Source organism: Lathyrus oleraceus, chromosome 2, assembly GCF_024323335.1.
Source record: "Lathyrus oleraceus cultivar Zhongwan6 chromosome 2, CAAS_Psat_ZW6_1.0, whole genome shotgun sequence".
NCBI lineage: Eukaryota > Viridiplantae > Streptophyta > Magnoliopsida > Fabales > Fabaceae > Lathyrus > Lathyrus oleraceus.
Window position 1 is genome coordinate 417219478 of NC_066580.1, and position 72089 is coordinate 417291566.

Here is a 72089-nt window from a genome sequence, read left to right on the forward strand (position 1 = left end):
AAGAATGAATGTCGTAACATTCAGTTTGATGTCCAGAACATAGACCATATGCTAGGTCTGTTATTTTTCTGAAAACAGACTGTACTAAATGTTGAACTGTACAAGACCAACCAGTTTATACTTCAGTATCAGCTGTCAGAGATAAATGTCATAACATCCAGTTTGACATTTAGACAATGGGCCATATGCCAGGTCTGTTATTCTCCTGAAAAAATAGACTGAAATAAATACTGAACTGTAGCAGAAAAACCAACCTGCCTATTATTCAGTATATGATGTCAATGATGAATGTCATAACATTTTGTTTGACATTCAGACAGTAGGCCTTATGCCAGGTCTGTTACTCTCCTGAAAAACAGACTGAACTCAATACTGAGCTATAACAGAAAAACCAACTATTCTATAGTTCAGTATCTGCTGTCATGGATGAATGTCATAACATCCAGTTTGACATTCAGTAAGTCCTGTATTGAATGACTGTCATAACAGAACAGAAAATCATCTTGCTGTTAGTTTCCTGAAAATCAGCCTGAGATAAATAACAGAAAAACTAACTGGCCTGTCAGGGATGAATGTCATAACATCCAGTTTGACATTCAGTAAATCCTGTATTAGCTAATCCTGCAGCATACTACTTAAGCATGTCATGACATCAGTCAAGACATCTAAGTACAGTAACTGTTTTAACACAAAATGCAGTCAATCAAAAACATCTATATATATATATATATATATATATATATATATATATATATATATATATATATATATATATATATATATATATATATATATATATATATATATATTATATATATAATATATATATATATAATATATATATATATATATATATATATAATCTTTCGCTTAATACTATAAACCTAAAATTGAAGCATATTGAAGTTGCATTAATCGGGAATACACGACAGAAGGGATTAATCATTTTTTTTATTTCTAAACTTCACCTTCAGCAAAGGTAGTTTTTTTTTTCCAATTTTTTTGTTTATCTCTTAAGTCGGTTAAAAAATCAAATCGCATCATCTCTGTAATAAGTGAATGCCTATTTTTCTCCGGAAGTTCTTAGAATTATTCGTAATAAGATATTGACTATAATGGTAAAGGTTTTATCAATAAACATTCCATTTATCTTAGATCTAGTCATAGGTATCCATTCTATAATTTCATTTTTATGGCGTGATAAAAAAAATTCTCAAACAAAGGAATTGTACAATAGAGTATGAAATAACGTAAAAATGGATTTATTAATCAAATTACTTTATTTTACGTTAAGCCTTGAAGTAGATTTTTTTTTGAAAAAAAATATTCTATTTTTTTAGTTTCTATTGATTGTATGCACCTACACAAATGAGATATAAATGCATCACCTCACTATTCACTCGATTTAGGACATAATCATTATGTAGGAGAGATGGCTTAGTGGTTCAAAGCCTCACTATTCAAAACTTCACCCAATGACCCTTTCGCTTTTTCAGCGATACGAACGTATTTAAGCAATTATCGTTCTGTAAGACCATACTGAAAACACAATTTTTGTTTTTCTTCTAAACGAATACGATATTGAGATTTTTTATTGGAGCGGGATTGTTCGCTTCCAACCCGAAGCTCTTTTCTGGTTAGTCCTAGTAAAGTCCCCAAACACCAATTTTCTTTGGAACGAGGCCCTCTATAACGTAACATAAACACTCCTTTTTAAAATGAAAAATATTATAATAAAAAATTAAAACTAAACTAAATGACAAATATTATAAATGAAGTGAAATCTACACTACAAATAGTGTAGTACAAAGAAAAACTGAAAAGATTCTATCAATATCTAAATTGAATTCTATTATATTTCTATATAAATAAATAAAAAGCGATCATTTTATTTCTTTGTTCTACAGAAAAGAAATTCCCTATTATCTTCCTAAAATAAAAAGATATTATCCCTTATGTGAAAAAGAAGAAAAAATAGAGAAAAAAGTTGACTACCGGAATTAAATCGATGACCATCACATTACAAATGTGATGCTCTAATCTCTAAACTAAAGGGGCTCTCAGAACAACACAAATGCTGCATTTATCAGAATTCTTTCTTACACTGCTGGGATCCTACTTATTAACTATTTAATGTTATCTCTTTATAACACAATTATCATTTCATAACATAATGCAATAAAAACAAACATAAAAAAATAGAATATCCTATATTTATTTGATATTTCAGTATATAACATATGATAAAAATCTGAATCATTTTAAAATACGAATAAAAATTATTTTAATTAGAATACTATTTAATATCCCATTTATCTAATATTTTTTGATACATACAAAATAATTTGATAAACAAGATTTTTCATTCATACAGTAAAGTTCTCTCTTTTTTTAATTTCTAATCCCATTTTTGAATATTTCCGATTCTTGAAATTTTTATTATTTATAATATTTATCTATTTCTATTAATAATAATTCATATTTATTATAGTATGTATCCTAATCCTTATTATTTTAATTTATTTATATAATTTTAATTATTAAAAGTAGAATTACATAGAAAAATTATTTCTATGTATATATTCTTTAATGTTCTAGAATACCTTATATTTCATATATATATATATATATATATATATATATATATATATATATATATATATATATTATATATATATATATATATATATATATATATATATTATATATATAGAGAGAGAGAGAGAGAGAGAGAGAGAGAGAGAGAGGAGAGAGAGAGAGAGAAGAGAGAGCAGAGAGAGAGAGGAGAGAGAGAGAGAGAGAGAGAGAGACGAGAGAGAGAGAGAGAGAGAGAGAGAGAGAGAGAGAGAGAGAGAGAGAGAGAAGAGAGAGAGAGAGAGAGAGAGAGAGGAGAGAGAGAGAGAGAGGAGAGAGAGAGAGAGAGAGAGAGAAGAGAGAGAGAGAGAGAGAATATTATCTTAAATATTAAGATATATTCAATATTATATATTATATATATATATATATATATATATATAATATATATATATATTATATATATATATATATATATATATAATATATATATATCTATATAAATTAAAATTAAATAATGATTAATTAGATTACAGTTATTTATTTTCAAAAATGATTATGCATTAAGATGAACTATGTAGAATGTATTTTTTTATACATATAATATATCCATATTGATTTATACATATTCATTCCAATCCTAAAAAAATGGATGGATTATCCAAAGAAATTTGATTGGATAAGTAATTAAAAATTAGATCTTTCTATTGAATTTCTAAATAAATGTAGAATTATAAATTAATAAATAGATTTTTACAATTTTTGTTTTGTTATTATAAGGTCTGTATGTGACTGCTTGAAGGAAAAAAAGAATTCAACTTTAGAGTATTCTAAATTCTATCAAAAAAGAATAGAAGGGGAAAATGCTCTAAATATTGTTAGTGAGGACCAATAGAGTAACTAATGAACTCCGCAGAGATTAATTATTAATAAAAGAGACAAACAAATATTAATAAATACAAGAGAGGACATTTTTTGTAACATTAATAATTGGTCAATGGATACTGGAAGATAAGATATCAATTGAGATATTTTTATTACTACTTGATATTATATATTATAATTATATATTATGTATGTATATTGTGTGGTGGTGATTGAAAAGAAATAAGAAGTGGATAAGAATGAAGATAGAAAGGAAGAATAGGTAGGAGAGATAGAGATATCAGAAAGAAAGAAGAAGAGAAGAGAAAGAAAGAAAGAGGGAGAGAAGAGCTTGGGAGGAAAAGAAGAAACAACAATGAAGGGTCATCATCTTCACCAACATCATCTCATCTTCTTCTCACCATCTTCACCAATCATGAGGTGAGTTCTTAGATAGATTTAGCCTTGGGGAGGGGAATAATTTCATGAAGGGAAACTAGGTTGTTATGATATTGTGGTTGTTGATAATAACATGTTGATGTTGCTTCATGTTGTTCTTGATATTATGTTAATTGGTGTGATTATTGTCTTGATTGCATGATTGTTATGTGTTTTAGCATGGATTCATAATGATATATATTTTGGTATGGATATGAGTGGTTGAAATTGGAAAAGAGAGTTTATAAGGGGTATTTTTGAAGATCATGCAGGTGTCAATCGATTGGTTGCAGAAAGGTTGCATAACCAATTGATTGGTTCACGATTCTGTGAAGAAAAAGCCGAAATTTCACTAATGTCAATCGATTGGCTACAGTGCTCAATCGATTGGTCTTGGCAATTTTGTGAAAAATAATTTACAGAAACTTCATGCAATCAATTGACTCCCAGCTCAATCGATTGGTTCAACCTTGTTTTGCCTAAAACCACTTATTTCATGTTTCTAAACCACATTAGATGTATTATGACTTGTACCATGATGTGTATGGAATAATTTGATATTAATCGTTCGATTTATATGAGATTGGATGGATTTAACCTAGAATATTAGTTAGGTTAAAATATGTGATTTTTGTTTCCACCATAACTCAAGAACCGTGAATCTGATTGATATGAGACTTGAAGCTTTGGAAAGCTAATCTAATGAGATGTTGCATGGTGATGAGAGACCATGAACTAACCAATAATGCTTGGTAGAGTGTAGTAATGATTGTATGTTTGATTATGTTTGACTTGTTTGTGTATGACGACTTGAATAACCTAAGATACTTATGAGTATGTCGTGAGTCGGATATGCCAAGGGTTTACTATGACATGTTATGCCACTATGTACGTTTCATGTATGATATTTGCTATGATAATGTGCGTGCCATGAATTGATTGGATGTTTGATTGTGAAATAACATGATTAAAAACCTTATAAAGATGAGTGAGGAAACCTAGGAGAATAACTTGATTAATAACTTAGAAAGATAATCTAGTTATGTTTTATGGAATTAATCACGTATTCCGAATGTTTTACCCTTGACGATGTACATCCCTATTTGATATGCTTAGATGAGTAAGCAATAGGATGTGACACCAATGATCTGTGTCTCAATTGGGTTTGAGCCTCAACCATGGCGGACATGGGGGGGTAGGTGGACACCAAAGTGGGTTAGAGGCACATACGGTGAAAGATACCCTAAGTGGGTTAGAGGCCCATACGGGGGACGATCGCTTGGATTGAGCTTGAGACTCATAGAGGATCCGATATCCACTGCGAAAGTCGAATCATACAAGCATGCATGAACTGGGCTTGCCCTAGACGTAGGTCCACTCAGGGATTGATGTTTCGTCAATCCGAATAGTGATTTGTTGAGTTATGCGAACTCAAATGACATGTTTTCATACATTGCGATTATCCATTAGTTACTCAAGTCCTAGTTACAAGGTGCGAGTGATGCACCAGTAACGAAAGGTGAATACTTTAGTTAGAATAGAGTAGAAACCCTGTAGAGTCGAGTGTACCCATAAGATAAGAGAACTCACTGAGATTATTATCTCATCCCATTATTGTTGTTATTTTTCAGGTATTCCTTGCAGGTTGGATTCCAGAGAAGCTATCTACTGATGTTTCAAGGAATTCAGTTATTCTGATCTTCCGTTGTGGAGTTGTGTATAATGAAGACATTGTACATATTTCTTAGATTTTATTTTTAGGCATTATTGTATAGCATGCCCTATTGATGTTTTTAGTTGGACACGCGTATATGATGATGTCATTATGCACTTATGTTGTGTTAGTACCAATTAATAACACTTGTATGATATTATTCTAGATATATATTATACGGGTTATTACAATATATGTAGTATATAGCTTTGTATATTGAATTGTGAATACAAAGATAGTAGAATCATTTCTGATTCAATGAAATTATGGGTATCTAATATAGATGAAATAAAATCAATCAAGAAAAAATAAATAGAAGGAAATTTTTCCTAACCCAAAATGGGAGTAGGTTTCGAATAAATTCAACAGTACTTCCGGCATATAATTTTCATAATCCTCATAATACAAACAAATAAAAAAACATTCTAATGTGATATGATATCAATCTCAGAAAAAACAGGGGATATGACAAAATTGGTAGACACTACGAACTTAAATGGATTAAGCCTTGGTATGGAAACTTACCAAGTGAAAACTTTCAAATTAAGAGAAACCCTGGAATTCAAAATGGGCAATCCTAAGCCAAATAATAAATAAAAGTTCAGAAAGTGAAAATCAAAAAAGGATAGGTGCAGAGACTCAATGGAAGTTGTTCTCTAACAAATAGAGTTGATAATATTCAATTGATTAATGAAGATTTCTAACTTCTATTTGTAACTATTTTGATTCTGTCACAGTTGAAACATTAGAATTAGTTATAACTGGAGGAAAAATGATTGTGTTAGACTATGGCACGGATCTAGAAGGAGGGGTTGAATAGATCCGTATTAAAAACTTGAGTCGGCGCTACCAATTAAAATTGGTTTTGAAAAATTATTTTAAGTGCGGAAGCGGCCGAGGAAAATTTTAGTCTAAAACGAACCGTTATTGGAAAACCGGATATGCGTTAAGCTAATGGATTAGAGATAAAGTGAAATACAAATCACTACACTAGTTGCACAATCAATGATATGTTTCACTTACTAGGATTCCTAGTGATCCAAATACCAAATCAAACTAGATACAAACTTAAGACAACTTTGGTTTAGGCAAATTATCAAACACTTGGTGTGCATAAACACTCCAAGTGATATATGTGTTGAGTAAGTAATTCAAATTGATCTAGTACAATATACTATTGTACTTTGGATTCAAAAAACAAAGTTTTAATCTCTTACTCAATTTATATCAATGTTTGGTAAAATTGCTTAAACTAAAATCACTTAATTTTTAAGCTGAAAAATAATTATGCAGAAAATTAAAGAAGACAGAGATTTGATGAGGCAGTTCCCCCGTCGTCCTCGCTTCGGGGTACGTCTGCCCTCAATTCTAAACTTAGAATTGAGATGATTTAATTAGATATCACCTGTAGAATTTAATCGTTTATACAAGGATTGCAAAGCAAGTAAACAACAGAACTCTCAAGATGTTGAATGCTGCTTCCTATCCTTGTTCCTTGATTCAAGATGAATCAAGACCTTCGATCGTTGTTGCTAGACCTCCGATTCCAGCCCCTTTGTTGAAGAACCTTCCGTTCTTCAAACCCTCGGCCCGGCTGATCTCAACCACAATGAATCGAACCCGAATCCTTCTCTTCAATATCACCGAATCCGCTACTAGACTGATGAAGACTTTCTCTTCTCAATCACCTTCGCTCAGCTGAATATTGATGAAGCAATTCGTCCAAAAACCCCCAAACACAAACCGGTCTTGGAGGACAAAACCCTAACGGTTTTATTCAAGAAAGAACCTGCCACAAGCTTCAACCCGAACCGGATTATCCAATCTCAGCTTCGAACCTTATCACCTTTAACCGAACACGAAGCACATAAAAAATGGTTGTGTGTAGTTGATGTGTTGTGAGATGTTGAAGATGAAGATGATGAATCTTGGACACCTATTTCACTCTTTCTTGTTTCCTTGAACACTTGAAATCAATTTGACAAATGTTAGTTGATAAAATTGATTTGATTTCTATTTATAGTAACTAGATAACCAACAAGAAAAACAGCTTTTCAAACAGTGGAAAATACTCAGAAAACTGAGTTTACGCACGAGCGGTCGACCATAGGTCGACGTGCGCTGACCCGTGGGAGATGCGCCGACCCTTATGGTCGACTCAGGCATTCCATGAGATGACCCATGGCCAACTGAACTGTGCCATGCGCCGACCTGTGGTCGACTCAAGCATTCCATGAGCTGACCCGTGGCCAACTGAACTGTGCCATGCGCCGACCTGTGGTCGACTCAAGCAATCATGAGCTGACCAGTCACCAACTGGTATGTGTTATGCGCCGACCCGTGGTTCATGTGCTGACCCGTATGGTCGACTCAAAACCTGCACATCTGCACAATTTCATGTTTTTGTGATTTTCATGCATTTTGTCATGATCACATCTTTTCCACATATGTTGTACGAAGTATGGCAGTATTAGATGAGTATAGAAAAGGATATGTTGCATTTGTTTTGTAGAAGAGGAATCAACAATGCCAATTCATCCATGGTGGTCATTTGTCATCATCGAAACCTGTGATTGTATGTTTTATGACACTTTTGCCTTTACATACTCCCCCTTTTTGATGATGACAACCTGTGTACAGCCAAGGATAAAAACAACATGCAATATTTACACATATTATGCACACTCCCCCTTTCTTTTGTACTCTAAGGCTATCTACAAAACCATCTGTTAATTGTTGTGGATATTTTGGCTGCTTGTACCTCTTCTCCCCCTTTGACAACATCAAAAAGAGAAAAGGAATGATGAATCAACGTAACAAAAGATTCCACAAGAAATAACACAAACAGATAATAATATCACACTAATATCATTTCTGAGCGATAATCATTAATAGAAGGAAGAAACACATTAAAATTAATGTTGCACAAACAAGCAAAACAGAAAAAAATGAATACATTCAAAACAACAAGCAAAATGCAAAGTGCATATGAAGGTCTATGTCCTAATGGAGGTGTCCTGGATGGTAACAGATGCCCGGGTTTTTGTAGGGGTCAGCCAGAGTAGATAGGTAATCGGCAACACCGCTCAGATGCTTGAGACTCCCGTCGACCGACCGTTCCTGGCGGTCAAATGTTTCCGAAAAGGCTGCATACCGGTCATTCAAGCTAGTAGAGAGGGTGTCGAGCCGCTCATTTTGGGCTTGAATTTGACTGCTAATATGAGCATAGCGCTCATCCTGAGTTTGCATGAAGGATTATTGTGCTAGCTGCATGTTTCGCATCATATCCAACAATTCTGAAGAGTTTGCGTGCTGTGGAGGAGACGGAGGAGATTTTTCATCATCCTGGTGATACGGCTGGTAGAATTGACGTTGAGTTGACCAGCCCGTATGTTGCCAGTCACCCCAGCCACCCCAGATGGGGACATCTTCTTCATTTGAATGTGACTGCTGAACCCAAGCGGAGTCGGAGTAGTCGTGAGTGTCAACACGTGGAGGACTATTATCTCCACCATGGTGATCAAAAGCGTGCCCTACTTCCTCTTCTTCATTTTCCTCTTCATCTTCTTCTTCTTCACTTTCATCACTGTCATCATCTACTGCAACAGGCGCAGGGACAAATCCTCTTCGAACAAACTTGTACATTCTCCTCTCATCACACCAAAAATATCCCATCATAGACAGAGTTTTTGGGTTGAACTCTTTGTCAGATGAGATGGAAGTGTACGGGAAAGACGAATGATTAACGTTGGCTGCAGTAAGGACCTCTTGAATGAAAGATCCGTAAGCAAGAGTCGTTCCTCGTCCGGAATCACGTAGACTGAACGTCCTACTGGCAATGTAGTAAGGCCAGTTGATTTTATGCTTATTCTTCAGAATGTAAATGAGATGAACCTCAGCCTGTTCAACTCTGGAGAGACCACCTTTCTTTGGTCGCAGGATACGAGAGACAATCCACTGAAGAATCCGTTCTCCGGTTTTCAGCTTGCCGACAGTGACAGTTCGCGGGAACGAGTCACTGTTAACAATATTATCAGGATATGGTCATTTCAGCATATCATTCAATGCACTCTTAAACTCGTAACCTTCTATTTGGTGAGAGTCAGTTACCTCAGCTAGAGGATTTTCAGCATCATCCAATGACATATCAAAATACTGGTTCCAGACATTTGACTTAAGTGATACCTTTGTCGTGCCGATTCTGGAATGAAACTTGTGCCCGCGAAAGTTATCATGAAGGCCGGCGTAGAACACACGGACTAAATCTTCGCTGTATTTAGCGTTGCATTCCAAGAAGTTGACAATGCCTTGATGCTGTAGCAGAGCCATGATTTCTACGAGGTGCATGCGTTCGGCGGTAAGCTTGTAGAACGCATGTTGTCGAACAACTCCTCTTTTGCCGATATCTTTGTTGAAGGCTTCGACGCGAGCTGGTGGAACAAGCGATACAGCAGATATGGGTAGAGATACGACGGATGATTATCGGGATCTCTTGCCGGTAGGTCTGCGTGATGTGGAAGCCATTTGGGCAGGTTTGAAACTTAGTGAGTGTGGGTAGAGAGTGAAGGTTTGTGAGGGTTTTTGAGAGTGATTTTGCTAAAGAGAGGTTTTTCCCTATTTGTAGAGGAAAGGTTAGGGTTTTGGGAAGATGAAAGATCAAGGGACAATAGACACTAGGTAGATGCAGGTTACAAGGTAGTGGGTAGTTTGAAAGGTAATGGAATGTAAATGCACACTTAATGATGTTTTTGAATGTAGATGCATGAAACGGTTTAAATTTCTCTGCAGAAAAACAGAATTTTTGAGCGATGCGTCGACGCATACTATTTGATTTTTGAGAAATCACAAAAAGTGTTAAGTGTGCGTCGACCATAGCCCTGCTACGGTCGACTCATACAGGCAAAATTTCAGTTTTTCACTATTCTGCACATGCGTTGACCAGTTTGATGCATAATTAAAATACCATACAACAATAAACATCCAAAGAGATACGTCATGCATATATATACAATATCATGATGTGGTATAACTATGTTAACCATGAAACTTTGCAGATAGAGAGAGAGAGAGAGAGAGAGAGAGAGAGAGAGAGAGAGAGAGAGAAAGGAACAGTATCACCTCGATGCCTGAGTGACTTGGTGAATAATCAACTTGTGCTTGCAACAACATCAACTTGTTAGAAGTACAAGATTATAGTCTTAAATGGAATAAGGTAAAACAACAGATTATAGTGCCCGTTCCGAAATATCGAGAATACAAAGTTCTCGGCGGATATGAAAGAAAGGTTCAGTAGCTAGCGGCTTTGTGAAGATGTCCGCTAGTTGATTTTCAATATTAACATGTTCAAATACAATGTCACCTTTCTCTACATGATCCCGAAGAAAGTGGTGTCGAATTTCGATGTGTTTGGTGCGAGAATGCAACACAGAATTCTTGGTCAGGTTAATGGCACTTGTATTGTCACAAAAAATGGGAATACGTTCAAGTTTGAGGTTAAAATCCAATAGTTATTGCTTAATCCATAGGATTTGAGCACAACAACTACCGGCGATAACGTATTCCGCTTTGGCGGTTGACAAAGCAATTGAAACCTGTTTCTTGCTATGCCAACTGACCAAAGAGTTTGAAAATAAGTAACAAGTGCCACTGGTGCTTTTCCTATCCGATTTGCAACCGGCAAAATCGGAATCGGAGAAACCTACCAATGAACAATCATTACCTTTGGAATACCATAGTCCATACTTCGGAGTATCGGATAGGTATCGAAGTATTCGTTTGACAGCTTTTAGATGGGATTCCTTGGGACATGATTGATATCTTGCGCACATGCATACGCTAAACATAATATCGGGACGAGAAGCAGTAAGATAAAGGAGTGATCCAATCATACCTCTATACCGTTTTACATCTACTTCCTTACCGTCTTCATCTTTGTTCAAGTTTGTACAAGTAGGCATGGGGGTGTCTATGGCCTTAGCTTTTGCCATGTCAAATCTCTTGATAAGGTCCAAACAGTACTTTGTTTGGCTCACGAAAGTCCCTTCTTTGAGCTGTTTAATTTGCAAACCGAGAAAGTATGTGAGCTCCCCCATCATACTCATCTCGAATTCGCCCTGCATAAGGTCTCGGTTTCCTCATGGTGTACATCTTTGTCCTCCTCAATTTTGACTATGTCGGGTTGATCAATCCCCGGCTCGCCACCTTTGAGTATGTCTTCAGTAGATGTACCTGCACCATGAAAAACACTACCCTTTCCGACGTTTCTCGGATTGGATTCATCAAAAGTGACATGTACAGACTCTTCTACAGCAAGTAATCGTTTGTTGTATATTCTATATGCTTTGCTAGATTGAGAGTATCCGAGGAAGATACCTTCGTCGGTCTTGGAATCGAATTTTCCCAAGTTTTCCTTTCCATTATTCAATACGAAACATTTGCAACCAAAAACATGTAGGTGAGAAACATTTGGCTTTCGCCCTTTTAAAAGCTCATACGGTGTTTTATTTAGAATGGGGCGAATGAGCACCCTATTCAGAACATAACAAGCCGTACTTATGGCGTCGGCCCAAAAATATTTCGGTAAGCCACTTTCGTTGATCATTGTTCTTCCCAATTCTTCCAAAATTCGATTTTTACGCTCCACAACCCCATTTTGTTGAGGAGTACGTGGAGCGGAGAAGTTATGATCAATACCATGATTACCGCAATATTCTTCAAATAAGTGATTTTCGAACTCACCCCCATGATCGCTTCTAATTGCAACAATGTTTGTATTTAGTTTATTTTGGGAAAGCTTAGCAAATCTTTCAAAAGCGGCGAACGTATCGCTCTTGCTTACTAAAAAAATAGTCCAACAAAATCGAGAAAAGTCGTCCACTATTACGAAACCGTAATAGTTTCCTCCTAGACTTTTAATCCTAGATGGCCCAAATAAATCCATATGAAGAAGCTCGAGAGGTCTCGTTGTTGAAACGATATTTTTGGATTTAAATGAGATCCTCGTTTGCTTCCCCTTTTGATAAGCATCACAAAGGTGATCCTTGGTGAACTTAATTTTGGGGAGACCTAGGACTAGATCTTTTGAGACTACTTTGTTTAGTAAGTCAAAGTTGAAGGTGAGAAAAACAAGAAAGGGGGGGGGGGGGGGGGTTTGAATTGTTTGGAAAAATAAGCGCTTTTCAAAAAGAAAATCACACAAGGATTTTATACTGGTTCGCTTATAACACAAAGCTACTCCAGTCCACCCGGCCAAGGTGATTTCGCCTTCAACAAGGACTTAATCCACTAATCTTGAAAGATTACAAACAACACCTAAGAGAGAAGAAAATCTCTTAGTCTTCTCAAGTTTACAGACCACACAAAGTCACTTGAGGAAATCAAACAAATAAAAGATACAAGATATGTAATCTAGAGTGCTTCTAAGAAAGCAAGTATTACAAACTTAAGAACAGATTTTTTCACTTAATAAGCAAAAGCTTAGTGAAATTCTTTGAGAGCAAAGATGATTTTCTTGAGCGTGAAATAATTCAGTATAGTTTTGGCTAGTTGATTTCTTGTTACTGAATGTTGATTGCATCTCTATTTATATATGAGTTGGAGTAGAGTTGAATCTGGTGGATATTAAACTGAGTTTACTCCATCACTTAAATAGCTTCTGCAGTTTAACTTTTCATCTTTGAAGTGACTACTTACCACAAGTAGTATCTTCTCTCTTGGAAGTGGAGATTAACGTCTCTTTCTCTGTTTAGGAAATCTATTTGAAAATCTTTACTTGACTTGAACGTTACTTCTTCATGATTAGCAAATCCATAATCAGAGTATTTGTGTTTCTGGAGAATCTTGGAATCTTGCTTCTGATGTTGATCTCTTGAGAGTTCAGATGACGCTGATAACGTTTCTCCAGAATCAGAGCTTCTAGACTTTACTTCATGTTCAGATGCTTCTGATACTTTGCAGTTTTGTCCAGAGTCAGACTTTCTTGAACGAGATTCCACTTCAGATGCTTCTGATACTTGAGAATTTGTATCTGATCTTGTTGTGCATCTGATGACATCATCAGATTTATTACTTCTTTCTTTAGAACCCTGCACACTTAGAAACTTTTCGTTAGGGTGCCATTTTTGGTTTCATCCTTTGTTATCATCAAAATCAAGGAATCTGTTGTAGAACAATTTTTGTTCTTACAATCTCCCCCTTTTTGATGATGACAAAACAACTTAAAATAGCAGATGAAACATGAAATAAATAAGATCAGATAGACAGAAGCTCCCCCTGAGTTAGTGCTAGGGAGTTCAGAAGTTCTTACCAGAGCTTTCCAAGTAATGAGATTTCTGAAAACTTTCTGCAATTTCTTAAATTTAATGTTAGAGCTATTTAATCAGAGCTATTTTTATCAGAGCTATTTCTACAATTGTTGCAGAGTGCTTAAGGTTTTTAGACAATTTTCATCAGAGCTATTTAATAATTTCTCCCCCTTTTTGTCAGAATCAAAAAGACATAGAAAATAAATAATTGAAGAGAAAAACAAAACATTGTATTAAAATATAGCAGAAACGAAAAAACCAAGAGAACACAAGACATCAGAGTCAGCAAAACATGAAAGCAAAAAAAAACAAGAAGGCAAGCAAAACAAAAAAATCCTAAGTGCCTAAGGGTTCTGAGGCAATTTCTGCAAGATCATGGCAAGCATCTTCTGGATGTTCTCATTGACCGTATCTTGCTTGTCCATTCTGTCTCGGAGGATATTCTGATCTTCCTTAAGGTCCTTCAAAGTCTGAAGAATCATGGGAACAGCAGTTGAAGACTCCCCCTGAGTCAGAGCCTGCTGGGCTTCAGCTTCTGCAGCAGCTTGAGCTTCTGCATCTGCCAGAGCCTTAGCTTCAGCTTCTTGTTGCCTTAGGATTTCTGCTTCCTGAGCAATTCTTTCCTCTTCTATTCTTCTTGCTTCTTCTGCTTCTCTAGCCAACCTCTCTTCCTCAAGCCTTCTGGCTTCAGCCTCTCTGGCAAGTCTCTCCTGGAGTCTTACCTCAGCATTTCTGATGTAGTCATTTCTGACTTGTTCAGATATGCTCTTCAGCCTAAAGGACTCTGATGTCATCCAGCCAATGACTCTGTTCCAGTGTGTCCTTACAGATTCAGGATCATCACTGATTTCAGAGTTAGTGACCAGAGAATCAACCTTTTGAGCTGAAGCCTCTGCAATCATAAAGATGGCTTCCTTAAGGGTAGGTTTAGAAAGCTCAGGTTCAGGTTCTGGTTCAGAGGTATGAGGTGGAGGGCTGAGATTCAAGTTTTGAGGTTCAGATTCTGACTCAGGTTGGGGTTCAGATTCTGCTTCTGGTTGAAGACTGGGGGATGAAGCATAAAGTGGGTTTAAATCTAAAGGTTCGGATTCTGGTTCTGGGACAGCGGAAAGAATTGGTGGGGTGATATCAGAGGTGTAAGGATCAGATGGTTGAATTTCAGAGGGTAGAGTTTCAGAGGGGATGGTGGTTGTTTGTTGTGGTGGAAGTGAAGTTGTTTCAGGTTCTGTGGTTTGTGGTTGTTGTGAAGCAAGTCTATGAGCATATAGAGTGGCTATTGTTGGAGAGTCAGGATCAGAAGGTTCAGGGTCAGAGGAAACAGTAACGTAGGGAGGTGATTCTGGCATAGAGGATGATGAAGAAGAAGAAGTGCTTTGGTGAGTTTGTGCAGGTATAGAGGGAGGAATGAAGGTTCTGGCTATGTTTAGAACTGGTGTAGGTTGGGAGGTTCTGGTGATTGAGGGTGGGATTTCAGATGTAGTATAAATGGGTTGAGAGGAGAGAGGGTTAGAGGAAGCCATCTGAAGATTAGAGGAGACAGGAGGAACAGACTTACCAGTTGAGATTTGCAGAGGAGCTGAAGATCCGCTTCCAGAAGCTCCGTCAAGTCTGGCCTTCTTTGCTGGTGGTGCTATCTTCCTCTCAGAAACACCTCTCTTGTATCTGACTAAATCTTCTTCAGAGTCCAGACAGTCATCGAGGCTGAAATCAGAGACATCAAAACCTTCTTCCAGCAGACGATGAAGATAGAGGGCAACAGCGTCTCTGGGCTCATTCTTGAAGAATCTGGCCAGGCCATGAGGCATCTTCCTCTGATCTTTTAGAGATTCCCAGGATGTATCCAGAGTGGGCTTGACTCTAATCTCTTTGATGATTCCCATGCTTTTGAGGTTTTTGGCATTCAGAGGCTTTCCCACATCAATTGCCAGATCATCCATACATCTGGTCTTTTCCAGTTGGTCAACCAATCCATGCTCAATGAAGACATCAGAAAGCAATCTTCCCAGAGGGATGTAAGACCTTGGCTTCATATTGTTTCTGGTTTCTTTGACAGAATCCCTCAGATATCTGAACAGGAGAACAGGGAGGTTGATCTGGATACCCTTCTGAATACAGTATAAAATGCATTTTTGATCAGCATTTATGTAATCAGAGGAGTTGGAGGCTGGGCGATGGTGAATAGTACCCAGAATGATCTTTAGCCACACTCGGAGGTTCTGGTGTAGCTCTTTGTTTTTAGAGGGGTTTCCTTCAACATTTGGTTTGAAGATAGTTGGGTTGATGACTTCAGTGATGCGTTTAGACCTGGGAGGAATGTTGTAAATCCTTTTTCCTCCACTTTCCTCCATATTCAACAAGGAGGCAATTGATGCTTCAGTGATAACAATCTTTACCCCTAGAACAAAAGAGACAATGAATTGGTCATCTGCATCAGCATGTCTCCAGAACTCCTTGACCAGAAGAGGGTAGATAGGACCATAAAGCCTGTTGAAGTAGGTTTCCCATCCTTGTTGACGAAGTTCCCTAGTAAGATCAACGCCATTTCTTCTTAGGTTGTCAAAATCAACCAAAGATTCACACAATACATCCAAACCTTCAAAGGGAGTTGAAAGGTTTATGTGGCGTTCTCGGTCAAGAATGTGGGGTTCTTGATAAACAGGGGTTATAGAAACACCGGTGACGGTTGGAGTTGAAATACTAGAGGTTTGAGCGGTGGAACTTGACTCCATTTGCTGTGAGTAGTTGAACAGTTGTTGTTGTTGAGCATCCATTGTAAAGAAGAAGATGAAGATGAAGAAACTTGCAGAGAATGCTTCGAGAGAGGGTTTAGGGTTTTAGAGTGAGTGAGAGTGATAAGTGTGAAATGTGAGAGAAAGTGTTTATATACTCTAAGAAAAACACATGCAAAACGACACCTCAGAATGCGTTAGACACAACACTCAAAATAGCACGCTTGGGGGGAAAATGATTACAGCTAATAAATGAATGTCTAATCCCAACAGTACGCACACTGCTCTAGGAGATTTCAAACGTTCTGACCTTTGATTTCTATTGACAGCTGTCTAGAAGTTCTAGGGTTAGACGTTTAATGCTCCACGTGTTGATGTATCTGATCTTCAGGAATACCAAAGGATTGGTTTCTGAAGATTTCTAACTCAGATGTCTTCTTAACTTGTAGAAGTATCAGAGTCAGAGGCAGAAGTGTATTTGTTTTTATCAGAGTCTCATTTTACATGTTCAGAGCCAAATTTTACTCAGGGCAATTTTTAATGTTCAGATTTTCTAATATAAAAAGAAATCTATCTTCAGCTAGAGGCTTAGTAAAGATATCTGCCCATTGATGTTCTGTATCAATGAACTTCAATGTTACTATCCCTTTCTGAACATAGTCTCTGATAAAATGATGTTTTATTTCTATGTGTTTGGCTCTGGAATGTAGAATGGGATTCTTACTTAAACAAATAGCAGCAGTATTGTCACAAAAGATAGGAATGTTACTCTCAAATATCTGAAGATCTTCTAGCTGATGCTTCATCCAGAGCATCTGAGTTGTGCACAGTGATGCTGAGATGTATTCTGCTTCTGCAGTTGATAGAGCAATAGTTGACTGTCTTTTACTAGCCCAGGAGATCAGATTGTTTCCCAGAAGCTGGCAATTTCCAGAAGTACTTTTTCGTTCTATTCTATCTCCTGCGTAGTCTGCATCACAGTAACCAGAAAGTCTATACTCTGATGTTTTCTCATACATCAGGCCCAGGTTAGGAGTTCCTTTCAGATACTTAAGAATTCTTTTAACTGCTGTTAAATGAGATTCTCTAGGATCTGATTGGAATCTGGCACAAAGACAGACACTAAAGAGAAAATCAGGACGAGTAGCAGTCAGATAGAGAAGAGAGCCTATCATACCTCGATAGAGCTTCTGACAAACCTTGTTGCTTACCTCTTCCTTCTCCAAAATGCAAGTTGGGTGCATAGGAGTTTTTGCAGAGTTGCATTCAGTCATGTCAAACTTCTTCAGAACGTCTTTAATGTACTTGCTTTGATGAATGTACGTGACTTCTGGAGTTTGATTGATTTGAATTCCCAGAAAGAACTTTAGTTCTTGCATTAAACTCATTTCAAACTCAGCCTGCATCAACTTAGAAAATTCTTTGCAAACAGAGATATTAGCAGAACCAAAAATAATATCATCAACATAAATCTGGCATATCATGAGATCATTATTAAGGTTTTTACAGAAGAGTGTAGAGTCAACTTTCCCTCTGATAAAATTTTGTTCCAGAAGAAAATTGCTTAAGCGTTCATACCAAGCTCTGGGAGCTTGTTTAAGTCCATATAAGGATTTCTTAAGTTTAAAAACATGTTCTGGAAAATTTGAGTTTTCAAAGCCTGGAGGTTGATTGACATACACTTCTTCTGAAATATAACCATTAAGAAATGCACTCTTGACATCCATTTGATATAGTTTAATAGAATGATTAATAGCAAAAGATACAAGAAGACGAATAGATTCTAACCTCGCGACTGGAGCAAAAGTTTCATTATAATCAATACCTTCTTGTTGACTATAACCTTGAGCTACCAGTCGTGCTTTGTTTCTGACAACTTCTCCTTTCTCATTCAGTTTGTTTCTGAAAACCCATCTGGTTCCAATGACATGAGTGCCTCTGGGTTTAGGAACGAGATCCCAGACATCATTCTTGGAGAATTGATCTAATTCTTCTTGCATAGCTGCCACCCAATCGTTATCTAGAAGAGCTTCATCACAGGACGTAGGCTCAATCAGAGACACTAGTCCCAGAGGAATATCTTCAGAGGTTCTGAAGGTAGATCTGGTTCTAACAGGTTCATCTTTGTTTCCCAAAATCAAATCTTCAGATACGTTAATGCGACTTTTAACTTTCCTTGGAATTTCTGGAGATTTAATTTCTTCAGAGTCTGGAGTGACAGTTGCTTCTGGAGTTTTCTCAGATTCTACCAGAGTGATCTCTAAATCTGCAAACTTTTCAACTAGCTTTGACTTTTCAGGGTCAAGCTTATCATCAAATCTAACATGAATTGATTCCTCCACAATTTTGGTTTCTGTGTTGTATACTCTGTAGCCTTTAGAGCGTTCTGAGTATCCTAACATAATACCTTTCTGTGCTTTGGAATCAAACTTGTTCAGATGTTCTTTAGTATTTAATATAAAGCAAATGCATCCAAAAGGATGAAAATATGAGATGTTGGGTTTTCTTCCCTTACACAGTTCATAGGGAGTCTTTTCCAGAATAGGTCTAATAGAGATTCTATTCTGAATGTAACACGCTGTATTTACAGCTTCTGCCCAAAAGTGCTTTGCTACATTAGTTTCATTGATCATGGTTCTGGCCATCTCTTGGAGTGTCCTATTCTTCCTCTCTACAACTCCATTTTGTTGTGGAGTTCTAGGGCAGGAGAAATCATGGGATATTCCATTAGAGTCAAATAATTCCTCAAAATCTTTGTTTTCAAATTCTCCACCATGATCACTTCTGACTCTAACAATTTTAGAGTCAAATTCTTTTTGCACTTTAGAACAGAAACTGGTGAATACAGAGTGAGACTCACTCTTGTGCTTTAGGAATTTTACCCATGTCCAGCGGCTGTAATCATCAACGATTACTAGTCCATACTTCTTTCCATTGACTGATGCTGTTTTCACAGGGCCAAATAAGTCAATGTGAAGAAGCTCCAGAGGCTTAGAGGTAGAAACAACATTTTTCTTTTTAAAAGATGTTTTTGAAAACTTTCCTTTCTGACAAGCTTCACACAGAGCATCTGAAGAAAACTTCAGTTTAGGTAAGCCTCTGACTAACTCAAGTTTAGTTAGCTGAGAAAGTTTTCTCATGCTAATGTGGCCTAAGCGTCTATGCCATACCCATTGCTCTTCGTGAACTGACATTAAACATTTAACATTTTGATCTTTTAAATCAGAAAGATTTATTTTATAAATGTTGTTTTTCCTCTTGCCTGTGAAAAGGACAGAGCCATCGTTCTGATTAATGGCTTTACATGTTTTTTGATTAAAGATTACATCATAACCGTTATCACTTAATTGACTTATGGATAACAAGTTATGCATTAATCCTTCTACATAAAGAACATCAGATATAGAGGGAAGAGTACCATTACCAATAGTTCCGGAGCCTCTGATCCTTCCTTTCTGATCTCCTCCGAAGCCTACAAATCCAGCGTCTTTAAGTTCCAGGCTTTGGAACATAGACTTTCTTCCCGTCATATGTCGCGAGCATCCAGAGTCCAGGTACCATGACTGGTGTCTGAACTTTGCTGCATAGGATATCTGCAACATAGATAATCTTATCTTTCGGTACCCAGAATCTCTTGGGTCCTTTCAGATTAGTTTTCCCAGAGTTTCTTACAACTTTGGGTTTTCTAGCATTTTTAAATTTGTGTTCTTGTGTGTGTGTGTAGTGATATGAAAAAGGCGATTTAATTTGGTTACTGGTAGAGGTTTCATCTTCCTTAGGATCATACCCAATTCCCTTTTTATTATTCTGACTTACTCCATAAATCATGGATGCCATAATACTCCTATCTATTCCATTCTTCAGAAATTTTTGAAAGGCTTCTTCATATTTATAAATAATTTCATTTGAAGTTTGTGGTGCTTGAGATAACGTTTCTTCTAATTTTATTTTTGCTTCATCTTTTTCTAACATTAAAGATTTGATTGTATCTTCTTGTGATAGAATTGTTATCTCAAGTTCACTACACTCTTCAAATTTAGCTTTAAGACAGCCTTTAACGTTTTTAAACTTTTGTTTTAATTTCTGATAAGAAGTAAGAGTTTCTGACAAACATGATTCTAAGTCAGATCTAGAAAGTTCAGAAAATACCTCTTCAGATTCTTCATCTGAGCTGCTGGATGTGATAGCCATAAGTGCTACGTTGGCCTGTTCATCAGAGTCAGATTCTGATGATCCAGATTCACTATCGTCCCAGGTGGCCATCAGTCCTTTCTTTGTTCTGAAAGTGTTTTTCTTGAAGCTTTCTTTTCTAGGGTTGTCTTTCTTCAACTTGGGGCATTCATTTCTGTAATGACCTGTTTCTTTACATTCATAGCAGGTAATATCTTTGTTAGCTTTACCTTTTGACGTTGACTCTGATCGATCCCCTCTGGGTCTTGATCTTCTGAAGTTGTTGTTGTTCCTCTTTTTCCAGAGTTGCTTGACTCTTCTGGTTAGTAGGGACAATTCTTCTTCATCATCAGAGTCTTCTGGTTCAGAATCGTCAGTATCTTCAGCTTCTGCCTGGAGAGCTTTGGTTCTGTCAGGTTTCCGTCTTTCAGATCTGGACTTCAGCGCTACTGACTTGTTCCTTTTCTGAGGCTCATCCTCCTCTAGTTCTATCTCATGGCTTCTGAGAGAACTAACAAGTTCTTCAAGGCTGATATTGTTCAGATCCTTTGATAACTTCAGAGCAGTAACCATTGGTCTCCATTTCTTTGGCAGACTTCTGACTATCTTCTTAACATGATCTGCAGTCGTGTATCCTTTGTCTAGCACTTTAAGACCTGCAATAAGAGTTTGAAATCTGGAAAACATAGCTTCTATAGCTTCATCATCTTCCATCTTGAAGGCTTCATACTTCTGGATAAGCGCCAGAGCCTTCGTCTCCTTGACTTGGAAGTTTCCTTCATGGGTCATCTTCAGAGAGTCAAGTATATCTTTGGCTGTCTCTCTGTTGGTGATTTTTTCATATTCGTTGTATGATATAGCATTTAGAAGTATTGTTCTGGCCTTGTGGTGATTTTTGAAGTCACGTTTCTGATCTTCTGACATTTTGCTTCTGGGAACTTCAGCTCCATTTAAGACTGGAGGTTTGTATCCATCTGTGACAATGTCCCAGAGGTCAGCATCATAACCCAGAAAGAAACTTTTGATTCTGTCTTTCCAGTAATCAAATTTTTCTCCATCAAAAACAGGAGGCTTGGCATTGTAAGAATCTCTTTCATTTGAGTGGGCCATTGTTTTTCTCGTACTGGATCTCTCTACACGGTTAAGTGTTTGATTAGAAAATCAATAACAGAGCCGGAGCTCTGATACCAATTGAAGGTGAGAAAAACAAGAAAGGGGGGGGGGGTTTGAATTGTTTGGAAAAATAAGCGCTTTTCAAAAAGAAAATCACACAAGGATTTTATACTGGTTCGCTTATAACACAAAGCTACTCCAGTCCACCCGGCCAAGGTGATTTCGCCTTCAACAAGGACTTAATCCACTAATCTTGAAAGATTACAAACAACACCTAAGAGAGAAGAAAATCTCTTAGTCTTCTCAAGTTTACAGACCACACAAAGTCACTTGAGGAAATCAAACAAATAAAAGATACAAGATATGTAATCTAGAGTGCTTCTAAGAAAGCAAGTATTACAAACTTAAGAACAAATTTTTTCACTTAATAAGCAAAAGCTTAGTGAAATTCTTTGAGAGCAAAGATGATTTTCTTGAGCGTGAAATAATTCAGTATAGTTTTGGCTAGTTGATTTCTTGTTACTGAATGTTGATTGCATCTCTATTTATATATGAGTTGGAGTAGAGTTGAATCTGGTGGATATTAAACTGAGTTTACTCCATCACTTAAATAGCTTCTGCAGTTTAACTTTTCATCTTTGAAGTGACTACTTACCACAAGTAGTATCTTCTCTCTTGGAAGTGGAGATTAACGTCTCTTTCTCTGTTTAGGAAATCTATTTGAAAATCTTTACTTGACTTGAACGTTACTTCTTCATGATTAGCAAATCCATAATCAGAGTATTTGTGTTTCTGGAGAATCTTGGAATCTTGCTTCTGATGTTGATCTCTTGAGAGTTCAGATGGCGCTGATAACGTTTCTCCAGAATCAGAGCTTCTAGACTTTACTTCATGTTCAGATGCTTCTGATACTTTGCAGTTTTGTCCAGAGTCAGACTTTCTTGAACGAGATTCCACTTCAGATGCTTCTGATACTTGAGAATTTGTATCTGATCTTGTTGTGCATCTGATGACATCATCAGATTTATTACTTCTTTCTTTAGAACCCTGCACACTTAGAAACTTTTCGTTAGGGTGCCATTTTTGGTTTCATCCTTTGTTATCATCAAAATCAAGGAATCTGTTGTAGAACAATTTTTGTTCTTACAAAAGTTAACATGTGTTAAACGCCTATGCCATAACCATGAATCTTCACTCATTGTTACAAGGCATTTGTCACTTGTTAACGATACTTCATTTAAGTCAAGCATATAGACATTGTTCACACGCAGGCCATTAAACATACTCTTCTTATCATCATTATGTACAATTTTGCAACAGTCTTTTGAAAACGATACATTGTATCCTTTGTCACATAATTGACTGATGCTAAGTAGATTGTGTTTAAGACCTTCGACAAGCAATACGTCAGAATGTCTCCTTTGCAACAGTCTCTTCATTGACTTTGTCACATAATTGACTGATGCTAAGTACATTGTATCCTTTACCAAGTATTGCTCCACGGTTGTTGTCACCATAAGTTACATATCCCTTCTTCTTAGCCACGAAGTCAATGAAGAGAGATATGTCTCCTGACATGTGCCTTGAGCATCCACTGTCGAGAACCCATCTTCTCTCGGTAGTCTCGAGGCATTGTACCTATGGCAATATAATTAACAAGAGAAGGTACCCAATGGCTTATTGGGTCCTGAATGGTGAGGAACGAAATGGTTGCATTTGGGCATCCATTGATAAATGCCTTTAGGAACTAAAAATCTCCTAAACCTACATTTAGCAATGGAGTGGCCTTTCTTGCAACAATAAAGACAATAGAAATTTACATTTTGATTGCTTTTGCTATCTTCATCCTTTATAACATATTTATATTTTTGATATGGATTAACCATACTTTTTCGAAAGTTTGATTTGTCGATAGCAAAGGTAATCTTGGGCTCAAGAGCCTTGTCAAGTTTGGCCTTTAGGTTTCTTACTTCACCTTGCCAAATGTAACAAGTATCACACCCAAAGTTCATCATTCTACTTCTAAGGTCCTTATAACTTGTTTTTGTGCTTTCCACTATAGAAGCTTTAAGTGCCTCAAGTTTCCTTTCGGATTGTTGAATTTTATGTTCCAAATGAGAAAAAAAATTCTTATTTGAGGCAAGCCTTTTAAAGGCCTCTTTCGCTTCACAGTGTAAAGTATCAAAAGCATTTTACAATTCATGATGAGACATACTAGAGGATTTTTCATATTTAGCATGTCGTACCTGTTTCTTTTTGTTCTTTTGATGAGCAGAGAGACATAGGTTTGCATTTTCATCTTCATCACTAGAACTTTCATCATCTGAGGAGTCGCTATCGCTTTCCCAAGCTATGTATGCTCTCCTTGGCTTTGATGGTTTCTTGTGTGATTTGTATGATTTTTTTCTTTTGTCTTCTTGTTCATCGGACAGTCCGGTTTGTAATGACCCGGCTTTCCACACGTATAGCACGACCCTCTAGTTATTTTACCTTTTGAGTCATCATTTTTAGAGTACCTAGATTGTTTCCGGAAGTTTACCAAGCTCTTCTCGGAGTGTTGGATGTCGTTCTTTCTCACGTAACGATTGTAGCGTTTAACGAACAGCCCCATATCTTCACTCTTGTCCTCTTCTTCTTCGTCGCTCGATGAATAATCACTTTGCTCTTTTGCTTGAGACTTTGAGGAGGAAGTCTTTAGAGCTATTGATTTCTTTTCACTCACCTTTGCTTTGTCCTTCTTTTCTTTCTTTTCGTGTTGTTCTAGGCTCAAGAGTACTTGTTCGTTCTCTTGTAGTTTGCCAAATAATGTTGTCAAGTCTAATGTGGTAAGATCATTTGCTTCTTTGATGGCGGTCACTTTCGGCTACCATTCCCTGTTAAGACATCTTAAGATCTTATTAGTAGCAACATCATTGGAAACAGGCCTACCAAGTGAATGTAATCGATTGATGAGATGAGTGAATCTCTTTTGCATGTCAGCAATGGTTTCCCCTTGCTCCATGAAAAAGAGATCAAACTCTTGTGTTAGTGTGTTGATTCTAGCCAACTTAACATCGTTCGTCCCCTCATGGGCAATTTGTAGTGAATCCCACATGGCCTTAGCAGTAGGACAATGGGATACACGATAGTATTCGTCTACACCTAGTGAGGAGATTAGGATATTTTTGGCTTTCCAATCATAATTGTATTTCTTTTCATCATCATCGGTCCATTGTGCTTCGGGCTTAGGCACCAATTCATTGTTCTCATTGGTCATGGTTATTTCAATTGGACCATTGAGAATAACATTCCATATTTTTTTATCTATGGAATTTATGTGCACCCGCATACAGTCTTTCCAATAACTATAATTTTCACCATTGAAAACGGGAGCTCTATTATAAGCCCCTTTAGGTTCGTTAGCCATTTTCTATCAAAGTTATATTTTGAAGCACGGAGTGAACCGGAGCTCCTGATACCACTTGTTAGACTATGGCACGGATCTAGAAGGGGGGGGTTGAATAGATCCGTATTAAAAACTTGAGTCGGCGCTACCAATTAAAATTGGTTTGAAAAATTGTTTTAAGTGCGGAAGCGGCCGAGGAAAATTTTAGTCTAAAACGAACCGTTATTGGAAAACCGGATATGCGTTAAGCTAATGGATTAGAGATAAAGTGAAATACAAATCACTACACTAATTGCACAATCAATGATATGTTTCACTTACTAGGATTCCTAGTTCCAATGATCCAAATACCAAATCAAACTAGATACAAACTTAAGACAACTTTGGTTTAGGCAAATTATCAAACACTTGGTGTGCATAAACACTCCAAGTGATATATGTGTTGAGTAAGTAATTCAAATTGATCTAGTACAATATACTATTGTACTTTGGATTCAAAAAACAAAGTTTTAATCTCTTACTCAATTTATATCAATGTTTGGTAAAATTGCTTAAACTAAAATCACTTAATTTTTAAGCTGAAAAACAATTATGCAGAAAATTAAAGAAGACAGAGATTTGATGAGGCAGTTCCCCCGTCGTCCTCGCTTCGGGGTACGTCTGCCCTCAATTCTAAACTTAGAATTGAGATGATTTAATTAGATATCACCTGTAGAATTTAATCGTTTATACAAGGATTGCAAAGCAAGTAAACAACAGAACTCTCAAGATGTTAAATGCTGCTTCCTATCCTTGTTCCTTGATTCAAGATGAATCAAGACCTTCGATCGTTGTTGCTAGACCTCCGATTCCAGCCCCTTTGTTGAAGAACCTTCCGTTCTTCAAACCCTCGGCCCGGCTGATCTCAACCACAATGAATCGAACCCGAATCCTTCTCTTCAATATCACCGAATCCGCTACTAGACTGATGAAGACTTTCTCTTCTCAATCACCTTCGCTCAGCTGAATATTGATGAAGCAATTCGTCCAAAAACCCCCAAACACAAACCGGTCTTGGAGGACAAAACCCTAACGGTTTTATTCAAGAAAGAACCTGCCACAAGCTTCAACCCGAACCGGATTCTCCAATCTCAGCTTCGAACCTTATCACCTTTAACCGAACACGAAGCACATCAAAAATGGTTGTGTGTAGTTGATGTGTTGTGAGATGTTGAAGATGAAGATGATGAATCTTGGACACCTATTTCACTCTTTCTTGTTTCCTTGAACACTTGAAATCAATTTGAAAAATGTTAGTTGATAAAATTGATTTGATTTCTATTTATAGTAACTAGCTAACCAACAAGAAAAACAACTTTTCAAACAGTGGAAAATACTCAGAAAACTAAGTTTACGCACGAGCGGTCGACCATAGGTCGACGTGCGCTGACCCGTGGGAGATGCGCCGACCCTTATGGTCGACTCAGGCATTCCATGAGCTGACCCATGGCCAACTGAACTGTGCCATGCGCCGACCTGTGGTCGACTCAAGCATTCCATGAGCTGGCCCGTGGCCAACTGAACTGTGCCATGCGCCGACCTGTGGTCGACTCAAGCAATCATGAGCTGACCAGTCACCAACTGGTCTGTGTTATGCGCCGACCCGTGGTTCATGTGCTGACCCGTATGGTCGACTCAAAACCTGCACATCTGCACAATTTCATGTTTTTGTGATTTTCATGCATTTTGTCATGATCACATCTTTTCCACATATGTTGTACGAAGTATGACAGTATTAGATGAGTATAGAAAAGGATATGTTGCATTTGTTTTGTAGAAGAGGAATCAACAATGCCAATTCATCCATGGTGGTCATTTGTCATCATCGAAACCTGTGATTGTATGTTTTATGACACTTTTGCCTTTACAGATTGAATAGTCATTGCTCAAATCAGTCACTCCACCATAATTTGATGCATCTTTTGAATAATTGATTAATCAGACGAGAATAAAGATAGAGTCCCATTCTACATGTCAATACTAACATCAATGAAATTTTTAGTAAGAGAAAAATCCGTCGAGTTTAGAAATTGTGAAGGTTCAAGTCCCTATATCCTCAAAAGCCAATTAAATTCCCTCATTTCGATGGTCGTTTTTATATTTAGTTGACATAGACTCAAGTAATTTCTTAAAATTAGGACGATGTGTCAAGACTGGTCGAGATAACTCAATCAATAGAGTAGAGGATTGAAAATCCTCATGTCACCCGTTCAAATATGGTTCCTGACGACTTATTATGTATGAGTATCTATTTCATATTTTTTTTCTTCAAAAATTGGGAGAATAAATACATATTTATTAGTGGTCTTAATCATCCTACATAATTTATGTAGGTGTACTTAGATATGTTATTTCTAGATGAAAAATGAATAAATATATATTCTAGATATCAAAAGGAAGTATGAAAATGAATGATTCAAGTTTGTATCTATTTTTTGGACACTGCAATAACGAATATTAATATTTCAATTGAAACAATATTCAAATGATTAAATTGATTGGTATCAAAAATGAAATCCAAGAATATTCATAGGTGAGAATAGTCAAAATTTATATATATATATATATATATATATATATATATATATATATATATATATATATATATATATATATATATATATATATATATATATATATATATATATATATAAAACAAAATTAGTTATACATAACTAAAATAAGGGTTTGTTTGGTCAGAATATAAAAATTATATGTATTTATCTTTATTTTTAAAAAATAATGATATTAAAAATATACATTTCCAATGCAATTTATTTTATTTTATACATTGAAATACATGAATCCACCAAAAATATTCCTATTTTGTATTTTAGTATAATTTATTATAGAAATTTTAAATTCACTAATATTAAGATATTTTTATAGTATTTATTTGTCTTCATTTATGTAAAATGATTAAATAAATTGTGAAACAGAGGAATATAAATTATAATCAATGCACATAAAAACAAATGAAAGTATAAAACTTTGGATGTGAAAGAATCATGTATCATAGTAAATGTTTTGGTATTCATTGTAAATTGTAGGTTCATTGGAAATGAACTCGTACTTCAAACAAATTAGATATCATGATTTTGTATGGCCCCCACAACAAAAGTTACAAGTAAGGTTTCTAGGAACATGAATGTTTGTGTCCGTACGATGATTACGATAGAAACCCAACATAAACAAAAACATCATGAAACAAACAACATACAATCTCCTGAGCAAATCCCAACCATCCATTCTCATCAAACTCAACTACAACATGCCATTTTGCTAGCTTCACCACTAATAGGCCCCACTTAAATAACCTCTTGAAACATTTGTGTTTACTGACTTGTGATTTAAATGCACATTTCAGAAAAATAGAAATTTTGTTGGAAATTACAATTTTTTAATTTTTGAAAAATTGAAGGCACAGTTTTTAAAACAATCATTTTTATCTTTTAAAAAAATATTAATTTATAAGTTAAGTTTAAACATAATACACAAATAGTATAAAATAATATTACAAATACAATATATTAAGATTATTATATTTAGTATGTTATATCAATATTTTAAATAAAAATATGATTTATCGAAATACATGCTTCTTTCGTTAATTGATCTCTAAATATATTCTAGATTGTATATTTCATTTTTTCTTATAAATTTTAAGGATTTATAAAGAAAAAAATAATTTATAATTTATATAAAGTAAATTTAGAGTTAATCTCTAAAAACAACATTTAATTATATTTATAGATTAATATATTTTTTTAAAATTTGATAATAATATACTATCAATATAAAAAGATATTACACATATATTTAATTAAATATTTTAAATTAAAATATTTTAAACTATCAAATTAAGTAATTTAAATTTTAAAGATTAACTCATAGTTATTGGTTGACACTCGTTAATACAGCATCCCTTTTCTCTTTTTTAATAAACGCAATCGACTATCTATATTCATTTCATTCCTACTAGAAGTTTTGAATTAAAAGAATTGTGTATTAAAGTAATAATATTAAATAAGTAAAAAATATCTCTTTAGGTATTTTTGCTTACCAAAATTATTTATAACAAAAAAGTATATTAACATTCGTTAATTATTTATTTATTATGTTCATCTATTTAAACCGCAAATATCTCGTTTAAAACACCAAAAATAACGTCTCTCACCAACATTCATTCATCTTCTCTCTCAAAAAAGTAGAGTGTTTCATTCTTTCTTTCTTTCTCTCTAAAGTTTCTCAGAGTTTGAAAAACGATTCCATTTATAAACTTCTGCCTAGTATCATAAACTTGATTTTTGTATTTATTTACAAATTTGCGCAAGCATTATGCAAGTTATGGTAATTTCGACAGAGCATGCCAATAACGACGACAACAACAACAACCTATGAAAAAACCAAACACATTGTTGTCACTGTTGTTCTGGTTTCAAATTCTCTACATAAGCCTCTCCTTAAAATGAAGTTGAGATACGGAAGAGACGTCAAGAGGAGACAAACCTGAACAACAACAAGAACAACTTTTGCAGTTTGGTAAAGTCATTTTCTAATACTTTGTTCTCACTACACCTTACTCAAAATGATGTTTTTGTTTGTTGCTTGTTCCTGGTTACTGTTTTTTACCCTTTTTTTATTGATTTTTTTTTAATTAATATTTATTTAATGATAATTAAGAACACTATACACCTCTTGTTTTTGGGAGAATGGTGATTGATTGTGATTGTGAAAAGCTCAACAAAAAAAAATCAGAAGAGAAAAAAGCACGTATCTATGTCAGAATCAGAAAAACAGCCTCATACACGCTTCGTTTCGTTTTTTTCTTTCTCTATTTTCTTAACTTTTTAATTTTCAATTTCACATACAAATATAAGGATCATCATTACATACATGACATGATAGTATGATAGTATGATAGTAGTAGCCATAGCCATAGTCACCATAGTCATAGCCATAGCTACATCATACTAGCATTCTTCATCATTGATTTATTCTTATTCTAACGAGAATGAATGAGCCTTTTAATACTCTACTAGTATTATTCTTGTTTCTTTTTCTCTGCAACTCCGAACCTCATTCAAGATCACTGACTTTTCCTTTTCATTTTTTAAGCTAAGGATCATTTACTATTACTTTAATTACTATTTAAAGTAAAAAAATATTATTATTTTTCCTTTAAAATTTCTGATATAAAATGAAACTATGCTACACTTTTTTGACTGGTTTTTGTTGATTGTGCAGCGAAGAGGAGTAAAGATGTTTGAATGCATAAGATGTAGTAATAGGAAGCAGACGGCGGAAGATAAGGAGGATGAAGAGGTCGGTCAGAGTAAAGAAGCCGTCAAAAGCCTGACTGCGCAGGTTATGTATCTTTTCTTTACATATGAATCATTTATGAATGAAGTTTGCTTTTGCAGCTTCTTTTTCCATCTTCATGATGAAAACAAAACTGGATTAAACCCTTTGAGGTTACTTCATTTGTGGGGACCATCTTTCGAATCTTTCTTCAATCATAATATTATTTTATTGATTATGATGCTTTGTAATCCTTCTTTATCATTAACAGTTAAGTTAGAATCCATCTTTAGGATTGAAACTCTGGAGTTTGATTTAACCATCATTGTATGTAATATTTTTTAAAATATACTAATGGAGTACTAGTACTTGATGTTTTTTATGAATAAAAACTAATGTGTCACACTCCGTCAGAAAAAAAAAGTGGTCACGCACACGGGTACACTAGTTATCTAGGCAGCAGGGATTGATTTGGTTTAGGATGACGTAAATGTGTTGTAGTGTTTTGGACACTTTATGTTGTTGATGGATGGTCCACTTTTTTTTCTTCTTTCTTTGGACTTTGCTTCATTAATTCTTTTATTTTATATGCTGGATGTGACCACCATCCTCATCAACCAATCAACTTGCTTCCAATCCTTTTATTCTTTCCTCACTTACAAATCGAAGAACCATCTTGCTTTGTATAGTTTTCTAGTACTTTTTGACCTATTACTCGTTTGCTTACGATCTCTTGAACATACATCTCTGAAAAAATGTGTCAGTATTGGTATCGTGTTTCAAATATTCGTGTTTCATAGGTGACAACATGCAATGCAGTTATACAAGTACCATTTTAATTTGTCTATGTTTAAATGAAGTGTGTTATATTTATGATGAGAACATCAAACAACATGTTCCACATTCATCAATTTAGTTAATGTTGAGAAAATATGTCTAGCAAAGAATGGAATGTGCCATATTCGTATCATCGTGTGGTCCATCCTTGAATTCTTGTCTTCTTGTCGTTCTTATGTTTTTTTTTTTGTTGTTGAATAGGATTGGGTTAGTAGGAAAACACACATGGATTTCACTCAAAAATTAGTGACGATCCTATTTTTGTTCTCATTGTAAATTCTTATTAGCTACACCTCATCTTCATGCTACTCCTTGTCAGCAACTTTTGCATGAAACCTTGATTGTGATGTTCTTTCTGATACCTATAGCAACTATTTTGAACCAAATGTTTCTCATTTATATGTGAATATGTTGACATTTCATATTTGGATTCATATTGTTGGAATTTACTACAAATAGGAAATGCTTTCTATTGAATATGTTCTTTTCATCCACTTGCTGATACAATATTAGTTGTCATAATTATTTTTCTATTTGGATTCTTAGACAATATTGGTAACTAGGTACATAATTAAAACTTTTAATGCATTAATGTTAATTTGAGAATCTCATGTTTTTTCTGCACATGCAGATAAAAGATATAGTACTCAAGTTTACAGGTGCTTCCTGCAAACGATCCAGCTCCTACAGAAAAGGACTGAGATCTTCTCCAAACTCGGTAGAGAACTCAGAAAGGGTTCAATATCCTTATATGGGAGGTGCAACCTCAGGTTCTACTCCTCCTTGGGAGTTACGTGGAAACTACAGGAATGGCAACCAAACTCCTAGAGTGCAAGAGCCGGTTGTGGCAGAACCTGAAGCAGTGGTGGAGGAAGAGATTGGAAACAAAGTTTGGGTGGCACAGGTGGAGCCGGGGGTTGATGTTACCTTTCTGTCTCTTCCTGATGGTGGAAATGATCTCAGAAGAATTCGATTCAAGTATGTTAACAAATTACTTTGATTCTTTTTTTACTAGTTCTATGAACACCAGACACGACACTGAAATATAGTTGTTGAGAAACTTTAATATCCTATTGGAACAATGACTCACAGTAGTTCTTGCTTAAATTTGAAGCCGAGAAATGTTTGATAAATGGCAAGCTCAAGTATGGTGGGGAGAGAATTATGACAGAATCAGGGAGCTATATAATGTCCAGAGATTTAATCGTCAAGCTCTCAACACTCCTCCACCGTCCGAGGATGAGGTAGACTACAATTTTTTACGTTCTTATGTTATCGAAACCCTATTACATATCTCTACTTATTAGTTATTACATTGTTGCCTTTGACCAGCAGAGAGATTCTTCTGACCCAAGGCATCACCAAACTGCAAGAGATAGCCCTGTGGCTGCATGGTTGAACAATGATTCAATGCTGAGGAATCAGAATTATAGTCCTTCGGATTACACTATGGGTCAAGGAAGCAGTAGCAACCAAGAAATGCATGCAACAGGGTCATCCATGGAAGCATCAAGAGCCTCTTCTAAAGATGAGCTGGTTTTCAGCAATGCAGTTGGAGTTGAGTCCGAATGGATTGAGCAAGTTGAGTCTGGTGTGTTTGTTACTATCAGGCGGTTACCTGATGGAAACAAGGAGCTTCGCCGTATCAGATTCAGGTAACATGTTTACATGTTTATGTATAAGTTGTTTTTATAAGATATCTGTCTGATAGTAACAAACACACCAGGTAATTATTTCTACCAGGTGCATTTGTTACTCAGGACGGTTTATTGACACTACATGGTAGAAGTCTTGTTCACTAGACCAATTTTTTAAAAAGAAAATAGCATCTATTTAGAAGTTTGGTAGGGTTTGTATTTATAGTTTTTGAACTCTATTTGCAGCCGACAGAGGTTTGGAGATGAAGATGCAAGGAAATGGTGGGAAGAGAACAGAGAAAGAGTTCAAGTTCAATACATATGAAGTTTCTATAGCATGCTGATGAAAAAAGTGAATTATGTCTCTAGTTGATTGGAATCACCAATTTTTTATTTTATGAATTGGTGAATAAGGTTTCATAGCTTAATAAGTTATTGAGTTTAATTTGTTTATTGGGAGGTGTAATCTTTTTCATATATATATATATATATATATATATATATATATATATATAATCTGAATATAGTGCCATCATTTGGGCTGAGGAGAAAGCGACCTTTGATAAAACTCTTCCCAATAAGATTGAAAGAAAATAAAAGAATTCAGATTTGAAATAAGTCTTTAAACTTACTTTAAAAAATTAATATAACTCTTCTTTTATTTAAATATATAACTCATATTTAAAAAGTTTCTTTATGTTTTGTTCTAATTCACGTTTTTCAGGAATCTTTCCAGAAGATTATCCATTTAATACTACTCAAAGTCAAACATACTTAACTATGGAGTTTTATTTGTTAGATTATCAAAAAGAAGATGTATTTTGTTGGTATAGATAGTATCAATCAATCCTTATAATCATTCATTCAACCTGCAGTCTCATATTTGCACAACCTCAGGATCCTTTCATTCCGATGGGAATTCGTGCGACCACTCGCCACCCTCTTCAACCTCAGGTACTACAACCACCATCCGTCCTCTTCGGCTTTGGGTGTTATAACTTCCACTTGATTCATCCCCGAACCACATCGTATTGGGAGATGTCTGCTCTGATACCATTTGTAATGCCTCAGATTGCGTTTAGGATTACTGACTGATCCCACAAACAACACATATCTTTTCAGCATGCTTTGTCCTTACTCAAACGCTTTCCAATTTTTTTTCCAAAATGTCACTTATCCAAATACTACTTCAAGTCAAGCATCATTAACGATGGAGTTCTTATTTGTTAGGCTATCGAAAAGAAGATGCATCTTGTTGGTATAAGTAGAATCAATCAGTCCTTATAAGCCTTTTTTCAACCATGCAGTCTCATACATGCACAACCTCATAACCCTCTCAGTGTTATGTGAATTCGGGCGACCACTTCCCATGCTCTTTGGTCTCGGATGTTACGATCACTCCCCGCCCTCTTCGACCTCAGGTGTTACAGTCATCATGTAAATCATCAGTATGATCCATAGTCGAAGAGGTGGATTTTGCTCTAAGTAAATCGATATCCTACAATAAGTCTAAACAATATTTGCATTGAAACATAGAGATTTCTTGGGAAGATCTTGCAATTTCCAAGCCATAGACATATTTAAGATGTCCCAAGTCTTTAATGCTGAAAGTTTTGTCCAGAAAAAATTTTATGTAGTTGATTTCACATAAATTATTGTATGCAAGAATAAGTTCATCAATGTATATGAATATGGTAGTAAAGTAGGAGTTATGGGTTTTAGTAAATAAAGAATCATCGGCTTTTGATTGAGAAAAGCCTAAATTAATAATAGTAATGGTTAATTTGTTGTTCCATTGTCTACTTGTCTGTTTAAGGCCATATATGGATTTATTCCGCTTGTAAACAAGGTTCTTAGAAGTAATTAAGAGGCGAAGGAGAGGTTTCATGTACACCTCTTCATCTAAGTCCCGTGAAGAAAGTTTGTATTAATGTCTAATTGTTGTAAATGTCATTGTTTAGTGGCAATTATAGATATAAGAGTCTGAATATTTGTCATTTTGACAACCAGACTAAATGTTTCATGATAGTCAAGGCCCTCGGTTTGGGTGAAGCCTTTAGAGACAAGGTAGACTTTATATCTTTTGATGGTGCCATTAGAGTGAAATTTGAGTTTAAATATCCACTTGCATCTAGGCATGGCAACGGGGCGGGTCGGGGACGATTTTTACCTCTCCCAAACCCAAACCCGAATCCCCAAACAATCCCCGTTCCTCGCCCCAAACCCAAACGGGGATGGGGAATCAAAATCCAAACCCGTCCCAAACGGGTTCAGGTTGGGTTCGGGTATCCCCGCCCCGCCACCATTCATTTAGTAAAATCAATTTTTTAATAGAAATATTTATTTTTCCAAAATAAAGTTACATTACAAATAATAAAATAAAACAATCTAAAAAAATTACATACATACATTTAAAATATTTTAAATAATAAATTCAAATTAAAATATCAAAACATTGACCACATATTTAATATTTTAAATTATCAAAAATAAATAATAATGTACATAGTAAAATAAACGGGGCGGGTTCGGGGACGGGTTCAGGGTGGGCACTAGTGTCCCCATTACCCGACCCGTCCCCATATTTTAAAATCGGGGAAAACCCAAACCCAAACCCAGTCAAAGCGGGTTTTCCCCGTCAACTTCGGGGCGGGTTCGGGTTGGTACCCGCGGGTACGGGTTATATTGCCATGCCTACTTGCATCCTATAGCTTTTTTGTTATGGTGAATGGGGTGAGGTGCCAAGTGTTATTGTCAGTGAGAGTTTCTAGTTCTAATTATATTGCTTGTTTCCAATTATGGTCAGCAACATTGGTAACATAGGAAGTAGGCTCACTAGTATTAAATAAAGTTAAAGAAAATATTTTATGATGGGTAGACAAATTATCGTACGATAAATAATGAGAAAAAGGTTAATGAGAACTACCTGTATGGATGGAAGATATAGTTGATGGATTTTGGAGAATAGCACAATGAAAGTCTTAGAGGTAGGTGGGGGGTTTTGATATACGGGTAAACTTTCTAATAGGTTGGTTAGTGGGAAGAGTGAGTTGGTTTTCTATGGAAGATTGTGATGGAATGGTAGGGTGAATAGTATTGGGTTACAGAGTGGTGGAGTGAGTAATGGTGGATTCATGTAGTGGAGGTATAGGTTAAGGTCCAGGATAGGTGAGGGGAGTGTAAGGGTAGTCGAAGGTGAAGTCAGTGTTATGGGTAGGAGGGTTGGGTAGGGATCGGTGTGGGTGAAGTCGAAGATCAATCACTTTTCCTTTTCAGTTTTTAAGTTAAGAATCATTTATTATTACTTTAATTACTATTTAAAGTAAAAAAAAAAAAAATCCTTGTTGCATCTGCTTTAATTTTTCCTTTGGGAACATGCATGGTCATGTGCTCCTCAATTAATGTCCAAAATCTATACTTGGTATTTTATGCTAGAAACATGAAATATATCTAAAGTATCATTTGATTGATGATTAATATGAGGGGATATGTGATTAATGCATCAAACTTGTTTGTTGTATCAAATTTATCCGTTGAGAATACTCCTTTTAAGTAATATTGGGTTAGATATTTGGTGAACCTTCTTCTCTGACACTAGTTTGACTTTGTGCCTCACCACCATTAGAGTTGTAAGCATTAGCAAAAATTTGCTTCTTTCCAAAATGAGGAGGATCACCATGTTTTCTGTAACAAACATTTATGGTATGACCAGGTCTACTACAATGACTACAAAATTGAGTATCCTTCTTGTAACCAACAGATGTGTGATTCTTCCCAAGATTTTGGATTTTTCTTGCATCTTATGCATTAAACATAGTATTTGATTCTCTAGTATTTAGCACTATCATTAGGTTTAGGTAGTAAAACAATGTTATTACTCTCTTCTTGTATCACCATAGACTAAATCTTGTTAATTGAAGGTAGAGGTTCCATCAAAAGAACTTGTGTTGTGATAACAAAAAAGTATCATTCAAACCTGTTAAAAATTGAATGATTTGATCTTCAATGTGAAAATCTCTTGCATAATGCATTGTTTCACATCTTGTCATACCCAAAATTTTACCCTGAGTTTTCACTTGCATCAGTATAGCATAATCGTTCCATTTTATCGAGTATTTCATCGGTTAAAAGCATTTACCAGGGTTTAGATGAAAAGTCAGAAGTTCTGGCATTTTATTTGATCTTCATTCAGTCAGGAGTTTTGGCATTTTATGTGATCTTAATTTCTCAATCTCAATGCATCATTCACTCAATTGCATTTGTTTAGATGAAGCATTATTCAAGAGTATTGTTGTCATCTGAATCTTTGTAGGGTTTTTTATTGTGTTTTAGAATCATAAGCAAAAATGGTCCAAAAGCGATTCATTTGCATCTGATTGTCTATTCACGATTATTCGATCAGTAAATCAGTACATTTACAATACATCTGGATTTTATATTCGTCACAATATGCATTTCATTTTGAATAACGCTTGAAATGTCACTCGAAATAATTTTCGGATCTATAGACAGATCAGTTGAATTAATTTTCAATTGTACGTCGAATTAACGGGCAAAAAGATTCAAAATCAAGCTTACAAATGTCAATATTCTTAATCTACGTTTCACGTAGTTTAATCTGGCATGATCGTCTTGATTTTTCGACTACTATTTTAGTCGCGTTTCAGGTACCTTGAGCCTTTTTAACTAGTTGATTTTTATTTCAAAACTTATCAAAATTTGTATGTTTTTGAGAAGTTTATATTGGTTTGATCATTTTGGTGCATTAAGTTCCAAAATAACCATGTTTGGGGGAGGAGGCGCCAATACAGCTGGCGCCACCCAACTTTTCAAAAAAAATTCCAAAATAACCATGTTTGGGGGAGGAGGCGCCAATACAGCTGGCGCCTATGTGGTTTCTTTTGAAAATTAAATTAAATTTGTAGACAACAAGAATCAAACACACAACCTTTGGATCAATAGTGAAACACGTTACCACTGCACCACAGACCCTTCATGTTAATTTGTTTCATCATATATTTAATGAGTCATTGTTCTTAGATCATAAGAGAAAGACACTAAATTTTTATTTTAAATTTTAATATCTTAAATATATGAATTATATTCTTCAATATTTATATAATTTATTTATAATCAATATAAAGCTATCCAACACCTTTCGACCGAGTATGTATAGCTAATAAAACGGGTTATTCGATATTAAATACACCAAAAATGGATTATTCGATATTAAATACATCAAAAATAAATTATTCGATATTAAATACACCAATTCAAACTATCTTGGATTTTATAGGGTTGCTTACATTGTATTATGCGTTTAAAAATTATTACCCCTCTTTAAATTTTTTGAATTATTCAACCTTAAACATATTATTTTTTATATTAATTTTTACACAAAAATTCAAATAAAACTTCATAATATTTATTATAAATACAATTGAAAAATTATATTATTTTAAATATAATATATTTTTAAATATTATATTACTTTTTATAAATAATATAATATATTAATACATGTCTAAGTTATATAAAATAATACTTAAATATTTAATATATAAAAAATTAATAAAATATAAATACATTATAAAATAAAACACAAAATAATTGAATATTAATTTGAATATATTAATATATAATATTTTTAAAAATTAAAGAATAGAGATGAAATTTAATAAAATGAAAAAAGAACAATATATTTTTTAAAAATAAAACATTATAATAAATCAGATTTATTTTAATAATAAAATAAATACTATCAATTATTTTTTAAAAATCGTGCATAACTTAAATGAGATACTTTCTTCGTCCTAAATAATAATTTCTTTATGATATTTCACACAAATTTACATTATAATTAATTTTATAAATAAATAAATTATATATCATTTATTAATGATATGAAAAGATGATGAAATAAAAGAATAATATAAATAGTAGATAGTATGATAAGAAAAACTTATTAATATTTAATTTATATTGCAAAACAACTTAAAATATAAAACAAAATATTTTACAAAATAGGAGTAACATATACTTTAAAATGGAAATAGCAATTTATATTGATTATAAATAAATTATATAAATATTGAAGAATATAATTCATATATTTAAGATATTAAAATTTAAAATAAAAATTTAGTGTCTTTCTCTTATGATCTAAGAACAATGGCTCATTAAATATATTATGAAAAATATTAACATGAAGGGTTTGTGGTGCAATGGTAACATGTTTCACTATTGATTCAAAAGTTGTGTGTTCAATTCTTGTTGGCTGGCTGCAAAATTAAATTTTATTTTCAAAAGAAACACACACATTTTTATTTTCAAAAGAAACACACACATAGGCGTCAGCTGTATTGACGCCTCCTCTTATTTTTTTGGGGTGCGCCAACTCCCCCGGCGCATCCTCCCCCATATTATCTCACTTGGAAATTAGAAAGAAAAAGAAGTCAAAGAAAGAAGAGGATCATTTTTCATTTTCTGGAGAAAATACATCACATTCCTTCCTTCTTCTTTCACTTGCAACGCTCCCTTAATCTCCAATAGTCACTTATCTTCTTCTTCACTGAAACCACAACCTTGTAACCACCTTCAAAACTTTTTTTTTCCGGCCACTACTTCAAAGCCACCTCTCACCACCTACAACTTTCTTTCACTCGCATCAACACTACACCCTTTTCATCATCTTCTCACTTCCACCATTAATACCACCACCCCCTAACTTCAACAACACGACTGAAAACCAACTCGTTCCATCACTGAGTCAACATACCCACCATCATCAAATACATAACATCCATAACTCAGCTCAAACCAACTCCCCCGGCGCATCCTCCCCCATATTATCTCACTTGGAAATTAGAAAGAAAAAGAAGTCAAAGAAAGAAGAGGATCATTTTTCATTTTCTGGAGAAAATACATCACATTCCTTCCTTCTTCTTTCACTTGCAACGCTCCCTTAATCTCCAATAGTCACTTATCTTCTTCTTCACTGAAACCACAACCTTGTAACCACCTTCAAAACTTTTTTTTCCGGCCACTACTTCAAAGCCACCTCTCACCACCTACAACTTTCTTTCACTCGCATCAACACTACACCCTTTTCATCATCTTCTCACTTCCACCATTAATACCACCACCCCCTAACTTCAACAACACGACCGAAAACCAACTCGTTCCATCACTGAGTCAACATACCCACCATCATCAAATACATAACATCCATAACTCAGCTCAAACCAACTCCCCCGGCGCATCCTCCCCCATATTATCTCACTTGGAAATTAGAAAGAAAAAGAAGTCAAAGAAAGAAGAGGATCATTTTTCATTTTCTGGAGAAAATACATCACATTCCTTCCTTCTTCTTTCACTTGCAATGATCCCTTAATCTCCAATAGTCACTTATCTTCTTCTTCACTGAAACCACAACCTTGTAACCACCTTCAAAACTTTTTTTTCCGGCCACTACTTCAAAGCCACCTCTCACCACCTACAACTTTCTTTCACTCGCATCAACACTACACCCTTTTCATCATCTTCTCACTTCCACCATTAATACCACCACCCCCTAACTTCAACAACACGACCGAAAACCAACTCGTTCCATCACTGAGTCAACATACCCACCATCATCAAATACATAACATCCATAACTCAGCTCAAACCAACACATCTCACTCACGGCCACTGTTCTAACTTTCCCTCCATCACCACCGTATCGACAACGACAACAACCGACTCCATCCTCATCAATCTCTCCCTTCCACCATTATTCCACCTTTTGAAACCTCCACCCAACATCAACACTTGAACCATTCCACATCCAACCTACATTGGAAAACAACCACAACTTCTTTCATCCACCACACAACTACCTGTTCCTCCTTCATTCACCTTCACCCAAACAACAACCTTAAGTCACCCATGCACCACCTAAAACCACCGCACGGACAACCTCCCTCAACCACCAAAGCATTTTCGTCGCTCCGCCTTCGAACCTCTCCAACATCCACACTTTCAAAACTGTTAACCACCATCATTTTTCGTAACCTCATCCGTTGTAAGGTTCTTTTTCTTTGATCTCGTTTGTTTCTTTGTGGTTGAGTTGTTTCTTTATTTAATTTGTTGTTGTTCCATGAAAGATGAAGAGAGGTTAGGATTCGGAAAGTTGAGAGAAGATGAATGAAAAAAATTCCCTTACTTTCTTCTTCTACGTTAGAGAGTGAGGAGGAGAATCTTTTTTTATATATCATAAAAATGTGTTGTTGTTGTTGTCATCTGTTTTGAGAGGAGGAAGTGATTTTCTTCTTATTAAAAAAAACTCAAAACAATTTTGTTGCTGAACGTAGGAAGAAGAAGTGAGAATGATTTTTATTTTATTTTAAAAAAAAATCTCCCTGTCATGTGTCAGGCATGAAATGTAGGTTTCAAAATTTAAAAAAACAAAACAAACTCTTTCCTATTTTCCCTTGCCAAGTGTCACCGTCCTCTCCCCTTTTATTTATTTATTTTATATAGTGTTTTTTCTTTTTTTCTTTCTTTTATTATTTGATGTTTATATTATTATTATTATTATTATTATTATTATTTTTTATTATTATTATTTTTGTTATTATTATTATTATTATTATTATTATTATTATTATTATTATTATTAGTGTTATTATTATTATTATTATTATTATTTTTGTTATTATTATTATTAATATTATTATTATTATTGCTATTACTAACCTTTTTATTATTTACTATTATTTCTATTTATTATTATCATTTATATATTTTGTATAATATTATTTATTATTATTTATTTATGAATAATATTATCATTATTTAATATTGTTAATTATTAATAATTATTGTTTTATGTATTATTTATTGGTTTATGTATTATTTATTATTTATTATTCATTATAATTATTGTTTTATGTATTATTATTATGTAATAATATCATTATTTTGTTATTATTATTATTGGTTTATGTATTATTTATTATTTATTATTCATTATAATTATTGTTTTTAAGTTTTGTTATTGCAATTATTATTATTGTGATTAATATTTATTTTTATTATTTATCATTATTATTTATTGTTATTATGATTATCATTTTTTTTATTATTATTGTTATATTTATTTATTGATATTTATTTTATTTTTAATTGTTAAAAAGAAAATTCAATTTATTCTGTCCCGTCAATTTTCACAGAGGCCTTGCAATTTTGAAGTTAAAAATTCAATTTAACTTCAGAAATTACTTAAGCGCATAGAGTTTTGTTGACCGGACTCAGATAGGGTGATTCCTATATGAATCGATTTACGATTGTTTAACATATCGCTAAAAGAAATTTGTTTAATTTTTGTTTCTTTTTGTCGCTCAAATAATCGGTTTTTCACATATATCTTGCAATTTCGGAGTTAAAAATTCAATTTAACTTTAGAAATTGCTTAAGCGTATTGAGTTTTGTTGATCGGCCTCAGATAGAGTGATTCCTTATATGAATCGCTTTACGATTGTTTAAATAACGCTAAATTATGTAATTCAAATTTCTAATTTTATTTTGAGTCCCTTGACTTTCTCTTGTGCCTTCTTACAACGAGATTCTTTTATTTACAATTGTCTTTTGATCTTGTATTGTTTAATTTCCGTGTTGTATCCCCATTCAATAAATTTTACCCACATTCCCATATTATGTAATAAGTTTACTGCTTCAATTTATTTTTATTGTCAGTTAATTGTTAATTCAAAAATTAGCATATGCACAAAGTAAAGAATGAAGATCCTAACATAACTTACAACATAGACCATGATTAAAAACTATAATAACACTAGTGGCTATGTTTTTCTAAGAAGGACTATACTTTGCTATTGAGTCACATACTTGTTTCTTACTTTACTGATCATAAATAATTAATTAGAACTTAAAAAAAACAAATCTCTCTCTCTCTCTCTCTCAATAGAAATCTCACCTCACAAGTCACAGCCTTCAAGTCAAGCCAAAACAAAAAAGAAAAGATGAACTCTTACCCAAGCGAAACAACTTACACGATCACGGTTAAAAATACAAATAGTCATCAAAGTGTCAATATCATCAAAATTTTGGTAAGATCCTCAGGACCAAACACCAAACCTACATAAGTCAGCTAGCTAGCATAATACATGTTTGTACATGTCCTTTATACCAAGGCACTATCACACGACAATTTAAAGAGTAGACTATCATAGTATGCAAACTAATATCAACCATTTATACCTCTTTACTTGAAATATAACTAGATTCTTTGTAGGATAAGTTTGTTCACATATCAGGACAAGTTTGTTCATATACCTCAAGTATGTAAACCTGCCTTTCTAACACAGATAAAAGACATGATTGCAAATTTGAATTATTTCCCTACTATCTCTAACGAACCCCAATTCCCTACTATTAAGTCTAACTAGCGATTTAGATTCTTGTACACATTATTTTTAATTGTAAACACATCGCTTATAATATATGTCATTGAAATTCTGGCTTAGTCAGAATTCAGATGTTCTACTCCAAGTCATGACATCTGATCTAACCTTGTAATTAATACAGCAAGACAGTTATTAACCCCTGTACTAATATGCACACGTTCACAGATGTCACGACATCTCATTCTATGTCACCCTAGAATGGATGAACACCTGGTTCTGTGCATCAGGAAGAAGGACTCAACAGAGATCTATCCTAGCACTCACTTCTGTTGTTTTCTTACACAGTTATCAGCATGATGTCTTACTGTTGATTTTGGACATCATCTATTACATTGTTCCAGTGTGTTTGTCTTTTACATGTATTTCCTGAATGAACACGTTAATCTAATTACCACTTATTAGATTGCTAACAACTAGGCTATTTGTTAGGTTCATTAATTGTAGGTTAGTAGTTTGTTTCCTGGATTTTAGCTCAGCTGTTGAATCCCTGAAGAATAGCCAGAGAAAAATACTGAAACAGAAAAACCAATCAACCTACACTTTAGCACATGCTGTTGGGAATGAATGTCACAACATTCAGTTCAACAACCAGAACATATGCTGGTTCTGTTATGTTCCTGGAAACGTACTGTGCTAAGTTGGCAGTACTGAAAACGACCAACTAGCTTCTACTTCAGTATCAGCTTTCAGTATCAACTGTCAACACATCCAGTTTGACAGTTTCACAATGATCCTTCGGCCAGGTCTGTTATCCTTGACAAGAACAGACGTAAATGAATACTGAACTGAAATCACCCTGCTTATTATTCAGTATACGCTGTCACTGATGAATGTTACAACATGCTGATTGACATTCAAACAGAAGGCTATATACCAGATCTGTTATCATCCTGATAAGCTGACTGGAATACCAGCTGAGTTATGACAGTAATAAACACATGCAGAAGGAAAACAAACACAGGAAATTGTTAACCCAGTTCAGTCCAACATGACCTACATCTGGGGGCTACCAAGCCAGGAAGAAGATCCACTATTAGCAGTATTAATTCAGAGTTAAACTCCCCCGTTTACAACTCTTCACTTAATCCCTACCCAATGCAATCTATACCTAGGAACTCCTAGATAGAAACCTCCAGTTTCCATTCCTATCACTACAAAAACAATGTAATGTTACCACACCTTGAACTTGCTTCACAACTTCATTCAAGAACAAAATCACTCTTGCCTACAGGCTTTGAGTTACAAATACTCTCAGCTTTTACCACTGAGAAACACATGGTAACCTTCCCACAGACTGGGAGGTTTACCTCACACACACCCCTAAGTTTTCATTCTAAGAGGCTTACAAAAACTAGGTTACAATGTGCTATTTATAACCTAATCACCCAACTGGATTTGGGCCTTCAGAAATCGCAGCAGACTTGTTCTTTGCTGTTACAACTTCAGCAGAAAAATTCTGCTACAAACAAGGTCTTCAATCCTAGAATCTCTCCATATATATCTCCATATTTTGAGCCTATATATCTTCTGATTGAGTCTTCAAGACCTCCACATGGGAGTTAGGATATTCACCAAATATCCTTACTAATCCTAGAATAAATACTGAATTAATCAATTCAGTTTTCTACACATGTATGATGTCACAGGCATGATGTCGTGACATCGTACATGACATGTTGGTCCAGATGTTGAACTTCTTCAACCCAACATATTAAAACAACAGAGATGATTACATTATTTGTTTTACAAAATTAATGCCAATCCTAAGGAATTAACAGTCATTACAAACCAAATTAATACCAAGCCACAACAGCAAAATCTAAACAGTCATCCAACACAAAAATTGTCATATACCAACATGTATGAATACCAAAAAAACAAAACCACATAAGGCACATCCTTTATTGAATCGATAAGACAATGCCAAAATCCAAATTTCAAATATAAAACATATGTAATAAAAAAGAATGCATAACCATTTTTATCTGAAAGTTAGATCTTTATTATTTAGAACACTTTGTTCTTCACTGATTTACTAATTAGCTAGTTCTCAGGTTGGCTAAACTTAAACCTTGAGATAGTTTATGTGACAATCAGATCTCCGGCCCGGTTTTTTAACCAACTATATACATAATACACACAGACACACATAATTTTCAATTAGCTCTTACCTTTCTTCAAATGATGTATAAGTAACAATGACTAGTTACACAGAAAAAAATATTGATGATATCACAACCCACTAATCTCCATCTCATAGAAGGCTAAACATTCAATAGACTAATAGCAGCCCCATGCAAAAATGCACCGTTGAAAATATGATTACAAATTAAACATATTCACATCATGATGAATCCATTTTGTTTGGATCTCGCAAAAATGTGCATAATGATTAACGCACCATTGAAAATGTGACTACAAATCATATATATTCACATAATGATGAATCCATTTTGTTTTTCCATGGCAAAATTTGTGCATATAAAATCAAACAAAAAGGTGCTGAAATTAAATTGTAGACGTTTACTACCATCACAAATTAACCATATTTCTAACTATCTAACTTAAAACTATGCACGAAGTCTAATTATTATCCCAAATGAACAATATGAACAATTCTTAGTGTGTTGAACTAGAAACCCTAAAATTAAACATATGCACAAAGAAGAAAACACATCTTGCTCTAGAAAGGTTATAAAAATGATTTACATTGCTCTAATTGATGGATCTCATCAAGGTCCTCCTCAGAAAAGAAGGAGAGTGATTTTCCTTTCAACCAGTCTTGCGTGCAAACAAGTGCATCCATCATTTTAGGTGTTAGACAAGTGCGATAATCACTAGCAACCCTTCCACCAATGTTGAAAGCAGATTCTGAAGCTACAGTAGAGGCGGGAATAGCCAACACTTTTTGAGATAAGCTTTCCAAAATAGGATATCTAGTTAAGTTAACTTTCCACCAACCTAAGATGTCAAACTCAACCGCTTTAACGTATGGTACATGTGTTTCTATTAGATATGATTCAATTTCGGTCTTAGGATATGACTTATGCCTAGTTTATTGACTGTAGTGATAGAAAATATTATCATCGCCATCCTCATTCGGTGGTGTGTCTAGTTGGCTATATTGAGAGTTGTCAAAACCTTGATATTGAACATAAGGTTGTGTAAGATAAGACTTCAATTTTTCTTTAAATCATCGACTTTTTCGATGTGAGCATATAAAAGACTAATATAAAACTCCTCAATAGACAATTTCACCCTTGGATCAAGAACAAAAGCATTCAACAGTAAGATGTTTATTGTGTCAGGATTTCCCCAATATTTGTTAAATTTAGCTTTCATCTTATTCGTCATGTTTTTTATGTGCTCATTATTACTCTTTAAATGTGTATTGATCCCTTTTCCAATGGTGAAAACCTCTGCCATATATGAAGCACTTATGACATATAATGATTCAGACAAACGATTTCTGGATTTGTAAAACATCTCAAGCAAGGGAAGCATTGATGCAACATATGTACAATCCTCTTTCTTAACTCCCTGATTTATTGTGTCCATTTCGTCGCGAAATGTCTTATCCCGCGCATAGAGAAAGTAAAAAGTTTTTTGATACTGTAAGGCAGCCTTCAACATTGGATAAGTTAAATTTCATCTAGTTTCAACATCAAGGATAACAATATCTTTGTATGTAACTTTTTTTGGCACTACACATTCCATAAATTTGGCTAGTCTGCTTGGAGAAGATTTGACATATTTAACCGCATGACGAATTTTTTTATGCAACTTCTATCCTCTTTAAATTCCAATCTTATAATTAAATTCAAGATATGCATACAACAACGAGTGTGGACAAATTCCCCATTCAAAAAAAATATTAATTCAAGACCTCATCCTTATGTTGAGATACTTAATTATAATGGTGTTAGTCAAAGCATTGTCAACCGATATGGTCAATATTTGACTCAACCCCCAACTTCTTAAGTAATCGTCAACATATTTCCCAATCATGTGTCTTGAGTTCCTCGTTATTTGACAAAAGTTTATGGTTTTTATATGCATATTCTACTCAATATCCATAAAATGCACGGTCAAAGTCATGTGACTTAAGTTTTTAGTTGAAGTCCAAGTGGTAGTGGTCAAACAAATTCTTCCACGATTTCGCAAGAATTTTTTTCAATTTCTCCTTTTCTTCAAGGTAGAGCGCCCAAATGTCACGCCTCAATGTAGACCGTGATGGGATATAAATCTGAGGCTACAAGATGATTAATAGCTTTCTAAACTCTTCATTCTCCACAAAACAAAATGGAAGCTCAGCAGAAACAAATGTTTTCACAAGTTGCGCTTGACATGCCTCTTGATCAAATTTAGAATAGCTTGCTGAACAAACTACTTTCCCTTTTGTAGTGGTCTTTCTCCTTTTGTTTGGTTGGGTTGTTTGGGTTTTATCATGATTATAAGCAGTGCATCTACCTAGTTGAGTCTTCATACCACTCGTTCCATTACTATACTTAACCAAAACTCAATAGTATTGATATTTAGCCTTTTTCTCATCACCTTCCACCATGGTGAAGTGGTTCCACATATCGACCGCAATTGTCGCTTTTTTCATTGGGATATGGTGGTAATATAACTTTATCATGAGGGCTAGTTGAGGTTGTAAGACTTGTATACTCTACATTCTCTTTCATCTATTTAATAAAAGAAATCAATAGCAAAATTAGAACAACAAACAATTTTTTTCCAACACATTTTAAGATAATATATCCAACTAATGCAAAAAGAAAGCAGCATTGGACATGGTTGCAAAGATATACTTAAAAATTATAATAAGAGGAAAACCAAAAACTTTTAAGCACATGATAAAAGCCATTGCTTTGTTGCAACAAAAATGGTTAATACCATATCCCTTGGGTTTTTATGATACAAAAGTATTTAAAGTACAATGGCGTATACTAACATCTTTTCAAATTTACAGGAATATATCATTTAGAACATATGAAGAAATGCTTGAGGAATCTGAATCTGAAGATCAGACTCTAACTTTGAAGACTACTTCTGAAGATTCTGCCTCTAAGGGAGATCCAGACTCTAAAGAAGTCAACTCTGAAGAAAGTTAGCCTCTGGTGACCCAGACTTTAAAGTGTCAAAAGCCAAAGAAGAGGACTTTGATGTGATCAATCTCTCATAAGTGAAGTCTGAAGGAAAGTCAACCTCTAAAGTAGAAGCTCTTCTATCAAGGAAACCCTGACAAATTCAGAACCTTTTTGATCATGTGAAGACTTAAAGAAAAATCTATTTATTGATGTCTGAGCCTCAACGGATCACTCCTCTTGCAGAAATGTGTTTTCTTGATATGTCTAATCAAGTACAAAGGTTAACCAACCTTTTGGTGAAAGTTTGCAATGTCTCTTTTCTCTATATAAGGAGTTGCAGACCTAAGAAGAAGACTACCAAGCTAAACCACACCATAAAGCAATAAACTACAGACTATGTTCATTGACATTCAAAGAGAAGCTACTATGTCAAAATTGTTAGACTTAGACCATCTTAACATTTTGAATATTTTAGAAGTTCTTAAGTCTTAGAGTCTTTCTAAGTTGTACTTTGTTTACACCTCTGATTGTATATCAAGTGTAAGTTATTACCCAAATCTCTTAAACAGTTTGTTATAGAGTCAAAAGTCTTTTTCTTTAGTGCTTGAGCATTTAAGTTCTTTAGCATGTGTTCTAGAGCAATGAAGTCATGAGCTTGTGAGCTTGGGCAAGTAAGCCTAAAACTTGTGTGTTTGGGCAAGGAAGTCTTACACTTGTTGTAAGACCCCAATTTTGACCCTAAGATCCCTCATGTTATTCTCATCATATGCATTAGCATTGGGATCACACCTTGGCATCCTCCTTACCCCTCACTCATTGGGTTTGCATTGAGAGAGATCACCAAGCATCATTTGATTGTATCATACTCCATTTTTTATTTGTTTACTAACCAAAATACCAAAAATATGTCATTGTGTAGTTTAACTCTTTTGTAGGTAGTGCACATGCTCACCTATGCTCTATCAATGTTCATATCTAGGGTTTGAGACCCTCATTGCAAGGAGCTCAATCAAGAAGTGGTTTACTATGGCTCTAATTATCATATATGGATCCCCATGATCTTCACATGATATTTTGATCAAGAAATCATCAAGAGTTTGGAGTTGGTTTGCCTTGGAAACCATAATTCATCTGGGTATCTTATGTGACTTCTTCAACAAGTTTCTTCACCAATTGATCAAATATTTCAAGGGATGCTTCACATTTCATCATCTTATGCATATAAGATCCTCCATGAGTCCCAACAGTCAAGAGAATATCAAGCTAGCAAGTTGGTTCATGGTGGTTGACTAGAGAAAGTCAACTGATCAAAACTAGGGTTCCCTAGACCCTATCTCCTACCCTTTTTGTCATATGAAAATTATTACAAGAGAAATGTTACTCTAAATGACATTACAAACAACTTTGATGTTGAGGTCTAGAGCTAGTTTTGCTTGGAAGGTCATTTTTTATGGTGAAAGATTATAGGTCATTTTGTCTAAACCCAAATTTAGAGGTCAACCTCCCAAGACCATAACTTGCTCAATTTGTATGATATGAAATCTATACAAGTTTAATGATTAAATTCAATGTGTCTACTTAAACTTTGATGTTTGGAGGAAGTGAAAATTCAACTTTTAAATGCATGTGATATGAGGAAACATTATAGGTCATTTTGGGCCAATACCATTGAACAAGTGATTTTCCTCAACTCCTAAAATGCACAACTCCTTTATTCTAAATCCAAATGAGGTCAAACTTGTGACCAATTTAAAGGACTTTGAGAGAGATACAACTTTGATGAAGGAACTTTTCTCATTTGAAGCCCATAGAAAAAGTTATTCAAGGTGGAAAAAGTGAACATATGGCTTGGTACTTAGAATTTTTTTTTATATGTTTGATTTTCCAAACTTCCACCTCAAAATTCATCATGATCCAAGCTTCAAATGAAAAATTGTTCAACATGAAAGTTGTTTCTCTTAATCTAACCTTTCCAAAAAGTCCAAATTCATCTCATTTGGACAAAGAATGAATAACTTGCGCATGACTTAAAGTTGAAGGACCATTTGGAAGATTTGAAGTTCCACTTTCCATACACGAATGCATGGCCTTTCCACATGACTTCAGCATTGCTTACACTCATTTTTGGACCTGAATGCATCATTACATAGGCCTATCACACGCCTATGCATCCATGCAAAGGCAAATTGCTATTTTTGGAATTTTGAAAGAAGTGTGCAATTATCAATCACTTGGCCTATAAATAGAACCCTTCATGCTCAGAATTATGGACCCTGGCACGCAAGCTTTGAATCAGCAACCCTAAACCCTCACATTCAAAGGATAAGCTTGGTGATTTTCATTGAAAATCGAGTTTGAATCTCTCAACTATTTTGAGGTTGAAACTCCAAGAGTCCATCACTTTCCTTGATCCATTTACACTCCATCAAGCATTTGAAGCAAGGCTAAGCACAATTGAGAGCAAGATCGTGTCCATCTGAACCTGCAGTGAAGGTGAATTTCTGAATTTTTCATCTCTTCGATTCTCACTCAATTCTTCATTATTCTTGTTGATTTTTGATTGTCTGAAGTCCTACCAATGTAGGCAACAAGATTGAGTTGCTTAGAGGTCAAATCAAAGCAACTCAGATCATGATCCTCAAAATTCAACTCCCTTTATCTTTCTATATACTTGGAGTTAGACAAAATTGAGGCCAAATTCGAGCTCCTGAGCATTTTTACTTTAAACTCATGTCCTCCTTTTTTATTTTGGTGATGGTTGAGGGTGGACCAGTCTGGTGAGGTCCACCGGAGAAGAAGACCGGAGCTCTGGCTCCGGTGGTGTGTTGGCACGCTTCTGAACCACATGATCCTTCTAATTTGTTTAATCTAGGGCGTCCAAAGTGATTACCACGTGTGTGGAACATTTGACTTGGAGTATGGCGGAACGCGCGCTCAGATCCACTTGATTTGCCATCTCAATTAATGAGGGAGATCAAGTGGTCCACATTTTTTTTGTATTTTCTGATTTTCATTTTAATTGACTTATTTTCATTAATTCATATTAATTTTAATATTGATCCAAAAAATATGGGACCTTCACCAAAAAATTTCAAATGATTTTCTCTTTCATTTTCTGAATTAAAATTATTTTTTGGATCAATATTAATATTTTTCATGATTTAATTGTTTTTGTGCATATTTTTAGTTGTTTAAAAATACTTTTAAGTTTCCAAAAATTATGAAATTTTTTCTCCAAGGTCCTTTGACCTTGTTTGACCTATGATAAATCTCTTGGCTATTTATTTGGTGTTTTGAAGAGGTTTTAGGATTTTGATCAACCATAATTTAATGTAATGCATTTTTAATTGGTTTTTAATTGTTTAATTGTGAATAAATTGTGTGGGCCTATTTTATTGACTTGTTGAGTTTGACTACTGTTGTTGGGCCCTGGTCAAGGTTGATTTGACTTTGTTGAATTAAAATCACTGGATTTAGGGGATTGATGAAATGTACATTTCATCTCCCAAAATGAATGAATGATTTTAATTTGATAAAAGTCCTCCCATGACCAATTTGTGTTTGTCTCATTTCCCCTCCCTCTTCATCTCCAATCCCTTTCTATTTCATCCATTTCATTGACCTATGATATCTCTATATCCTAAGGCTAATTGGTTCATAAACCAATATAAGTATGGATGAGATTAGGCCCACCCTTTTGCCATTTTCTTTTAAGTGTGGTATATTTTAGGAGTATGGTTCATAATACCATATCTCTAACATACATTAACACTAAAATTTCTATTGCCCTGCCTCAGATAGTTGTGACTTCTACATAAGTCCAATTACGATTGCTTAACATAGCGCTAAATTTTGACCCAAAAAGCATAGCATTCTAGTAAGTGAGATTGTAAGTCTCCCCCTTTCATGGTATTGTGTCGAAACTTGGCCTTTTTTCCTTCCTTCGGAAGATGTCTTGGTTCAAGGATCCATGCTTGTGAATAGCGGGTTGAGTGTTCTCCAAAGAATGACTTAAACAATTGAAAAGCAAAAGCAACACTAACTTCTAATCAACTAACATTTGACTAACTTTTAATTTCAAGTCATTTACTTTATGCACTTTAAATTCAAGTCTTTATCATTTGCCATTATTCATACCATTTAACTTGTTTATGTTAATGCCATTTTCATTTTGCTCACTTGAGCCATATCTTGTGATTATACTTGTTTGTGTATTTTGTTTGTGTTTGTGGTCTTTTGATCTTAATGTACATAATAACAATAAAAACCCTAAAAAAGATTTGTGTTTACTGTTGGATTTGATCTAAGACTTTAGACTTAAAATTGGGCAACATTCCCTATGCAAAAAGGACTTGGCCAATGCCAACTTTTCTTAAGCCAGTCATTGTGAAGTAAACTTTCATCTGAAGCAAGTATTGAGATCCCTTTTGAGTTCATCTGCTACATGGTCTTAATGCAAATGTTACTTTGAACCTGTGTCCAGTGCCTTATTCTGAGTCATTCAAAGAGTACGTCATATGATACATGGAAGCTTATGAAGAAGACTTTGGAGTTGCTAAGCTTGGATGTAGCCATCTTTATTTGATGCCTTGCTCTTCTTGCTATTTGTGTATTGATATTGCTTAATTCTAAAAGTCTAAGAGAAAATTGGGTTTCTATATGACATTCTTGTCTATTGGATTGCATCCCATTGGTCAGATCTTTTCAACTCTTAACTTTTAAATTTTTGCTTAGGATTAGTCTCTTCATCTCCTCCCACTTCTTTAATTTCAAATCTCTCTCCCCTTTTTTAAAATCTTCTTTGCTTGTGATTTCTAAACTTTGACCTTATTGCAAATTAGAATCTTTGGCCTTATGCCATTGCATTTTAAACTTCTTTTTTCTTAATCAAACTTGTAAATGAATCTAATCATCTTGACTTAAATTTTCAAAAGACAAAAAGAAATAACACTCATTCAAACTCTTTTAGGCCTTTTGTGCCTCTTTCAAACTTAAATTTTTGTTAAAAGCAATTCACTCACTTTGAAATTGATACCACGAACTACGGGGTTTTGATCCATCATTTTATGTTGGTACGTAGGCACAAGTCCGAAGGTCTTGTCAAACACAAAAATATAATTAATGAATTCTTTTCTAATCCCCACACTCTATTTATTGCAAACATCATTTTATACCAAAACACATGTACACACAAAAAAGGGCTCCCTAGGAGTACCCAGGACACTTTGGGTGCTAACACCTTCCCTCTGTGTAACCAACCCCCTTACCTGCAATCTCTAGAATTTTATTAGTTTTAATTTGAAACTTATTATCCTTGGGTTTTGCTCTTACTTTTCCCTTTTCCCTTGGAAACAATAAAAGTGCGGTGGCGACTCTAGTTTTATTGACGTTAAGTTTATCCATAGCTTAATGGTCATGAATCTACCGCTACAGAAATTAAGTGTCGACTCTGTTGGGGAGTAGTCTCCAGTGGGTTTAGCCTACTTTTTTGTGTGTATATAAATGTGTATTTGATGTATGTATATTTGTTTGTATGATATAATCTGCTTGTTGTGCTTGGTGATATCTGAATGGTGAGAGAAGTTCTAACCCAAACTTGAGTGCAATTAAGATAGGAGGATGGTATAGTCATGTTCGACTTGTGTGGAGTAGTCCTTAACAAGTTGGCTTGAGACCCATCTACTAAGTGGAGACCCTTTTGGAGTTATTGATGTCACACAAGTTATTTGTGGTTAGGCATTACTTTCTCTGATTTGGGGTCCGAGAAGCTGAGGACTGTAGAATATTTAACCCATCTTGGCCTATTTAGGACGTAGTGCAGAGACTGTTCAGGTGTAGACTTGATAACAGTTGTTACACGATAGTATGCTCAGACGAGTTTCTCTTGAGAATATTATGGGTTGATGAGTCAGTCATCCTAACCTGTAATATCCGATAGATGGAATTAAGAATCTGGTAACTTTTTAGAACATGATCTACAGGTTCTTTTCCTTAGTACACTCCTTTGGGATGGTTCTTAACCTGACTCCATGCTCGTGACTCACAATAAACCCTTGATTCTTGGTTGATCCAATCAAGTCTTGTCAATATCAATGGAACTTGGGTGTTGATAAGGTGAAAACCATAATCCACCAAAATGGATGATTGATCTTGACAATGACTTGATTCATCCCTTGACCTTTTTTTGTTTTCCTTGTGCGTGGTCCCGTATTTGTGATTGTTACATTCATGCATTCATGCGCATCATAACATTCATCACACGAAAAAAATCACTTCAAGGAACTGAGGTTTTATTTGCAAATATTTTTTGACCATGGATTGTGGACGAAGGAACACTAAGAAGTACAGTTTCAGATATCCTGATTTGAAAGAACTAAGGAAGTTATCATCCTTTGTATTAGATCCCTTGGACTTCAAGCAACGTCATGGGAAGCTTCTGTCTGTATTGTCTACTGATGTGGTTGAAGGACTCTTGAGTGTATTGGTTCAGTTTGATGACTCTCTCTACCGTTGCTTCACTTTTCCTGATTATCAGCTTGTGCCTACGTTGGAGGAGTATGCCCATCTCTTGGGAATACCTGTTTCTAACAAAGTGCCTTTTAGTGGATTGGAAGAGATTCCTAGATCTCATCTTATAGCTGAAGCTCTTCACTTGAAGAAATCTGAGACTGAGGCTCATTGGGTGAAGAAAGGAGGAATGTTTGGGTTGACTTCTGAGTTCCTCATCAAGGAAGCTACTGCCTTTGCTCAAGCTGGTAGTGTGGATGCTTCTGAAGCTACCTTTGTGTTGCTCATCTATGGTTTGGCTTTGTTCACTAACATTGATGGTTTTGTTGATGTTAACACCATTAGAATCTTCCTGATTGGGAATCCTATGCCTACTCTGTTGGGTGATAGGTATTTCACTTTGCATCTAAGAAATTCTAAAGGTGGTGGAACAATTGTGTGTTGTGTTCCTCTTCTGTACAAGTGGTTTATTTCGCACTTGCATCAGATGCCTACTTTTGTGAAGAGTAAACAATGTCTAAGGTGGTCTCAGAGACTTATGTCTCTCACTAATAATGATATAGTTTGGTATGATTCTTCATTAAGTAGTCTGGAGATTATTGATTGTTGTGGTGAATTCTCTAATGTGCCCCTCATTGGTACACAAGGAGGAATCAACTATAACCCTGCTTTGGCTCGTCGTCAACTTGGGTTCCCCTTGAGAGACAAGCCTAATAACACTCAATTAGAAGGTCTTTTCTATCAAGAGGGTAAAGATCCCAAACATTTGAAGCAGAAGATAGTGCATGCTTGGCATAATGTGCATAGGAAAGGAAGATTCGAGCTTGGTCCATGCAACTGTGTAGCTTTGGAAGCTTACACTCTTTGGGTGAAGAAGAGAGCTTTGGAGTTAAAGATGCCTTATGCTTGTGAGAGACCTATGTCTATGGTTGTGGTTGAGCCATTAACTCTCCCTAACCGATATATAGAGGAGTTGGAAGACGCACTCGCCAGGATGAAGCAAGAAAAGGATATGTGGGAAGAGCGATTTCATGCTTTGAGCAGAAAGCATGAGGAGTTGCAGCTTGAGTCCAAGGACAAAGATGCACTTATTGAGCTTCTTGAAGACCGAGTAGTGAAGAGATAGAGAGAGCTAGAGGTTTCATCTTCCTCTAGTATACCTCAGCCTTCCGGTGCTTGGGAGAAGATTGTAGATCAGCTTGTCCTTGAGAAGGCTCAGATGAAGACATCTTTTGAGTCCGAGATTCGACGCATCCGAAGGAAGTACGCGCCTGCAGCTAGATCATCTGACACCGTTGTTAGGGGATCCTTAGGATGATTATTTTCCTTTTCTCTTGTATTTGTATTTTGGTTTCTGAAATTGTACTCAGTGTAATTCTTCCAAATTATATGAATAAAAGAGATTTTTATGAATTATTATAATTGTTATTATATATTTGCAAATAAAATAGTATGTTCCTTGAAAATAAAAACAACCAAAGCATTGCATTTCATGCATCATTTGCATAGCAGGTTTTTCTTCCGTCAAGTATCTTATTGGTTATTCTTCTGTGCTTCAGCCAGGCTGACTCATCAATACAATACTCGCGCCAATCATCTGAGAATCATGGAACACTTGGAACAAGAGAACAAAGAGCTAAAGGACGAGATCGCCCGCCTGACTGCCATGATGGAGTCTGTGTTAGCTACTCAAAGTCAATCTTCTCCAACGCCTGCAACTCCTCCTCCTCAGAGGACTGTCATTTTAAAGGTTGTTACTTCAACCGTACCTGCCACTCAGTTTGCTCCTACCATGCCTGCCGGATTCCTGTGGGGAATGCCTCCGAACTTTGTTCCCGAAGGTTTTGCGCCTACATTTTCTTCCATGTTAGTATCTAGTCCGGTCATGTCCATTCCTCCTCCAGTTGTTCACATCCTGCCTCGTGTTAAGGACACCATCTACCATTCTGAGCCGTCTGAGGGTCCAGATGTTTATGAGAAGATGGATGAAATGAAAGACCAATTCCTTGAGCTGCAAAAGGAGTTGAAGACCTTGAGGGGAAAAGATTTATTTGGTAAGAGTGCTGCGGAACTTTGCTTGGTTCCCAATGTTAAGATCCCGATGAAGTTCAAAGTCCCTGACTTTGAAAAGTATAAGGGAAACACCTGTCCACGTAGCCATCTCATCATGTATGCCAGGAAAATGTCAATGCAAACTGATAATGATCAGTTACTGATTCATTACTTTCAAGATAGTCTGACTGGTGCCGCTCTGAGGTGGTACATGGGTTTGGATAGTGCGAGTGTCCGCACATTCAATGATTTGGGTGAAGCATTTGTGAAATAGTATAAGTACAATGTGGATATGGCGCCAGATAGGGACCAGTTGAGGTCGATGTCTCAGAAGGACAAGGGGACATTTAAAGAATATGCCTAGAGATGGAGAGAGCTAGCCGCTCAGATCAACCCTCCTTTGGAAGAAAAAGAGATGACCAAGATTTTCCTTAAAACCCTAAGCTCGTTTTACTATGAGCGAGTGATTGCTAGTTCCCCTAGTGACTTTACCAAAATGGTAAATATGGGGATGAGATTAGAAGAAGGTGTCCGTGAGGGATGGTTGTCTAAAGAAGAGCTATCTTCGAGCAAGAGGTATGGCAATAGTTTCGCTAAGAAGAAGGAAGCTGAAGCCAATGCAGTGTCAGTTGGGAGGCAGAGGAGGCCTCATATCAGAAGAAGTCCGCAACCCCGTCAACACCATCATCAAGTATCATTTGTTATTCCAGTGTTTTCTAGTAATCTATCTATGCCAGTTCAACAACAACGTCAACAACAACCACAACAAAGAACAAACAACTACAATAACAACAACACCAACAATAATCAACAACAACAGAACTTTGAAAGGAAGAAGGTCTCTTTCGACCCGATTCCTATGTCTTATGCTGAGTTATACCCATCTTTGGTTCTCAAGAACCTTCTTCAACCAAGAAATCTGCCACAAATCCCAGAACCACTTCCATGGTGGTATAAGCCAGAGCTTCGATGTGCCTTTCACCAAGGGGCTCCTGGTCATGATATAGAGAATTACTACCCGCTGAAGTATGAGATCCAGAAGTTAGTGAAGAGTGGGATGGTGTCCTTTGAGGACTATGTGTCGAATGTGAAAGCAAACCCATTACCTGCTCATGGTAATTCCTCTGTCAATATGGTAGATGGTTGTCCGGGAAGTTTCCGAGTATTTAATGTGCGATGTCGATATTTGGTTGAGATGCATAAGACCCTGTGTACTATTAGTGATTATGAACATGATCATGCCAGTTGTACAATTTGCAGTGTGAACCCCCGTGGGTGTTCGGCTGTCAAGAGAGATATCCAGAAGGTGATGGATGAGAATGTAATCCAGATTCAATAGTCGAGGGATATAGATGATGTTAATGTAATAGTACCAGTGTTCAAGACACCTGAGAGGGTGGTAATTCAGTTTGATAGCAACAGCGGTAACAGCAGCAATAGATTGGTATCGTCGTTGGTAATATGGTTAGCGGGTCCAGTTCCGTATGCATCCGATAGAGATGTTACGTACCAGTATAATGCAACTATGTTGGAGAATGGTCAAGAGCTGAAGGAGAAGGGCGATCCAAAACATAGTGGAATTCAAAAAAATTCTCCTTTAATGATCCTTACGAATGGGCAAGATCAGTGATAGAATCGTTACCTCTTGTGGCGATTGTAACCTTTGATGCAGATCTGCGGAGCGATCACGAACGTTGAACGATGACAACGCCTCTACTCAGTCCACACGAGCGGATTCCTTCAATCTTAGTGATAGCTGCCATGAATGAAGGATTTGAGTGAGAGAGAGAGAAAGAAATAAAATTGCAACTACCCAGATGCTTCTGCACAAGGGTTCTATTTATAGAACCACTTGTATGGGCTGCAAGCTAAAAAGCCCACTTAAGTGCATGTGGCCCATATCTTATAATACGCCAAAATCACTTAAGCGTGTGGTACCTTACCATATTTCGTATTCTACTTAAGTACACCGTACCTTATGATGTTCTGCAATTCACTTAAGTGCACCGTACCTTACGGTGTTCCTTAGTTACTCTATCTCTCATCAATTCGTCCTTTTGTGTGTGACCTTGTAGGTTTTCGCGGCATTTGCAATTATATTAAATCACGTATTTAACATAATAAACAGTGAGCGGTATTTAGCAACACATCACTGCTACCCAAGACACGAAAATGTCATGTGATCTGACAAATCCTTTTGTGATAATAATGATGTGTACAATTACCCTTTTGCCCTTGTTCTATATTGAACACAAGGCATAGACCGTGTCATCCTTGTCCAGTTCAATATTGGGCCCATAGACATTTATCCTGTTACCCAGGATGGACAAATTCCATCTAGGTCACTCATGTCCTTCAGCATGCTTCGTGAAGTACCCATCAACTGTCTTTATGGTTATCCAGTTACGGACAATGTTTGATCAGCCATAAAGCATTCGACTCTACATCTAGGGTCCATAGTGGTTTCAGGTCGAAGGGTGGTATACATCATTATCACCATGAGAATAACTTATGACACTTTGCATAACATTCTATATAGTATTCTCATAGCGGGTCAATCCAGTATAAATATTACTCTTAATATTCATACCTATGTTTAAGACTTGATAACTCCTTATCCATGATCCATGAGATGTGATCATCAGTCTATATACATAATAGTCTTAATGCTTTAATGTTATCCCACTTCACAATAAAGCTCGACTACGGATACTTTAAGAATAGTGTCCTTATGTTTAATGTGATCTCATGATTAAGTCACACTTGATACATTAAATGGACTAGCTATTCTAGGGACTTTATTAAACAAACATAATAAAGAAAAAGCCTTTTATTATTAATAAATAATTCGATACAAGTACCAAAAGTATTGGCCTCTAGGGCTTACACCAACAAAGAGGTCCCATTACCTACGACCGACTCTGTTGTGAACATTGCATATGTAGCGAAGGTGACCCGTAACGGTCGTGTTTTTAGTCTTGTTTTCCTAAAGGATGTTAAGGATGTTGGTAAGAAGGTGGAAGTGCCTGCAGCAAATCCGGTCAGTGCTCCAAAGTGTCAGGTCTGGTGAATCCAGCAGTTTGAAGCCTAACGATGATGATGAGGTACTCCATTTAATCAAGAAAAGTGAATTTAATATGGTGGAACAGCTGCTCCAAACTCCCTCCAAAATTTGGGTGTTGTCTCTGCTCATGAATTCTGAAGCGCACAAAGAAGCATTGCAAAAGGTATTGGAGCAAGCATATGTCGAGCACGATATAACTGTGGATCAATTTGATCATATTGTGGCTAACATCACTTCCTGCAACAATCTGAGCTTTTGTGATGAAGAACTTCCTGAGGAAGGCAGAAATCACAACTTAGCATTGCATATATCGATGAATTGTAAGGAGGATGCATTATCCAATGTGTTGGTTGATATTGGCTCGTCTTTGAATGTACTCCTCAACTCAACTCTTTCCAGATTGTCGTATCAAGGAGGTCCGATGAGATACAGTGGCGTGATCGTCAAACTTTTGATGGTTCTCGCAAAACTGTGATTGGTGAGGTGGACCTTCCAGTAAAGATAGGTCCGAGTGATTTTAAAATTACTTTTCAAATAATGGATATCCACCCGGACTATAGCTTCTTGTTGGGAAGGCTGTGGATACATGAGGTAGGAGCTGCGACATCAACTCTGCATCAGAAGTTAAAATTTGTGAAGAATAGAAAGTTTGTTAACGTTGGTGGAGAAAAGGCTTTGTTGGTGAGTCACCTGTCATCTTTCTCATATGTTGAAACTGAGGATGAGATTGGAACTCCGATCCAAGCTCTATCTATTGCTGAAGAAAAGAGAGTTGGGGCACCTATGCGCAGAAAGTTGTTGAAGACGGTAATTCTAATCAGTGGGGCCGGATGGTAGAGGTCGCCGAGAACAAGAGTCGGGCTGGTTTGGGTTTCCAACAAGGGTCGTCAGTTGAAGATGTGAAACCCAGTTTCCGTAGCGGAGGGTTCATTCATGGTAATGAACGACACTCAATTGTCGTGATTGAGGGAGATGAAGATGAAGACTGCACCAATTTTGTGATGCATGGAAAAGCTTACAACAATTGGACCGCTGTCGGTGTTCCTATTATTGTTCATCATTCTAAGTAATTTCTTTATTGTTTTGAAGATCCTTCTCATATGCCTAAGGGAGAAGTGAACATTGTTTGGCATCTTTTAATTTGATCATTAATAAAATGCAATTCTATTCATCCATATCTATGATGTTTTATTTTTACTTTTTGCTTTTCTAAAATTGGTAATCACAAAAAAACATAAATAAATAAATAATAATTATAATATTTGGTCACAATTCACTTCTCTAAAATCAAAATATCAAATTATTATGCAGGTTGGTTTCTAAACCCATTGAATATAATGATCATACTCCTTCTCCAAACTTTGAATTCTCTGTGTTTGAGGCTGAGGAAGAAAATGATGAAGAAATGTCTGATGAATTGACTCGTTTACTTGAGCACGAGGAAAAAGCCATCCAGCCGTTCGAAGAACAGATTGAGTTAGTCAACTTGGGTTCCGAGGATGATATGAAGGAATTCAAGATTGGGTCTCGACTGTGTCCTGAGGTTAAGAAGGGGTTGATTGATCTTTTCTCCGAGAATATTCAGATGTGTTTGATTGGTCTTATCAAGACATGCCTGGTTTGGATTCTAAGATTGTGGAGCATAGATTGTCGTTAAATCCAGAATGCCCGCCAGTCAAAGTTGAGGAGGACCCATCCTAATATGGCAGTGAAGATCAAAGAAGAAGTGTAGAAACAGATTGATGATGGTTTCCTTGTTACTGCTGAGTATCTGCAGTGGGTGGCCAATATTGTGCATGTTCCGAAGAAAGATGGAAAAGTCTGCATGTGTGTTGATTATAGAGATTTGAACAAAGCTAGTCCGAAAGATGATTTCCGTCTGCCACACATTGATATGTTGGTAGACAATACAGCTAAATTCAAAGTCTTTTCATTTATAGAAGGATTTTTCGGCTATAATTAGATCAAAATGGCACCCGAAGATATGGAGAAGATCACATTCATTACGCTCTGGGGAACATTCTGTTATAGAGTAATGCCTTTCGGTTTAAAGAATGCTAGTGCAACGTACCAAAGTGCAATGACCATTCTTTTTCATGATATGATGCATAAAGAGATCGAAGTCTATGTTGATGATACGATTGTTAAATCCAGTGATGAAGAAGAGCATGTTGAGCATTTGTTGAAGCTATTCCAGTGATTGAGGAAGTATAAACTCCACTTGAATCCCAATAAGTGTATGTTTGGTGTTCGATCTGGTAAGTTGTTGGGCTTTATTGTCAGCGAGAAGGGTATTGAAGTTGATCCTACCAAGGTCAAAGCAATACGAGAGATGCCTGCGCCCAAAACTGAGAAGCAAGTCAGAGGTTTTCTCGGTTGTTTGAATTATATCTCGAGATTCATTTCGCATATGACTGCCACATGTGCGCCTATATTCAAGCTTCTTCAAAAAGATCAGTCTTGTGATTGGACCGAGTATCTGCTTGAGCCTCTGATTCTATCTCCGCCTGTTGAAGGAACACCTTTGATCATGTATTTGATTGTGCTTGATGAAAGTATGGGTTGTGTTCTTGGTCAGCAAGATGAAACTGGAAATAAAGAATATGTTATTTACTACCTCAGTAAGAAGTTCACCGACTATGAGACTCGGTATTCTATGCTAGAGAAGACTTGTTGTGCATTGGCTTGGGCTGCTAAGAGTCTGCATCAGTATATTTTGAATCATACCACTTGGTTGATATCCAAAATGGATCCAATCAAGTATATTTTTGAGAAGTCTGCTTTAACTGGGAGGATTGCCCGTTGGCAGATGTTGTTATAAGAGTATGATATTAAACACCGATCTCAGAAAGCGATCAAAGGTAGTGTCTTGGCTGACCATTTGGCCCACCAACCAATTGAAGATTACCAGTCAGTACAATATGATTTTCCCGATGAAGAGATCTTGTACTTAAAGATGAAAGATTGTGATGAACCATTGCTTGAAGAAGGGCCAGGACCTGGTTCCCGATGGGGCATGGTATTTGATGGAGTTGTTAATCAGTATGGTAATGGCATTGGGGCAGTGATTATTACTCCTCAAGGAACTCATTTTCCGTTTACAGCTAGATTAACTTTCAAGTGTACGAATAATATGGCTGAGTATGAAGCTTGCATTATGGGGCTTGAAGAAACCATTGATCTCAGAATCAAGTATTTAGACGTCTATGGAGATTCAGCTTTGGTTGTGAATCAGATCAAAGGTGAATGGGAGACGAATCAACCCGGTTTGATACCATATAGAGACTATGCGAGGATGATTTCAACTTTCTTTACAAAGGTTGAATTTCATCATATCCCTCGAGATGAAAACCAGATGGCAGATGCTCTTGCAACGTTGGCTTCAATGATCATGGTGAAGTATTGGAATGAAGTTCCCAATTTGACTGTGATGCATCTTGATAGGCCAGCACATGTGTTTGTTGTTGAAGAGGTCAAAGATGAGAAGCCGTGGTATTTTGATATCAAATGTTTTCTCCGAAGTCAAATTTACCCGCCTAGGGCATCTTTGAAAGATAAGAAGACTTTGAGGAGATTAGCCGACAACTTCTACCTAAATGGCGATGTGCTCTATAGGAGAAACTTTGATATGGTTCTGCTCAGATGTGTGGATAGACACGAATCAGACTTGTTGATGACTGAAGTCCATGAAGGTTCCTTTGGTACTCATTCCAATGGACATGCTATGGCTAAGAAGATGTTGAGAGCAAGTTACTATTGGCTGACAATGGAATCTGACTATTGCAAGTTCGTGAAGAAATGCCACAAGTGTCAAATCTCTGCAGATAAGATTCATGTTCCTCCGACACTTTTGAGTGTCATTTCCTCTCCATGGCCCTTCTCCATGTGGGGAATTGGTATGATTGGCATGATTGAGCCCAAAGCTTCAAATGGACATCGTTCCATTTTGGTGGCAATTGACTACTTCACAAAGTTGGTTGAAGCGGCATCGTATGTGAATGTGACCAAGCAAGTTGTTGTAAGATTACTGATAATGGATCGAACTTGAATAATAACATGGTGGAAGCTCTTTGCAAAGACTTCAAGATTGCACATCATAATTATTCTCCCTACAGACCGAAGATGAATGAGGTTGTTGAAGCTGCAGACAAGAACATCAAGAAGATCATCCAGAAAATGGTTGTGACATATAAGGATTGGCATGAGATGCTCCCATTTACTTTGCATGGGTACCGTATATCCATCCGCACTTCAACAGGGGCAACCCCTTTCTCACTTGTTTATGGCATGGAAGTTGTGCTCCCAGTAGAAGTTGAGATCCCATCACTGCATGTTTTGATGGAAGCCAAGTTGACTGAGGTTGAATGGTGTCAGACCAGGTATGATCAGCTGAATTTGATTGAAGAGAAGAGATTGGCCGCCATGTGTCATGGTCAGTTATATCAGCAGAGAATAAAGAAAGCTTTTGATAAGAAGGTCAGACCTCGTGTATTCAGAGAAGGTGATCTTGTGCTTAAGAAGATTCTATCTTTTAAACCAGATTCTAGGGGCAAATGGACTCCTAATTATGAAGGCTCAAATGTTGTTAAGAGAGCCTTTTCAGGCGGCGCTTTGATTCTTACAACTATGGATGGTGAAGAGTTCACTCGTTCTGTGAATGCTGATGTAGTTAAGAAATACTTCGCCTAAAAAGAAAAGAACAACTCGCCAAGTTAAAAACCCGAAAGGGTGGCTTAGGCAAAAATGAGCGTCTCGGTGGATTGAAAACTCGAAAGGGGGATCCAGGCAAAAGTTAGAGACATAAAACAGAAAAATTATCCTGATAAATTGAGTACCCCGCCTTGGGGAAATTTATGCAAAAATTAGGGATTATGGCAAGTAACTGCAAGGTGTTTGATCTTCAGTCTTCAAGACTTTCTTGAGCACAACTTTTGGTTCTGATTCATCTTCAACCAAAGCTAAGAGCACAGTGGATATTGAAGGCGGTAGAAGGAATAGTGATCATTGTATTCAATGTAACCCTTTTTCCATGTAAATTACCATTTTTCAACTTTTGTAAAAATCTATGGGGTCTTGTTATTTACAAACTACCATTTTATTAAATAAAGTTGAGCTTTTGATCCAATTGTTTCTACTCTTATTTATTCAGCCAAATAGAATTAAATTTTATTGTGATTATTTTGAAATTAAAGTTTTGAAATAAAAAAGCATGTTTTCTTAAATAACAAAATCAGTTACTGTTAAAAAGAAATTAAAGGAATATCAACAGCGGTTTGAAAAGCGGTAAGCCCTAAATGCGAAGCATTGTTAGTTTTCCCCCAAGCAGCTGGAGTGATCTCTGTTTATTCTCCAGCAAACTTTCAGCATCTCCAGCCGGGTTTTGTTGGTTTCCCCAACTGAGTTGGTAATTGCCTCCCTCGAGTTATAGGCGCGTCATCGCAGCAGTTTGCACGATTCAACAAATTTTGTTTCCCCTCAAGTCGCCAGCAGCGCTGTCCATGACCCCTGTTAGCCCGATTCTTGAGCAGTATTTTTGATCCTCTGCAAGGTTGTCTCCCATTTGATATAGTGTTGACCTAAAATTCCCCGCAGAATTGATAATGCATTTTCCTCACCAGATCCTCTCCTCTTTTCCCCAGCTAGTGTTGAGCCTTTGAGGTGGCCGATTCTCTCTAGTAGTTATTTCCCTCCTTTGAGGATTGGCTGAGTATTGTATCAATGATTCAGACCAGTGACATTTGTCTCCTTTATGATCGTTTTATCAGCATAATCATCATATATATATATATATATATATATATATATATATATATATATATATATATATACATATACATTCATAAATTTCATTATTGCATTAACAATTCACTTTATAAATCATTATTTCTCTGATCCTCTACTATGGTGGTATACTTTTCCCCACGCAGATTTGGTTTGTCTGTCCTCTTTCAATTATAGAGTGTCAGCCCACTAAGCAGAAAGAATTTAACTTTTCTCATTCCCCACGGAGTTATTTCCTCGTGGATGATTATTATTTCAATTTCCTCCCCAGTTGATTATCTGGATGGAACCACTCCCCTTGAGCTATATCCTCATTGGGTTGAGTCCTTGATTGACTATTTCCTTCTAGATATTACCTAGATAGATGCTTTTATTCCCCTAAGAGTCTATTACCCAGTAACTGGTAATATTCTTCTCAATTTGCAAGTATTTCACTTTTTTGCCCAATACCCGGCAAAAGTGACCCTTTTCTCCCCAGCGGATTCGTCTTTCACGTCTCCCGGAGAGTTTATCCTTGATATGTTCATCCTAACCGATGACGGATATTCTCTTTTTTTGGTATTCTACCTAGTAAAAAGGTAGTTGTAATCCCTAATTTGTTCCCCAGAGAGTTAATCCTTGATATGTTCATCCTAACCGACGACAGATTTCCTCATCTTTGCAGTCTTCTGCCCAGTAACCGGTAGTTGTAAATCCTGCTTCCCCTTGCGGAGTCTATCCTTGAAATGTTCATCCTAACCGGTGACGAATATTCTCTTTTTGGTTTTCTATCTAGTAACCGCTAGATATAATTCCTATTTCTCCCCTCTTAGTCTATCCTTGATATGTTCACCCTAACCGGTAACGGATATTCTCTTTTTGATATTCTATCTAGTATTTGATAGATGTAATTCCTACTTTTTCAGATAGTTTATCCTTGATATGTTCATCCTAACCGGTGACAGATATGCTTCCTAATGTCCCCAGGTGAGTTTATCCTTAATATGTTCATCTTAACTGATGACAGATATTCTTCCCCTTTGAGTCTATCCTTGATATGTTCACTTTAATCAGTGACAGATATTCTCTTCCTTTGCGGTCTTCTGCCCAGTAACCGATAGTTGTAAATCCTATTTGGCTTTTCTCCAGCAGGTTATTCTTACCCAGTAACTAGTAATGAATATATCTCCTGGTTGCCCTTAGCGAGTCATCCTTGATATGTTTACCCTAACCGGTAACGGATGTCCTCCCTGTTAGAATTTGTTATCCCCTTACCCAGTAACCGGTAATGGATAATATACTTCTGTTACTCCTGTGTTGAAGATCATTTCTTCCCCCAGCTGAGTTTGAGTGTGTATTTCCTCAGTGAGATCGCCTTTCCCTGTTTGGTTCTAGTATTTCAACTTTGTTCTGATCTACCCGTTCCCCCTGCAGATGTTCTTTTCATTCCCCGGGCTGAGTCTTTCCATTGATTTATTTTCATGGAATCCCTCGAGTCCTCCAACAGTTTTAAAGTCGTAGTTTGGCCTACACACAACCCGTTTATCCCCCCAGAGTCTCTGTCTCCCCAGTAAGTTTTCCTTATGGAAATGCATTACACTCCTGCAGACTTTCAGTCTCTTCGGATTCTTTTCCTTTGTGGCAACATTTTCCCCACAGAGATTATTTTTGCATTCATATCATATGCATCATAAGGTCTCTTAGGGACCAAAATTTGCTTCTATATGTTGTTATTTAAGTTCATTCTACTGAGTCGATACGGAGATTTTAACCTTCATCTCCTCAGCTAGAACGTCCTTAAATAAGGGCAGCTGTAAGACCCCAATTTTGACCCTAAGATCCCTCATGTTATTCTAATCATATGCATTAGCATTGGGATCACACCTTGGCATCCTCCTTACCCCTCACTCATTAGGTTTGCATTAGGAGAGATCATCAAGCGCAATATAAATCAAAGAGATTGGATGATGTAATGTAATATTTATCTTGACAAGAATTTATTTATCGAATATCATTATATCTACATCCATCCTAAGAAAAAGCCAGTGAAAGCTCTCTTCTAGGCCCACAGCAGACTCAATAGCTGCAGTTACGGATTCCATTGCGACAAGATCGTATTCTTCCTTTTCTGATTCTAATAAGGCATTGATGCTCCTGTCGGGAGATTCATTCTGTCGTTCGAATAACATCCATTTATTGTACCATACTCCATTTTTTCTTTGTTTACTAACCAAAATACCAAATATATGTCATTGTATAGTTTAACTCTTTTGTACGTAGTGCACATGCTCACCTATGCTCTATCAATGTTCATATCTAGGGTTTGAGACCCTCATTGCAAGGATATCAATCAATAAGTGGTTTACTATGGCTTTAAGTATCATATATGGATCCTCATTATCTTCACATGTTATTTTGATCAAGAAATCATTAAGAGTTTGGAGATGGTTTTCCTTGGAAACCCTAATTCATCTGGGTATCTTATGTGACTTCTTCAACAAGTTTCTTCACCAATTAATCAAATATTTCAAGGGGTATTTCATATTTCATCATCTTATGCATATATTATCCTCCATGAGTCCCAAAAGTCAATAGAATATCAAGCTAGCAAGTTAGTTCATGGTGGTTGACCAGAGAAAGTCAACTGATCAAAACTGGAGTTCCCTAGACCCTATCTCCTACACTTTTTGTCATGTGAAAATGATTCCAAGATAAACTTTACTCTAAACAACATTCTAAACAACTTTCATGTTGAGGTCTAGAGCTAGTTTTGCTTGGAAAGTCATTTTTTATGGTGAAAGATTATAGGTCATTTTGTCTAAACCCTAATTTGGAGGTCAACTTCCCAAGACCACACTTGCTCAATTTTTATGATATGAAAGATATCCAAGTTGAATGATCAAATTCAAGATGTCTACTTCAACTTTGGTGTTTGGAGGAAGTGCAAATTCAACTTTTAAATGCATGTGATATGAGGAAACATTATAGGTCATTTTGGGCCAATACCATTGAACAAGTGATTTTCCTCAACTTCTAAAATGCATAACTCCTTCATGATAAATCCAAATGAGGTCAAATTTGTGACCCATTTGAAGGACTTTGAGAGAGATACAACTTTGATGAAGGAACTTTTCTCATTTGAAGCCCATAGAAAAAGTTATCCAAGATGGAAGAATTGAACATATGGCTTGGTACTTAGAATTTTTTTTGATATGTTTGATTTTCTAAACTTCCACATCAAAATTCATCATGGTTCAAGCTTAAAATGAAAATGTTTTCAACATGACAGTTGTTCCTCTTAATCTAACCTTTCCAAAAAGTCCAAATTCATCTCATTTGGACAAAGAATGTATGACTTGCACATGGCTTAAAGTTGAAGGACCATTTGGAAGATTTGAAGTTCCACTTTCCATACACGAATGCATGGCCTTTCCACATGACTTCAGCATTACTTACACTCATTTTTGGACCTAAATGCATCATTATATGGGCCTATCACATGCCCATGCATCCATGCAAAGGCAAATTGCTATTTTTGGAATTTTGAAAGAAGTGTGCAATTATCAATCACTTGGCCTATAAATAGAACCCTTCATGCTCAGAATTATAGACCCTGGCGTGCAAGCTTTGAATCAGCAACCCTAAACCCTCACATTCAAAGGATAAGCTTGGTGATTTTCATTAAAAATCGAGTTTGAATCTCTCAACTGTTTTAAGATTGAAACTCCAAGAATCCATCACTTTCCTTGATCCATTTACACTCCATCAAGCATTTGAAGCAAGCCAAGCACAATTGAGAGCAAGATCGTGTCCATTTGAACCTGCAGTGAAGGTGAATTTCTGAATTTTTCATCTCTTCGATTCTCACTCAATTCTCCATTATTCTTGTTGATTTTTTGTTGTCTGAAGTCCTACGAATGTAGGCAACAAGATTGAGTTACTTAGAGGTCAAATCGAACCAACTCAGATCATGATCCTTAAAATTCAACTCCTTGTATCTTTCTATATACTTGGAGTTAGACAAAATTGATGCTAGATTCGAGCTCCTGAGCATTTTTACTTTAAATTCATGTACTCCTTTTTTATTTTGGTGATGGTTGAGGGTGGACCCGTCCGGTGAGGTCCACCGGAGAAGAAGACCGGAGCTCTGGCTCCGGTGGGGTGTTAGCATGCTTCTGAACCACATGATCCTTATAATTTGTTTTAATCTCGGGCGTCCAAAGTGATTACCACGCGTGTGGAACATTTGACTTGGAGTATGGTGGAACGCGCACTCAGATCCACTTGATTTGTCACCTCAATTAATGAGGGAGATCAAGTGGTCCCCGTTTTTTTGTATTTTCTGATTTTCATTTTAATTGACTTATTTTCATTAATTCATATTAATTTTAATATTGATCCAAAAAATATGGGACCTTCACAAAAAAATGTCAAATAATTTTCTCTTTCATTTTCTGAATAAAAATTTATTTTTGGATCAGTATTAATATTTTTCATGATTTAATTGTTTTTATGCATATTTTTAATTGTTTAAAAATGCTTTTAAGTTTCCAAAAATTATGAAATTTTTCCCAAAGGTTCTTTGAATTTGTTTGACCTATGATAAATCTCTTGGCCATTTATTTGGTGTTTTGAAGAGGTTTTAGGATTTTGATCAACCATAATTTAATGTAATGCATTTTAATTGATCTTTAATTGTTTAATTGTGAATAAATTTTGTGGATCTATTTTATTGACTTGTTGAGTTTGACTACTGTTGTTGGGCTTTGGTCAAGGTTAATTTGACTTTGTTGGATTAAAATTATTGGATTTAGGGGATTGATGAAATGTATATTTCATCTCCCAAAATGAATGTGATTTTAATTTTATAAAAGTCCTCCCATGACCAATTTGTGTTTGTCTCATTTCCCCTCCTCCCTCTTCATTTTCAAACTCTTTCTATCACATACATTTCATTGACCTATGATATCTCTATATCCTAAGACTAATTGGTTCATAAACCAATATAAGTATGGATGAGATTAGGCTCACCCTTTTGCCATTTTCTTTTAAGTTTGGTATGTTTTAGGAGTATGGTTCATAATACCATATCTCTAACATGCATTAACACTAAAATTTCTATTGTCCGGCCTCAGATAGTTGTGACTTCTACATAAGTCCAATTACGATTGCTTAACATAGCGCTAAATTTTGAGCCATATCTTGTGATTATACTTTTTTGTGTATTTTGTTTGTGTTTGTGGTCTTTTGAGCTTAATGTACATAATAACAACAAAAACAATAAAAAAGATTTGTATGGACTGTTGGATTTGATTTGAGACTTTGGACTTGGAATTAGGCAACATTCCCTATGCAAAAAGGACTTGGCAAATGCCAACTTTTCTGAAGCCAGTCACTGTGAAGTAAACTTTCATTTGAAGCAAGTATTGAGATCCCTTTTAATTTCATCTGCTACATGGTCTTGATGCAAATGTTACTTTGAACCTGTGTCTAGTGTCTTATTCTGAGTCATTCAAAGAGTATGTCATTTGATGCATGGAAGCTTATGAAGAAGACTTTGGAGTTGCTAAGCTTGGATGTGGCCGTCTTTATTTGATGCCTTGCTCTTCTTGCTATTTGTGTATTGATATTGCTTAATTCTAAAAGTCCAAGAGAAAATTGGGTTTCTATATGACATTCTTGTCTATTGGATTGCATCCCATTGGTCAGATCTTTTCAACTCTTAACTTTTAAGTTTTTGCTTAGGATTAGTCTCTTCATCTCCTCCCACTTCTTTAATTTCAAATCTCTCTCCCCTTTTTTAAAATCTTTTTTTCTTGTGATTTCTAAACTTTGACTTTATTGCAAATTTGACACTTTGGCCTTATGCCATTGCATTTTAAACTTCTTTTTTCTTAATCAAACTTGTAAATTAATCTAATCATCTTGACTTAAATTTTCAAAAGAAAAAAAGAACTAACACTCATTCAAACTCTTTTAGGCCTTTTGTGCCTCTTTCAAACTTAAATTTTTGTTAAAAGCAATTCACTCACTTTGAAATTGA

General features: G+C 35.7%; 1 protein-coding gene, 1 long non-coding RNA gene and 1 pseudogene across 3 annotated transcripts; 2 read left to right on the forward strand and 1 right to left on the reverse strand.

Annotated features, from left to right (window-relative positions):
- The first annotated feature begins 3763 nt into the window (after positions 1–3763).
- Positions 3764–5783, forward strand: LOC127119839 (uncharacterized). The gene is made up of 2 exons (XR_007802924.1): positions 3764–3879; positions 5508–5783. It is a non-coding gene; the product is annotated as an uncharacterized LOC127119839 (long non-coding RNA).
- Positions 5784–29503: 23720 nt separating this feature from the next.
- Positions 29504–33557, forward strand: LOC127119840 (protein Brevis radix-like 1). 2 transcript variants are annotated; one of them, XM_051050176.1, is made up of 6 exons: positions 29504–29871; positions 30577–30696; positions 32099–32445; positions 32582–32711; positions 32800–33122; positions 33351–33557. In XM_051050176.1, the coding sequence occupies exons 2-6, from the start codon at positions 30592–30594 to the stop codon at positions 33427–33429; spliced, it is 984 nt and encodes a 327-aa protein (XP_050906133.1). In that variant the 5' UTR covers positions 29504–29871; positions 30577–30591; the 3' UTR covers positions 33430–33557. The 2 variants fall into 2 exon arrangements, with proteins under 2 accessions (XP_050906133.1, XP_050906134.1); XM_051050177.1 differs by having other exon boundaries at positions 32803–33122.
- Positions 33558–46747: 13190 nt separating this feature from the next.
- LOC127123502 (zinc finger BED domain-containing protein RICESLEEPER 2-like) lies at positions 46748–48258 on the reverse strand (annotated as a pseudogene).
- Between the last annotated feature and the right edge of the window lie 23831 nt (positions 48259–72089).

What these genes read in the sequence shown, in the direction of transcription:
- LOC127119840 (XM_051050176.1), top strand. Translation starts at nt 30,592, where the DNA reads ATGTTTGAATGCATAAGATGTAGTAATAGGAAGCAGACGGCGGAAGAT. An exon ending in CTCCACCGTCCGAGGATGAG is followed by an intron (nt 32,712 to 32,799) that starts GTAGACTACAAT and finishes GCCTTTGACCAG; the next exon opens with CAGAGAGATTCTTCTGACCC. An exon ending in CTTCGCCGTATCAGATTCAG is followed by an intron (nt 33,123 to 33,350) that starts GTAACATGTTTA and finishes CTCTATTTGCAG; the next exon opens with CCGACAGAGGTTTGGAGATG.